The sequence below is a fragment of the Phoenix dactylifera genome, chromosome 11 (assembly GCF_009389715.1).
Source record: "Phoenix dactylifera cultivar Barhee BC4 chromosome 11, palm_55x_up_171113_PBpolish2nd_filt_p, whole genome shotgun sequence".
In the NCBI taxonomy this organism is placed as follows: domain Eukaryota; kingdom Viridiplantae; phylum Streptophyta; class Magnoliopsida; order Arecales; family Arecaceae; genus Phoenix; species Phoenix dactylifera.
In genome coordinates this window covers 15,714,083-15,786,171 of record NC_052402.1, presented here as the reverse complement: position 1 = coordinate 15,786,171, position 72,089 = coordinate 15,714,083, and the positions used below count along the sequence as shown (strand labels likewise).

The 72,089-nt window shown below is 39.7% G+C and overlaps 5 protein-coding genes and 1 long non-coding RNA gene across 6 annotated transcripts; 1 reads left to right on the top strand and 5 right to left on the bottom strand.

Annotated features, from left to right (window-relative positions):
• Positions 1 to 3,849: 3,849 nt before the first annotated feature.
• LOC103717086 (ethylene-responsive transcription factor CRF1-like) lies at positions 3,850 to 5,808 on the bottom strand. Its single transcript, XM_008805333.4, has 2 exons — positions 5,323 to 5,808; positions 3,850 to 5,205 (listed from the first exon to the last, which is right to left on the bottom strand). Exons 1-2 carry the CDS (start codon positions 5,512 to 5,514, stop codon positions 4,204 to 4,206), a joined length of 1,194 nt encoding a protein of 397 aa, XP_008803555.2. The 5' UTR covers positions 5,515 to 5,808; the 3' UTR covers positions 3,850 to 4,203.
• Positions 5,809 to 21,546: 15,738 nt separating this feature from the next.
• LOC103717085 (LOB domain-containing protein 13-like) lies at positions 21,547 to 22,692 on the bottom strand. The gene has a single exon (XM_008805332.4). The coding sequence runs from the start codon at positions 22,590 to 22,592 to the stop codon at positions 21,999 to 22,001; it is 594 nt and encodes a 197-aa protein (XP_008803554.2). The 5' UTR covers positions 22,593 to 22,692; the 3' UTR covers positions 21,547 to 21,998.
• A 13,273-nt stretch (positions 22,693 to 35,965) lies between these two features.
• Positions 35,966 to 36,337, bottom strand: LOC103717093 (protein NIM1-INTERACTING 3). Its single transcript, XM_008805340.2, has one exon. It carries the CDS (start codon positions 36,335 to 36,337, stop codon positions 35,966 to 35,968), a length of 372 nt encoding a protein of 123 aa, XP_008803562.2.
• Positions 36,338 to 40,382: 4,045 nt separating this feature from the next.
• On the top strand, positions 40,383 to 40,865 carry LOC113463380 (protein NEGATIVE REGULATOR OF RESISTANCE-like). The gene has a single exon (XM_026808436.2). It carries the CDS (start codon positions 40,383 to 40,385, stop codon positions 40,863 to 40,865), a length of 483 nt encoding a protein of 160 aa, XP_026664237.2.
• A 6,635-nt stretch (positions 40,866 to 47,500) lies between these two features.
• On the bottom strand, positions 47,501 to 49,222 carry LOC103717084. The gene is made up of 4 exons (XM_008805331.4): positions 49,095 to 49,222; positions 48,651 to 48,830; positions 48,474 to 48,540; positions 47,501 to 48,233 (listed from the first exon to the last, which is right to left on the bottom strand). Exons 1-4 carry the CDS (start codon positions 49,205 to 49,207, stop codon positions 47,916 to 47,918), a joined length of 678 nt encoding a protein of 225 aa, XP_008803553.2. The 5' UTR covers positions 49,208 to 49,222; the 3' UTR covers positions 47,501 to 47,915.
• Positions 49,223 to 61,826: 12,604 nt separating this feature from the next.
• LOC103717083 lies at positions 61,827 to 62,496 on the bottom strand. Its single transcript, XR_001879980.3, has 2 exons — positions 62,116 to 62,496; positions 61,827 to 62,019 (listed from the first exon to the last, which is right to left on the bottom strand). It is a non-coding gene; the product is annotated as an uncharacterized LOC103717083 (long non-coding RNA).
• Between the last annotated feature and the right edge of the window lie 9,593 nt (positions 62,497 to 72,089).

Below are 72,089 nucleotides of genomic sequence, written 5' to 3'. Positions count from 1 at the left end.
ACCGTGATATTCGGTAACTTCCATGCATCCATACCATGCAGTTAAGCAAGCTCAATCCTGGGAGCAGAAGAACCATTCAGTGAAATAGAACCAGCCATAAGAACCTTGCCCTCATCATTCCTGACCATAATGAAACTTGCTCCTCCTGAAAACTGACAAAGAGAGCCATCAAAGTTCACCTTCACACGGTTGGGGTGGGGGTAACCAAGCAAAGCCTTGCGATGAATGGCTATGTGCCAAGAGCCTGGTGCAGGGGTACCCCAGTTTCCGTTTTGCAATCTGGTAGATGGATGGTTCAAGCGCTGGAATTCATGAGTCAAATTCGAAGTAACACAAGGATAAATGCTTGATTGGTTTCATATATTCCTAGAAAAAAGCTCCAGGTTTCCGCAATTCCATAGGTGCCACAGCAAGCAAACCAATAAAGGTTCTTTAAGATGATCATACCGTCAAGTTCAACGCTCCAAATACGCTCTTGGATGGTAAAAAAGTTCAATCTACACCTGTATATCATTGCTATGTACCAAAAACAGCATATTGTGATAGAGATCCAACCTGCTATGAGATTTAGATTTTAATTACCTTGCCCTGCCAAGCATTTCCTCCGATAAAGATATCCTATATCTTTTTATTATTTCTATTTTAAATGCATCTAGTTTCTACTCTATTTTTCTTCCACGGCCATTTCCCGTTTACCGACCTCACTCTCTCTGATCAACCAAGATACCAATAAATGAATTGATGACCCACGCTCTCCAGCCAACCGGGGAAAGCTGACTTGAGATAGAGCACGCCCAAAGACCATCGGGTTCCTCTCAAGGAGAACAAGCTCAAAAACTCCCAAGCAAAGTCGCTGAAGCTTCTCTTGGCGAATAATACTAATAGAGAAATAAGTAGCTCAAATAGGAGCTAAACAGGTGTGTGGCAGAGAAGTGCAAATGGTTCGGTGGGAAATCATGCGAAACCCCCTCGGACGGCTTAAAGCTCAGGATAATCCAAACGAAGTTCTCCATGAAATTCCTTTCTCCATCTTCACAAAGCTTGGTGACATGATCCAAGCTATGCTAAAAGCGGGTCAAATTTCTTAAGCCTAATTATATCGCACTCCACCAACTAGAGAAGTCTCAGCAGAGTAATCTCCAAATTGGTTGTGGTTCATTGTCTTGTTGCCATTGCAGCCGCCAAACAATTGCATATATAGCAGCTTGATGTCTACAATGCCTTTCTCTATGGTGATTTACATGAAGAAGTTTTCATGCAACTGCTACCTAGTTTTTCTCAAAGGAGAGAGAAAGGAGAATAATTAGTTTGTCACCTCAACAAATACTTATATAGTCTTAAACAAGCCTCCCATAACTAGTTTTCCAAATTTTCCACTGCACTGCTTCAGGCTGATTTCACTCGATCAGTTGTTGATTATTTACTCTTTATCCTCAAATCCAAAGGCAACATCACCATTGTGCTTGTTGATGTTGATGATATTACTCGCAGTGATTCTTTTTCTATTGCTTCCACTAAATCTTTCCTCCAAGATCAATTTCAAATTAAATATTTTGGCACACTTAAATACTTTCTGGGCATTAAAGTTGCATGCTCCAGCAAAGATATTTTTCTCTCTCAGTAGAAATATACCTTTGATATTCTTAAAGATGCAGCTATTCTAGGTGCTAAACCAGCACATACCCCGATGGAGCAAAATTTAAGGTTAACACTCAATGTTGAGGAAACTTTGCATGATCCTAGATCATACAGACACTTGATAGGCTGTTTGATCTATCTCACAAGCACTCGTCCAGACATTATCTTTGTTATCAATTTTCTTAATCAGTTTATGCAGGCACCATGCCAACCCCATATGGATGATGCTCTTCGAGTCCTAAGATAGCTCAAATCACGCTCTCGCTTTGATATCCTCATGCCTGCTTCAAGCAACTTTCATCTCAATATTTATTGTGATGCTGATTGGATGATTTGTTCCACTACTTGTCGTACTGTTATAAGTTATTGCAGCTTTTTTTGTGATAGTCCTATCTCATCGCACATAAAAAAACAATGTACAATCTCTTGCTCCATAGTTGAAGCTGAGTATCAATCAATGGTCTCTACCACTTATGAATTAGTCTGACTTAAAACTCTATTCTCTGACATGGCTATTCGCCACCCTCAATCTATATTTCTCTATTGTGATAACCAAGCAATACTTCATATTGCTGCTAACCCTATATTCTATGAGCAAACAAAACACATCGAAATAAATTGTCATGTCGTTCGAAAAAAACTACAAGCAGGCATAATCCAGACCAAGTTCCTTCAAAGTGGCAACCAGCGTTCTGATATTTTTACTAAGGCTTTGGGCTGTGATTAGTTTTTTTATCTGCTACACAAGTTGGGCATTAGAGATCTACACATACCAACTTGAGTGGGAGTATTACAGCTCAGAACCATGCACAATCTTGTCTCTTATAGTATATATAATATTGGATATCACAGTTATCATATATTGTATGCATAATCTACGTATACAGCTCCGATCAACCTCCAAAAATAATGGGATCAGATTGTCATATTCAAATTAAGTATTTATAGTAAATCATAAAATTTTGCTATTGTATTATATCATATCTGGTCCTTGAATAATTGAGGGCAACAATGTAACACAATTGAATGAATATGATAAAAAAAATAGTTAGTGATTAATAATAAAAATATAAATAAGAATAATATTTTATATAGAAGGGATGTTAAAAGCTGAAAACCAAATAAGTAAGGTGGATATCAATTTGCCTAATAATAACGTGGATTTAAGTTTTGCCTATATCTGGAAGATTAGGCAAGCATGATTTTTTTTTCTTCTTACGGACACCCAAAAAAAATATCAATGGAATAAATGCATTTGACAATGGTTAGACACACCATGAGAAAAATTAGTATTTCTATGAGGCATCTTTTTTATACACAACAAAACTGAATCTTGCCTGCCACATGAGTGGTTAGTAGGGTTTGCATGAATTAATAAAAGGGATGGCTGGAAAACCGACCTGCTCAAGCATCATCAACAAAACTCTTATAATTCAGCAGAAGCCCTAAAGCTTCTTTAACGGACCAGAGTTGTATCTTTTTTCATAAAAGAAGGATTCACCTTCCTTCGCACGGATCACGATTGATCACCCATTGACAGATCTCAATACGCTCCAAACTCCATTCATCTATCGGCACCAATCTCAAAGCATCTAATGAATGATCCATTGGTCACACCAATGCTGAATTCGTGCAAAAGAAGAATCCTTCCTTCGCACACCTAGTAAATGCTTCTGCACACAACGATATAAAGACCTAGCATCCCCATCTAGGTATAAATAGTGCTCAATAAATGTAAGGATCTAAAGTTATTTCTTTTTCAATTAATCAAAAGCAATGGAGTTTAAGTGCACGAAACTACCACGATTGTGAGATATGCGGAGAGATTATTTTCATATTTTGAACTCATAACTCCAAGTTACAGTGGAGAAAATCTTATCATTGTGCTGAAATTCACTCTCTATGTCTTATCACCGAATAACACACATACACAAAAATAAAGAAAATCTACCAACCCGAACCGTCTATGTTTTATCACCGAATAACACAAAAGAAGGATTTCGAATAAATAACCTCCGAGATCTGCTCATATTTCCCTTAACATATTGGTGACCAATGTTAAAACAGAAAAGCCATGCATTAGAACAAGGTCGGCATGCATCAACTTTAGGACCAAAACATTACCTTTGAGGTCCCCTATTGTGTTATAGAAGAAGAATTTTATAACAGAATTACAAGCTGATACAGTCAGGCAGTCAAGAAGAGCTAAGCTGAAAAGAACATGGACCAAACACATCCAACATAAAAATCTAAATATATCATAATACATTCGCAAATCAACATAGGAAACCAACAAATTACAAAAAATAATAAATTCCACAAATAAATTTAGAATCGAAAGCTGAGGACAATATGATTAGCTGAGAGGGCACACAAAACTCCCTGGGGACGGCTCTCAAAGCTCAGGAAAAACCCAGAGAAAATCTCTCCCTAGCCAGTTGTTATACAGTCTTCGGTCCCTCCCCACCCATAACGCAAGACATCAAAGCTCTTTTTTTACTTACAACCTCATGGTACTGGAATACTACGGATCCGAAAATCGGCTGCACGTCCAAGGACAAAATTTCATGCTGGACTCTCCTCTACGAAGGAGAAATCGAGATCATCCAACGGCGGCTCCCACAATGGAAGGTCATCAAGCCCCAGCATGTCGTCCACGCCGAGGTCTCCAAGAAGAAAAACATCAGAATCCAGCCTAAAATCAAACTCCGTTATCCCAAGATCCTGGTCTCCGAAAAGCTCGCAAATTGGCTTCTCCTCCGCCGAATACTCTTTCGCCGGCGGATAACTAGAAGGATTGGTACCCACCACTGCCTCTTCGACGACCGGAGAATTCTTGCCAATCACCAAGTTATTCCCGGCGATAGAAACATCCAGAACGGAGGAGGGGGAGGGAGCGGAAAAAGGGACCACCGAAGTCTCGGAGGCGGAGGAGGTGGAAGGACCTGAAGAGCCGAGGAGTCGCCGCTTCTCCTCCTGGAGACGACTCAACGCGGCCTGATAGGCGTCGGCCGCTGCCTCGGCGGTGTCGTAGGTTCCGAGCCAGCGCCTAACACGTCTGATAGGATCTCTAATTTCTGCTGCCCACTTCCCCCACCGCCGCTGCCTGACACCCTTATACCTGCCGGGAGAACAAGAATTGATCGGCTTCACGGTTTTAACCTTCCGGGTTTTGAGGCTTTTAGAAACGGGAGTAAAGTAAGCAGAAAAGGAGGGGGAGGGGGTGATGAGGATTTCACGTATTACTCGTTTGTTTCTCTTTCTCAACACCCCTCCTCCGTCTTCTTCTTCGCAGGAGGACGAGTCCGTGGCGTCGGGATCGTTGAAGAGGACTCGGATTTTTCTTCTGAACGATTCCGGTTGCCCTTTCGCCATGTTCATGTTATCTGGGCTCTGAGGAGCCGGAGCCGGCATCTCGCTCGCTCGGGAGGAGATATATATATAAAAAAAAAAAGATGAGAAGAGGAGGCTTCCTGTCAAAACAGGACTCTCTATCAAGTGAGATCTCCTCTCTACAACAGAAAGAAGAAGAAACACCGATTTATGCGCAGAACTCCGAATTCGACGCTGCAACATTCAAATTAGGAAACACAGATATTTTTAACCAAAACAACAGAACTAAAATTTTATTCCTATTCCGATTCTGATTTTCTTTAGTACCATAGAAAGATTATCTTTCCATACCGACAATATTTCAAGCGCATCGAAACCGCCTGTGAGCCCTCCAGCAGCCTCCGTTGCATACGACGAGAGGAGGGAGACGAAGCCAACGGATTTGCAAGGAGAAATACAGGAGGGAGGGAGCGTCCTCAGAACTCGGCCTTCGTCTTCGCCAGCGAACAGGAACAGCAGATACGAGGCACGAGTAGCCGACATATATCCACAATCCTCTCCCTCTCCACCGCTCTTCCTCTTAGCTTTCCCTCCCTCTTTCTTCTCTCCTGAGGCCCCAGAAAGAGGAGCAGAGAGATTAGCGAACAAAGCTTTATGTTTGACGAAATGATGCAGCGAAGGAAAAGATGAGTTAGTGTCTTGGATGGATTACGAGCCTATGGCTCTGATTTCTCCCTCCACGTATCTGCAGGGGCTCATTCCCCTTTGTTCCCTCGAGAAGTGAACCTCTAGCTCTACTCTGTACACTCTACGGCACCAACGAATACAAGCAGTAAGAAATATCCTAGAATAAGGTAATAGTAAATAGCATTTCGAGAGAGAGAGAGAGAGAGAGGAGGAAGCTTCTCTGTTCTTCCGCCTCTCACTTTACGGCGATTCCCTTTCCAACCTCGGTCAAATGGAGTAGAAGAAGAGGTCCGAGATAATCTGTACCGGAATTTCGAGGGACGGGTCATGAGATGGCGTGGATGCATGGAGTGCATGACATGATGTACATGCCGCATGCGGCATGGAGGTCGCCAAAACGGTGCGGACTTTTTTAATTCCGGATTTGGTGGACGTCCGATCCTGTGCTGCCCGTTTGGATCCTGCTTTTATAAATCAGTCCGCAGAAGTACTTCCTATGCGTGAGAATCATCTGCCGTACATGCTGCGAACGTGGAAAAGCCCGAGCCGTTCATCGAGAATAATGCGGTGTGGTTGACGGGTCCCGGTAGTTCGGAGAAACCTGTGCCGCATGGAAATTTCTATGCGTTTTATGGAAGATTGGGTTCTTATCTTTTTAACTTAATTTTAAACGTAAGTTAACTGAGCTAAACAGTGATTCATAGAAGTTAACTACAGCCAAGCCCTGAAGACTCGTTTGGTAGGCAAAAAGGAAAAATTCCCAATTTTTTTTTATGATTTTTGAGAATGTAATACTTTTTATATATTTAACAATTATGAAAAAGTAGTACATTGTAAAAGTGACTTATGTTTGGTTAAGTATATATTTTCTTACAAAAATTGTATAAAATATCTATTATATTTTTAATAAAAGAAAAAAATCTTACTCATGAATTTTAATAGCTTAAGAATATTTTTGAAAATAACTTTAATTTCTAACAAATGGAAAAATAGTTTTTTCATGTTCTTTATGAGTTTTTTTTTGAAATATGGAAAGCTTATTTTTATAGAAATCTTACTCTTCCATCTTCCTTCTTTAAAAATTCAAATAAGACAAGAGGTATTTTTTTTTTATTTTCTCATTAACCATACTTTCTCTCTTCTTTTCTTGCAAACCAAACGTGTCCAAATGAAAGGCAACCTTTTATTTACCTTATTTTTGATAAAAGATTTATTTTCCTTATTTATTTGTATACCTCTGTTTTAAATATGTTTTTAATGAAAAGGGACCTTACTTGGTAAGCCAGAAATGGGACACTGGCTTCTGCCCTTCTAATGGAGTCCCTATTTACGTCGACAGCCATAACGGTCAAACATTAAACTCGGCGCATGGGTGCGCTTTTGACCGCAAGATCGAAATGCAAATTCTTCCCGCATATACGTTTATATACGCGCCTTTGCAGAATAGCTTTTCCGGTCAGCCTTCATGGTTGCGTGGCTCCAAAATTGTACGGGCGTGGCCGTTTACACTCTTCCTTTTGTAATTTTGCGATTTGGGGGAAAGGTGTGTCTGTTTTTTGTTTTTTATTTTATTTTATTTTTTTTTTGACTAAAACGGATGGATCATACCTGACGAGTACAGATGTATCCAATAAAATTAAAAAACAAAATACCTCGGAGTGCCAAGGGCAACTTTCCATTACTAGCCCACAAGGTGTTACTAGAGTGGCTCGCTACATAAGCAGCTACCCAATCTGCAGCTCCATTAGCTTCACGGAACACGTGCTTTGCCTGAAAGACCTCATCATCCCTCACCATAGCCCAGATGTCTCGCAGCAAAGGGTATACGCAAGCGTAGCCCCTCGGACTCCTCGGATCCGACTAATGACGGTGGCCGAGTCTCCTTCAAGGACAATGGAATTAATTCGTAAGACGCACCGGGCGTGACAAAGGCCCGCCCAAGCGGCCTGCAGCTCCCCATCCGAAACCAATGTGTCGATGAATTGACTGCATCTTGCAGCCACAACCCTGGTAAATAGGTTCCGAATAACAAAATATGTACCGCCCCACGTACCTCTATCTAAAAACAAACCCATCGAAATCGACCTTGAGGAAATTTTGAGGTGAAGATTCGCAGGTAAAAAATACCATGCGGAATACTGCTGAAGCAAAAAAAAAAAATTCGGATGTCCTAAGCTGTCAAGATCTCTACAATAGATGTGATGAGACTGAGCTCCACCGTCTACACGCGTGTTTACTGAATACAGTTCGGGATGGAAAAGCTGCTATGCGGGAGCAATTCGCTGATAACATACTCCAAGTTTGTTATTCCTGAACTCCGGCAGGTTGCATCCTGACAGATATATACACGGATGGCGTGTACAATAGAAGGTATGTGCAGATGATATAGGGAAGCATACCATATTGGTTAGTATCGTTGTTACTCATATCTAACTTAAAGTTTTTAAAATTAATATTAAATTAATCTAAAGAAAAAGAAATAAAGATAGGTTAAGTTGGCGTGGTTGCCATTAGAATCCGGGTTGAGTGTCATGATCGGTAGGTAACCGAGGTCAACAAGTGGTGTCCACTCCATTCCGAGCTGGAATATTAAAGCTGGCGAATGGAACGTAGCTACTGGATATTGGAACGTAGCTACTGGATATCGGACTGACTTGAAAATAAAGTTTTTTCCCTAGAGTTTGTCTGAAGTTCTCTTTCTAGAGTTTGTCTGGCGAGAAACCTCCAATGCTCTGGTCAGCCGAACTGTAGAAAAATAGTGGAACAGAAAGAAAGTTTCTAGATAGAGAAAGTAGAGCAGAAAAAATGTCTTATTCGAGGGTCTCGAGTTCTCCCTGTATAAAAGATAGGATCAGTATTCGTTATCAAAATTAACGGGACGTGTGGTGATAACTGCTTTAATCGTATGGTAATCGCTAAGCTAGCATAATTGTCACTGGATTTGTGGTCATATTTTTTATGGGCATTAACTACTCTCAAACAATTTTCAATGAGACAGATGGCACTTTTTTATTACTTAGTTGGACCGCAATGGAACTACGGCTAGAACTGAGGTAGAAAACTTTGGATGGTGCCAACCAAAAAGACTTCGATTCGTAATGAGGTCAGGCTCAAGAATTTTCTCCATATTAGAAGTAAAAGTTAATTATTTGTTTAAATTCTCACTACATTAGAAGTAAAAGTTAACTATTTGTTGAGTAATGTTATGGTCTCCGATTTTATGCAAAAGAATAATTCTTTTGTCATCTAACATTAAAAAAAAAAAAAAAGTAATTCATGAGATTTGGTGTCAAACGTGGAAGTTTGGTTGATTACGAATTGTCAATTCGTCATGTGGGTCTAATCATCTTTTCGTATGTGCATAGCAAGCACTCTAAATTATTTTTCATATATGTTTATACAATTCAAAAGTTTCTACAATATTTATGGAATAAACTGTAATTTTTCTCTTTACTCCAAAAAAATCATGGATCAAAACCATAGCTATTTAAATATTGTAGCAAGCGATATTTGCGGGATCCAGCTCCACCTATGTTAAAGTGCGATAGTCATTATTTTATTTGTTATCCCCATTTAATAATCATGATGAAAGGAAAAATAATTTTATTCGATTTTTTTTATATTTATCCGCCTAAAGTAATATATTTTACAATTCACCATATTATTTAGAGAATATCAAAGAGTTTGAAAGCTGTCTAATTCCAGATTACACTAGGGAACCAATCTCTCAATCACAGCACTCAATGTATCGTATGATAACAGTAATTAAGAGAATTCATATATCATCCATAGAACAAGGGTTTGCATGCATGGGAACCTCTCAATTACAATTATCATGCAATCGATCAAACCTTGGTCTACCATACTTCTTTTACAAGTTCGTTTATGATATTCCAAGGCAACGGTGTGCGTTATTGCTTGCTGACTCTACTGAATGTATCTGTACTCATAATGTATGAAATATCCGTTTTAGGGAAAAAAAAAAAAGACAACAGTGTGCACAAGTAAAAAGGCCCGATAGAGAAAGCAACTATAGCTAACGCATGGCAGTAATGATTACCGTTACCGGTGGCATTAAGGTAGTTGGTTACGGCCGCTAGTAGAGATGCAAATAAGTCAGGTCGGGTTAGATTTTGAGTCACTCCGATCCAATCTATTTTTTTATTTGAGTCCTAATTTTGGACTCACGAGCGGCAGAGATTTCAGGAAACGTTGCGTGCGGCACCTACCGCAGAACCACACTTCGATGGAGTAGCACCTAACATCGTTTCGGCTGTTGCTCGGCGTGTGCAACGCTTGGGACCAAGCAATTCAAGAGAGCAGCGGTTTTTTTCTATTTCATTGGATCGGGTACATAAAAAGTAGACGATATATTTACAAACAAAGGCTTATCCTGATATAACTTTGCTATTTAGCAACCAATGATTCTAGATATGGATAATTATATTGCAAGTTGGTCTCCCTCGCCTCTCACAAAAAAAAAGGAAGAAAAAAGTTAAAAGCCCTAGAACTAGAGTTCATGTTTAGGCTTTTCAAAATTTTGAACTTGCTTGGCCCAAGTTTTGTTCGTTAGTAAAATGTCACAACTTTTAAAGAGGCTATGCGATAAATTCCCTAAGCTAGGCTAATAGAAAAGTCTATGGAGAGCTGTAATGGACATTTGGGAATAGATTTTTTTTATTGATGGAGGATATTTGGGAATGGATTCAATGCCACTTTCACCAAGGTTAGAGGTTCTAGGAGTCATATAGCTAAATTTTCCCATCAAGCATCATTTTGAGAGATAGAATGAGATGTTACTAGAAACGCGTGGTTTTATGGAAATAACGAATTCAGCTACAATATATTATAGCTGCAAAATAAGATAAAACTAAGCATTCAAAAGTACAATAGTCTAAAAGTTAGTCTAAAGAAGAAAGTAATAGGCACCAGCATCCATCTTATTCACTATGTTGAGCTGTCGAAATCGCCAGCCACGATGACCAAATTCAACATGATTCAACCCATGATCACCGTGAAACACAAAAGAATAAGGAAAACACGACAAAAAAAGAAAAAAAAAAGAATCAAAGCATTAAAGTGGTGGCCAACCTCCCTGCCAAATCCAAGACCCTTAAACTATGATCATCACATAAAAAACAAAAAAAAGGGAAAAAAATCAAAGTATCAAAGTCGAAGATCGATCGTTAGCCTTGCACATCGATTTCAACACAAAGCTGGGCAACAATCATCACAAAATACAAAATAAGAAAGGAAGTCTACCAAGGCAACGACCGGTCATGATCACCAAATTAAACCTAAAACGAAACAAAAATTGACTAATCAAGCATCGTAGCATCAGTACATGGTCAATGAGTCAATCCAAGACCAAACCCTAACTAAGCCCGATGTAGCTCCCAACCTCCATCATGGCTCCGCCGCAATGGCAAGTATTAGACATAGGCTATGATCAGCCTTTAATATAGCCTATTATTAAATAGGCATAGATAACCATTATTTAATTTGAATTTTAGCCTATTATTAAATACATTTTATAACAAAAGTAATTGTTATTTGTATTCCTTTCTTTGATAAAGTTATTTTTCAAGATTCATATATTTGTACTTATTATTTATTATATATCTATTCGATTTTCCATCCAATGTTGCTATTATGGTTGTTTTAATGGTGTTGCAGGGTTTTTTGGGCCCACGCAACAATATAGTCCCAACCGAGCCGAGCAGAGAAAGAGACTGCGTTCCTCACGAGATATTGTCCGCTTTGGGCGCTCCGACCCGCGTGTCCAGCGCTACGGGGGGAGACATTTCTGGCCCGCGCATCCAGCGCTACGGGGGGAGATATTTCTGGCTCGCACGTCCAGCGCTGATGGGGGGATGCTCTCACGATTTTGCCCTTCAAAAGGCGCCTCGTGAGGAAAGGTTTTGGCCTCTCCATTATAAGGCACAGACCTTTCCGCTGAATGGTCGATATAGGACTAAATTCGAGCCCTCCCACAACACAGCCCCCCAGCGGCTTTGGGCGCTACGGGAGGAGACATTTCCGGCCCGCGCGTCCAGCGCTGATGGGGGGATGCCCTCACGGTTTTGCCCTTCAAAAGGCGCCTCGTGAGGAAAGATTTTGGCCTCCCCATTATAAGGCACAGACCTTTCCGCTGAACGGTCGATATGGGACTAAATTCGGGCCCTCCCACAACACAGCCCCCCCAGCGGGAAGGTCATATGTCGGTTTTATCCGGACAACCCCCCGGGCTTGAGAGGGGGGTGGGGGAGGGTACCCCTACCTGGCGCACCATCTGTTGCGGGGTTTTTTGGGCCCACGCAACAGCATAGTCTCAACCGAGCCGAGCAGAGAAAGAGACTGCGTCCCTCACGAGGTATTGTCCGTTTTGGATGCTCCGGCCTGCGCGTCCAGCGCTACGGGGGGAGACATTTCTGGCCCGCATGTCCAGCGCTGATGGGATGATGCCCTCACGGTTTTGTCCTTCAAAAGGCGCCTCGTGAGGAAAGGTTTTGGCCTCCCCATTATAAGGCACGGACCTTTCCGCTGAACGGTCAATATAGGAATAAATTCGGGCCCTCCCACAACAAATGGTATTCACATTCGCTCCATTATATGATACATCACCGGATTGTATTTTTATAAATTCTTCTCAGAACTCGAGTAGGCTTTCCACTTAGGGGTGGCAATCGGGTCGGGTCAGGCATAAACAGGTCGGGTCAAATACAGGTCGGGTCAGAAAACTATAAATCTGAACCCGACCTGTTTATTAAACGGGTCAGGAATTACAAACCTGAACCTGACCTGTTTAATAAACAGGTCACCTGACTCGACCCAGCCAACCCGTTTAAGGAAAGGGAGAGACGAATTAGGAATGGCCGAATGGTTGGGGGAAATCGGGAATCACCGAATCAGGTGAGGGAGGGGAAGAGACGAGAGAGAAAGAGAGAGAGAGAGAGAGAGAGGTGGGAGGGTAAACGGAAAAAAAATTACCTGCTCATCTTCCCGATCGGTCTCCCTTGCCGCTGCGCCTGAGCCACCACCCCACACCGCCCATGGCCTCCGCCTTGCCGTGTCGCCGCCGAAGCTTCACCGATTGAACTGCCGCCTCGAGATCTGCCGCGACCGCCGCTGTGCTGCCGTTGCAGCGCCGCACCGAGCTGCCACCACGGAGTGCCGCCGCCTCCTTCGAGCGCCACTGCTACCTCCTTCGAGTGTCGCTGCTCCGCCGCTCGGATTCAGCGCCCCGTCGCCTTCCCGATCGAACGCTCCACCGCTTTATCCGAGCTGCTCGCCGCCCTCACTCCTTCGCTCGCCCGTTCGGCCGCCACCCACTGTGCCGTCCACAGCAAGAGAGAGGTGGGGGTCGGGACTCGGGATCGATGGAGACAAAGAGAGCCATGGTGAGGGTTCGACGGAGAGAGATCAGGGTTCCCCGTTCCCGTCTCATCTGATCCAACCCACGCCATGCAAGTGCAACTTACTTTGGCCCATACAAAAAATGGGTTATACGAAGAGGGAGAGCTGCAGAAGCACCCTCAGGCCTCAGCTATCACTTTTCTTTAGGCCTAGGCTTGGGCCAGCCCTGTCTGATCCAATCCGACCTATATATTAAACGGGTTATACGGGTTAAACGGGTCAGACGTCTAAAACTCGTATTCGACCTAATTAATAAATGGTTAAACGGGTAAACCTGTTTATGACCCGAACCTGTTTAGGCCAAATTCGAATCTGTTTATGGCGGGTCGAACACGGATCGAGTTGGCGGATCGGATCATATTTTGCCACCCCTAGTTTCACTAGACAACTAAGACAAAAAAAATACACGGCGACATACAAAAGGCTTCGGATATTTACCTTACATTATACCACTTACGTTTGCGTACATTAATGCCATGGACCATTCCACCATACATGCATGCACCATGAGCACCGATATGAATAAAAAATACTATCACAAAATATATCGATGTAAAAGAGGCCCTAACTTTGGGCAACACCCGGATTGGCACCTTTTAGCCAACAAATGGACAGCGCGTCTGTTGCCGCTCATTTGGATGGTGGGTGCGGGAGTTGGTGCTCGCGAAGGTGAACATAAATATAACTTTGCCATGACAATGGGAAGGAAAAGGGAGGTCCGATGATGAAACCCTGCCTTTGCTTTCCCTCGGCTTCATGGACGCCAACGTGGAGTTAAGAATAAAGAACGTAAAATTCCCCCGGCTTTGAGGAACGGCTGCGGTTCGGTCGTTCTGCGGTGAGCCTTTCCGGAATTGCCACGTCATCTGATTTTACGGAACGATTGCTTGACTCGGCGCGGATACAGTGGACCGCGCGAGGTGTGGAGTCCATCGGTGCCGCTGATTCAGCAAATCGAAGTCGGCAATGGCTGCGAGAGGTGAAAAATGCCTTGGTAACTTTAAAAGATCACTCATAAAGTCACCTAGTTGTTCTTAGGTGGGGAGTCTCATGTCACTTAATTGCTGAATAGATGTATTTACCCAGGATCAAAAAATCTAAATAATACATTCTGACTAATTATTTTGGAAGAGATTATAAATTATAATAAAATAGTATCAGAGCAGACCCGACCCATAACCTATCTAGACTAAAAGATACTATAACCCTTTGAAAGAATTTGAATCCTTAACATGATATCCTATGTGAGGACCCGTGTGGGCATGCGTAATTAGTTCCATATCGATTATTCGCTAGGTGGATCTTGGATATTTTTGCAGAATCAAGAAATCCAAATAATACATTCTGACTAGCTATTTTGGATGAGATCCTAAATGGTGACAAAAGAACGTTTTTTCGATGACTACATCATGCCAATTATTTTTTTTTTCTTTTAGATTTTATTTATCCTAACCTCTATTTCTCAAATCTCTTTAGCTGCACCGTGTCCATGTAGTTATTCTCATGAGTTGCTGCGATGAGAAAAAGAAGATGATTGAGGGAAGTTCAAGAAAGCATATAGCAGCGAAGCGCAAGATTTGGTGTCTTTGGCAAGGGGATGGAAATGTGTTCATCATCATGGTAGTAGCTCAGCTATCTTACTGGAGGAACCAATCGAATTCGTCCGTTAGTGGTAGGTCACTGAATAGGGGTATAACAGCTGCTATCAAACAATAATTGGAGAGAATTCTAGCCTATGCCGAAGCCCTAAACACAAGTTTAAGAACTCTTCTTTAACGCATTTGATATGGCCGCAATTTGAGGCAATTTTAAAGGATTAGAACGTAATCCACACCATGTCATATCCGGAAATGAAAGGACGTATAAAACTATACGTAGCTTTACAACACTAGTGACGTTTCTTGGGCATGAATCAAATTCCTCGTACCTTCGTTCTGGTGAAGTGGTGTTACATATCCTTCTAAAAGATTTTATCCTTAATCTTTTATAGTATAATAAATCCAGATATTAGCTTTTCAGATAATTAATTCTAGTAAGATAAAATTGAAATTATGTTCTTAAGTCTTGCCCTTACTCTACAGTTTAATATTTTTGACTCAAAAGGCTCACAACATTCCATTTTGTTTTATTTTTTATTTAGTATTTTTTATTTTTGAAAATTAGTAAAAAATTGAACTAGATTGAACAAATATAAATAATGAAACCCTTATATTTATTAAACTATATAATAAAACATTTAATAGCTTTTGGCACATTTATGACTGTCAGAAGAAAAATAAAAATAAAAGTAAGGAATGGTAGAAGCCTATAAAAATATTATCTCTAGCATCAATCTCCATTTTTCACTTATCCATAGGAAAACAAGAACACAAAAACAGCAGCACCAAATAGATCTTTTTATTTTTAACAAAAGGGTTCCAATGCCTCTTCCAAGCGACCAACATGTCCTTGGATAATGAGATATTTTTTTCTGTATATTGCTCTCCTAATTCTTTTATTTGTAAGGAGTTGATCTCGAAAAGCATGGACGCAAAGACCGCATCCTAAACCAAATTACCAAGATTGTAAGCTTCATATGCCTAGTAGATAATAGACGTTAGTTGCATGTGAGCTTCGTTATATAGCTGTATGAAATGGTATTACATTGTTATACGGCCTTGCTTGTTTCACGTTCAACTGCATGGATGCATTGTTGGATTTCCCCTTCATTTGCCCCTGGTTTCCAAGAAATTGTATCTTCCACTCGGGCATCACATGACGGGCAAATTGTTTGGGCCCTTAGGCTGCAACTTGCAGGAGTGCAAATAAGTTAGGAAGCTATGGATGGGTTGACTCGAATCGGATCTGAATTTTTTGGAATGGATCTAAAATATACATGGATCCAATCCGACCTGAATGACCTATTACTCGATCCGATTTTCTATTAAATTAAGTCTGGATCCAAAATTAAGACTCAAATAAAAAAAAATAGACTCTCGGACCTATTTCCATCCCTAAACACATCCCACTTTTGGTATCCTAGACATTTTGTTGGGTGTTATTTACGCAATACGCCGAAACCATGGTCATTGTGATTCCAAGATCCAAGCAGCACTCAAACGGCTGCATCCCCTGACAGCACGGTTGAATCGTCTGAAAGCTTCAAATGGGCGCCAGATATGCACGCACCGTTAGAACGTATTGATGGGAATTACCTGCTGTTAGATATGGTGGTAGAGTCAGATATTTGGACTGCTTTAATGGCTGACCCCAGCCATTAATTTCAAGATTTTAATTTTGGTGCCCTTTGGACCATCTCGTAGAACGGTCCAGCAGCTTTCAGGTCCCCTAAGGACACAACCTTGTCATAAGATTGATCTCATGTCTAGTTTTTGTTGTTGGAATTCACTGATGAGTGATGACAGGCTCTTACCATTTGAACGACCTCTCAGGCTCATCAACCATGTATGCCAACTTTTCAATTTTCGAACTTGAGATGAGCCGTTCTTATCTACCCTGAGACATTCAACCCTCCCATAGATTTCGGGTATTTAGCAAATCCATTGAAATCTGCCATTCGGTGTACCAGTTTCTAATACGAGCGCTGTAATTGATCACCGCTCCATCTCCCAACCCGTTCCACATCCTACGAGGCAGTTGGCCATTGGATCAATACATGGTGATCGGCGAGGCAATTGCCATATTAAAATTGGCCCATTTGGTGGACCATCAGAAGGGGGCATAAAGAAATGCAAGGATTAATAAAGTTTTATGGTCAAACTAATCCTTAGGAAGACCGGTATTACGACTTGTTGAGGCATGCTACTGCTGCAAGTGGTATCGAATCAGGCCTGCATGGATAAACCTAATATAACTCATAGCGAGACGGAACTACCTAGTATTCTACCTGATTATTCGATTTCTCCAACTTAGAGTCTATTTGGATATTAGGCTGAAAATCCTATCAGACTTGTAGATTGGGCCAGTACAACCATCATAAGTTTATAGACCGGGCAAGATTTATGTTTATAAATATCCAGAAATAGCTTTAGATTATGCCGACTCAAATCACATTAGAAAAAAAAAAAAAATTGGGCTATTTGTGGGTACTTATGAATATAGGTTTAACCCAACCTCTAATCCGATAATTTTGCTTACTGACCCAATTTATGAATCGAATAGGATTTTCAGTGCAATCATCCAAACAAATTCTTGGAAGAAAATATATCCCCATGGTATTGTTACAGAAAAGAGTGGCTATGATGAAATGAGCACTTGATAAATAAAGACCATCATTTCAAGATCAAGGATTGATTCAAAACTAAATATTTTATAGAATTGGAGGAAGCGGAGAAAGTTCAGATTTTTCAAGTTCAGTTGGCCCAATGATAGCCCAAAAAAATATAAAATCAGGGCCATAGTCCAGGTAGACGAAGACATGGTCTAACCAAAATAATCCTTTAACTAACACAGGATTGATTGTACTGCATTACAATTTACAAGTGGGTTTCAATTATCAGAGTGTATAGATGGGTCTTGATGAGTGCATTAAAGCGAGAATCATTAAATTGTGATTTGGAAAGTGGACATATGTTTTGTAAGTCAAGTGTAATTTGCAAAACTTAAAATCTAGCACTTAGTTTGATTGCCATTTGACAACTAATGCTTGCAAGTAAGTTTTTTGGAATTTATTTCCATGCATGCAATGTGATTTGTTTTCCCAACTAATTCAGTCTGTTTTTACACATCGATCAAAAACCGTATAAAATGACTAAAAAAATCATGAGCCAGGAATGAAATGTCCCATGTATAGAGCTTCAATGTGATATAGTCGTTATCATATGGAGTGGATCTCAATTAACTCAATTCTTGTGCATATAAATCATGATTAATGGATAAATTGAAGCAAAAAACTTTCGTAAAAGAGAGACAATATTCAATTATTGCATTTTTTTATGGTTTCAGATACACTTTGTAAGTTCTTTATTTAAGGCTGCAAAGGAAGCAGCTTATTTATGAACAATGAAGGATTTTCCCAATATCATGCTCCTTTGAGTTCGGTTCAACTAGAAAATAGCCATGCAAAAATAGTTTTAAAAACCCGATTTGAATGACATGCGAGCGAAATTTTGATCAGCTTCTACTAAAATGGGCTCAAACTTGAACAATCCTTTCATATGCTGAGTCAACCGTCAACGACTTTGGACATTGGAATGGCTCAGCCCATTTGCACCCAATCTTTGTCGAGCGTTCAGATTATCCCTAACATAGTGTTTTCCTTCCTTCTTGTGTGTTCCTGATAAATTTACGACCCAACCATATCGATTCTAATTACACCAAGCAAAGTAAAGAGTACAGCTTATCCTTAAACTCTACAAGACAATCATCCGGAGACACTCACAAACAATCACCAGCATGGTGAGCAACATACGATGCGACCCAATCGACCGGACCATCACCCATCTCTAAATATGTGGGATAGCGTTGCTCAGTATTTTTCACCCACTTGAATGGACAGTGATAATTAGTTTGACTAGAGGAACTAGTTCCAAACAAGCTATAGCCAGGATTCTAACTCCACCTAAGATGGAGTCTCCATTGATTTAAATCAGCAAAAAACAGTAATCCCAACTTAAATGTTGCATGCAATTAACACGGCAGTTTTGAATTGGCTTAACATTATAAATCACTTGCCTGCTCCCGTTATGGCTGTGGTTCACTTGAAAACTAGGATATTTAGGTTGATATAGCAAGTAAACAACCATATTCAGGTTGGATTCACATGATCCTAAGGCGACCAAGAAGATCGGATTAAGTTGTTATAAGAATTGGATTAACATATGCTCAAAACTCAATCCCTGCACCCTCCTAGTACTCAAATTTTATTTCAATCACAAATCAAACATATCGAAAAATATGGTCATTTCAATTTCCATTCTGATTTCAATATCAGTCGAGAACCAAACACATCTTAAGCATGTTATTTACTCCCAATCCATGTGATTGCATCAAGCTAAGGTTGCAACCTTTTTCAACTAGATACGTGTGATGTAACTTGTTTACAAATTCTATTCAAATACGAGATAAAAGATTTAAAAACTCCATAACACGGTTGGCACTAGGGTTGCATGCAGGTGAGGTTAGATGGGCCACATGAAAATCCAAGTCCAATTTATATGTAATTTGGGTAAAGAAAAATTGAGATCCAATCCAATTCCTTCTGGTAGCAATTGAATCCAGAATAAATTTTACTATAAAAAATTAGTATAAAGAAAGAAATGTATATATTGCACATTGAATTTTGAGATGTTTTAAAATTTTAACACAAAAATAAAATTATTATTTATTTTTTAATTTATATAGTTGATAATAATAAAAAGATAATTGAAAGAATAAGAGCAAACTTATTTCGTAGTATAACCCTATTCCACCAAAATAACCGAACAAAATTACAAGCTTTGATTATATCCATAATCATTGTTAAAGTTTTGCACGATATTATGCATGGATTCAAATTCCAAATGAAGTGCAATGAGATGCAATATTTTTCATGAACAAGCGAGGTTTCTTATAATTTCGTGGGTGCAATTTGTGTTTCTCAACTAATTCCAAATTCAAGTCCAAACACAACACCCACGTTCTTTAGCCTGCATTTTTGTTTTATTTTGTTTATTAAAATTTTAAACCTTGAAAAATTTCCTAGTGGCATAAGCCGGGCCTCATTAAAAGTTGGAATATCTTGAACCCACTTAAACCCTACACGGCACAGCAAACTTTTGATGTTTTCCAGAAATATCCCCTCTAGAAGGATATTTCCCCCTTATTTTGGAGTTAAATACACCCTTCGAGTTAATCAGGATGAGATATAAAACTAACTTTATCAATCCATTAAATTTTTCAGATCAAATATAAATCAAATACAAATCCTAATACATACATATATGATTACTTAAATATTTATAAATATACTATAATAAAAATTATAATAAGTAATATTCAGATTTTATCAAAAATATTATGCATATGATTTGATTGATAATATATATAAAACAACACAAATTATAGAAAATTGTAATATAAAAATATTTGCTTATATTCAAAGAAAATCTTGAAATATATCTGTATATTAATTTTAATTAAATTGGTTCAGATTATAAATTTAATGATCTAAATCAAAAGAGATATAAATCTGAATTCAAATATGATTCTACTAATTTTGGTTCATATTGAACCAAAATACTTTTAAACTAATTCTAAATGAAAAGTGGGTGGTCCAATCCACTTCTAATTATAGTCAACAATCAGAAATTCTATGAACTCATTTGTTTTTTTTTTTTTTGGAAGCTGATGCCTGAATATATGATGTATGGAAAACTAATTTTTGCATATTTCGTTAATCATGAAAAAATATCATATTTTAGAATGGGTTATGGTTGATTGAACTCTATTTTTTTTGAAAAGTTATGTAAAATACTTGTTATTTCTTTGATAAAGGATAAGATCACACCTCATTATATTTAAAAGCTTAAGTTTATTTTTGAAAAAAAATTATCCCAACTCCCAGCCCCTGGAAATTGAAATTTTTTCATGAAGAGCCTTAAGAATTTCACCATATGGAACTTGGTTGGTACATAGCTATACTTAAATAAATAGTCTAATTTATAAATTTTATAAAATTTTTAATTTAATTCTATAGAAATAGCCAAATAAGCTCGAATTTATTCTCCCAAAAAAGTTACCTTTTTCATCCTTCTTTTCAAAAATTCCAATCAGATACGAGACGTTTCTTTATTTTTTCTGTCTAAGTCCTTTTTTGTTTTTCCTCCTCTTCTCTTCACCAAACAAGTGAAAAAAATCCATGGTACTTCGGAACATAGAAATGTTGGAAATTTCGAACATCGGGCGGGAAAATACATGCACGGTCAATTAAAGTGATTAGCTTTGTTTGGATCTTTCCCGGCTCCCTTTGCTTTGTATCGCACGTGACCGATGGCTGTACATTCTAATGAAATAATTTTTTATTATATAATTTAGAATTTTTTTTGCATGAATATCCTTCTAAATATCGAATTTTGCATGAATACCCTTTCAAAATTGATATTTACATGTATACCCTTTTAAAACACTTGTTTTGCTATTCTATTCTTTTTTTATTTTTATTTTTGCATATGTACCCATGCTACCTAACGACGTTAAAAAATTAACTGTTTTGAATTAAAATGACTAAAATATCTTTAATGGATAGACATGCAAATAAATCTCGATAGCAGAGAAAGAAGATAGAGACAATAGCGTAATTTTAAAATTTTATTTTATTTTTAATTAATATAAATATGATTTTTCTTAACACGGTTAGAATAACTATTATATTACGGGCATTTGTACAATAACAGAGTTTTAAGAGGGTATACATGTAAATATTAATTTTAAAGAAGTATTCATATAAAATTCGATATTCAGAAGGATATTCATGCAAAAAATTTTATAATTTAATTACAGAGATCAAGTTTTCCTCTTGTTGATGTCTCAATTTAAGATCTAGTTTTCCAGAGGGAATCCATTATTCCGCAAAATACGCTTTTCTTCGGATGTTTTCTTTTTCTGGGAAAAGGAATCGTTTTCTTTTTTTAAAAGAGGGCCCCGGACAAGCCAAAATCTGGACAGCCCGTCACGTGATCTCGTTCCACTTTTCTCGCAACAAACATATTAACTTAATTCTAGACTAGATATTTCATCGAGTCTACTTCCCTTGGTTTATTCTAGACTTGCATTCAAACACAAAGTTAAAAGAAAACGAAAGGGAAATTGTAGGAGATGCCAAGTCTTTTCCACGAGTTCTTTTTGTTTCTCTCGTTCCCCTACTCTTTCTTACCTAAAATTTACACGGTCTTCTATGGGGAAAATGTAAAAAAAAAACTAAAAGCAAGAGACCACGGAAAGGCACATCAGACGGCAGGCATCGATTCCGCTCGCCACGAGCAATCAGAGGGCGCACAGAACAATTCGTCGGCATAATCGAAGAGACCGTCGTCGAAGACCAAGCCGTCCTGCAACTCCTCCTCCGGCCGGATCCCGAATCCAACTCCATCGTAGCACCCCGAAATCTCGTCATCAAAACTCCAGATCTGACCCAACCCGGCGTCCTCCGCCGCCTCCGGCGGCGGCGAAGACGACGACGACGACGACGACGATGACGGGGCAGCCGGCGGGAGGCCAAGCTCGTCGTCCGACGCCGCAAGAAGATAACCGAGTTCGGCCAGGCGCGGAGGATCGCTCAGGTCCGACGCCGGTCCCGCCGGCACCGGAGGAGAAGGAAGAGGAGGAGGAGGAGGAGGAAGTGGGAGGGAAATCTCCTCCTCGAGGCTCCTCATGACGGACGCCAGGTCCTGGGTGGCCGGATACCGGTCGCCGGCGTCCCCATCCTCCTCGTCGTCGTCGAGGATATCGAGAAGGAAGTCGGCGCGGAGGCGCTTCGCCTCCGATTCCAACGACTCCTCACGGCACCTCTTGTTGTTGCCGGAAACGGAAACTTCCTCCATCAAGATTATAGGTGGGTGTAATTTAATTAGCGAAGAATAGCAGAGAGAGAGAGTGAGAGTGGAGAAGAAAACGCGAGCAGGCTTGTTTGGGGCCGAGTTAGGGGGGATTGGGTTGGGGTTGGGGTTTATATAGGGACAGGGTCTCGTGACCTGGCTTTGGGTTGATTTTTTTTTTGGCTTTTTAAAATAGTAATAAATTTAAAAGAAGGATGGGAAAAAAGATGGCAAGAAGACGTCAGGGGCGTGGAAATCGGGATGCTGGAAGTAACGACGGACGCCAGCCTTTAATTGATTTCTTTTTTTTTTTATCGGATGGTGCGTCGTCGGCTGATAACTGATAGGGTTTGAATTGAATTTTAGGGAGTTGGAGTTGGGAGGTCACCGACCGTGTCAGCGGCTGGCTCGGCCGTCCCTTGCGGTTCGGCTGGCGTTGATAGGTTTCCAACTGGGGGGAGGTGGTTTTGTTTGACGGAATACTCTAACCGAACGTAGAGGTATCGTTTCATTTATTATTATTTTTTTTTGACCGTTCCGTTCGAGAGGGGTCGAGAAGGCTGCGTTGGACGCGCTCCCATTGCGCTCCGTCAGCGTGCGTGGCGAGGTTATCTTTCTAGTAGGGCGAATGTTCTATCGGTTCCAGAAGTTTGGTGAGTGGCTTGTAGCCCAACTTGAAGGAGTGCTCCATGGGGAGAGAGTGCTCCATGGGGAGAGACGGGATGGCTTAGTATCTGACTAATTATCTCAGAGTATCTTGTGAATCGAAGAGATGAAGTTGCTTTATTAGATGTATCTGTACTAAAACTTTACGATCATCTTTTCTAGAAAAAAAAAAAGCTCCATAGATATAAGTGCTAATAAAACATAAAACTCAAAGCATAAATTGTATGAAGCACTGGCACCATGCTTCAATGTGTACAATAGTTGTTGATGGTTTTCGAATCTAACTTCCGTTGAAATTAGCGTTCAATTTCTTTTATAGGGTTGTTGGCGAATGATTTTTACGTTACGTTTTTTATATTTTGTTATTATGGAATTCTACAACACATCTTCTTTGTTATTTTATTCATTTTTATCAAAAAAAAAAAGTTCGACTATGCACAAAATTACAATCAATAGATTGACATTAATAACTCAACATGATAATAAGCAAGCACGTTTGGAATATAGAGGGATCTAAGAAACTATTGGATTAATTTTGCAGAAATAAAATAGCTATAAATGCAATGCCACTTCTAAAATTACAAGCATGAATGAAATTTCCACAGGGATATCTCAATCTCCAAACCACCTAGAGAATCTAATTTCTCATGTCAGTTTTGCCTATATTTGATTGGTTATATACTATGGGCTCTGTGATGGGCGAACTTTCAGCCTGTATGAACTAGATTGTTGGACAGATGTCCATCAATTACAGGTATCGATTCTAGCTGTTTTCTAAGTCATTTATCTTGGAATTCTCCACTTTCTTCTATCTTATCGATATTTTGAGGAAAAAAAGGACCACAGAATCAATAACAGAATCTCTTGAATGAATGGGACAAATCGCGTGACTCACTATGATTTTTTTTTCCACTTTTTTCGTCCTCGAATGATGATTAAAACTTGGTAATGCACGCGGTCACCAAATCTTACACGTTTCTCGATCAAAAATTAAAATCAATTCGAATCTTTCCACGTTAGAAGAACACAATAAGAGCACATTATTCTAGAAACTCATATTTTGTAAGAAAACATGAGATACAAGGTCCTTGAAATTATGAATCTATAGCAAAACTCACACGCATAACTTTTGAATAAATAAAAAATAATCATCTTATTGGCATTAATAAAACCTATGTTTTGTGTAAGACTATCAGGCTAAATGTTGCCCTTAGGTTGCTATCTACCATTGAAACCTATCTTAGATTTCAAGCTAAATTATCTTACACAAGCTAGGTTCGAACTTGAGTCAGTTAATTCTAGATTTAACTCATACACATTGCCCTATATTAATGAACTAGAACATATGATATAGATTTAATTCCAAAGTGTTTAAAGAAATTCTTTGATTGAAGTAGGTAGACCTATAAAATCAAATTCAACCTATCAGAGCTTAAATGAATTGTCCAAATTGTGCTGCAGTCATGTCGGTAATCACTAACTTGATTTCGTAAAATCCATGATCAATTCCGATTCATAGGCATCCATCGAGCAAATTAAGTACCAGTATATCCATCATATGTACTACAATTGATTAATACGGTGCCGTCTAAAATTAAGTACTGTCTAAACTTTCAGTGTCATGTAGACATATGTTTTTTTTTCCTACTGAATATATAAATCCCCTTTACGAAATACTTTCTTGGATACCCACTCACCATTATATAACTAAGAAGGAAAATAAATACACGAATCTAAATGAAAATTCTTATCGTATTTTCTTCTAAATAATCAAAAATTTTGGTATGACATATTTGTATCAAATGCTATATAATTCCTTTCTCTTAAACAATCATGCAGTATTGCATGACATCCACGACTTACAACAAATAATGCAAAGTGCCGAAATGAGGTGGTACAACCAAGAAGAAATCAGCTAATAATCAATCAAATATTCCTCTAGTACCATTGGAAGCTTCTTTGTTCGAAACCATTCATTCAGCTACCTGATTATTATATAATAATCAAAACATTTTAAATATTTTAGATCCATCCTGCTCGATGCTTTCTTGTAATCAAGTTGGATCCCATATCACCGTGCCATTATCTTCTATCATCCTTATCGCAGGGCTTTCATCAGCCGTACACGTCTCCAAACCGTGGCAAAACGGCTGTCCGGTGCTCCCAGCGAGAACAGCATTAGCTTAACCAGGATCAGGCCGACATAGCCAGCTGGCTGATGGTCGGCTGAGCCAAGTCGGCAGGGCCCATCGTCTTAAATTTGAACCTTAACCTGGATCTCGTGTTTAATTCCCACCTCCCATGGATCCATCGATCTCCCGTGGACGGCGCCCTCGCCTCCGTCGCGACGTCGCCGCCCACGGAGACGCGTGTGACGACGGTGTCCGCTCGTTCATCCATCCCCCTTGGACGGCGGCATCTCCTCCATCGCGACGTCGCCGCCCATGGCGACGCGTGTAATGGTCGCCGTGGGGGCGGACGGGAGGCCACGTGCCTGCCGGCAAGTCGCGTGGAAACGCCGAAGATGGTGGGGAGGATCACGCCTTCGAGGTGGGCGCGCCCCTCGGTTCCACGTCGTGATGACCACCGGCGAGATATTAATATCTTATTTGAGAACGGCGAGAGGGAAAGAAAGAGAGAGACAGAGACGTGAGAACAAGCATGAAAAGCCGCTTCCCGTGCTGCTCCCCCACTACTCCTCCAGTTTTTTTCTTTTGATTTTTTAGTTTACCTTTTTGACACAATGTTTACTTTCTGCGATAATTTCTTTTTATTTCTTTTTGGCAGGACGTGCGATGATATTTCGGCGAGCTTGTGGCCCACTTTGCTTTAGTTCTACGCCGGACAAAAGGAAAGGAAAAAAAAATGAAGGGGGTTTCTTTCCTTTGAATAAGGTTGGCGCGGCGGGGAATGGCGTCGTGGCACCGACGTCATCGTGAATTGCGATAAATTGTTGCAGAACTTTTCCTTGATGCGAAGACGGGATCCTAATTGGGGCAGCCTTCCCGATGCCCAAAAACAGACGCTAAAAACACGCCTTTGAACAACGCTATGACCTATTATTGGCCAGATAAAAATATCCGAATATTTAAAAATAGAAAAGTATCATCAAAGTTAGTGGGAGTCCTATTTGCAGCGGAGGTTCTCGTTACCGCTGCAACATCACCCCTTAGATGGACTAGAAAAATATAGAGCTCTCATTACGTTTTAGCAGTGCCCAAACTTATGCTTATATTTTCGAAGCCCCCATTTTTAATTTTCTTAAGATAAATTTCGACGATAGTATCAAAAAGGATGGTCGCTGCGGCATCAATTTCGTCATCAGGGATTAGCAAGCTAGGCTGGTAGCTACAGAGGTCGGCGCATCTTCAATCAGTTCGTCGCAAGTGCCAAGATTTATGCTGCTTGGGAGGGTGTTTTCTACACCATATAAGTACTAGGGGCAAACTGCATCATGATTGAGAGAGTCTCTGCAATGGGGATCGAGGGGATCTTGGGGCCCGAGAGTGCCGTCAGAGAGATGTGGTTGCTTCATGATATTTGCCTTTTGTTAGGCGAATGTGTTGTATTTCGAGCCATCCATGTCTTCAGAAAGGCTAATAGCGTTATAGATTGGGTAGCATCATATGCGGTTCATCACTCCAAAATTTTTTTTTGAGAGACCCATGGCTCCGTTTTGTCTTTTCTATATTTTTTTTTATTATCTGACTTTTTAGGTTGTGTTTACACTAGGTGTGGGTGAGCTGTACGGTTACGGCAAGAATTGCGGTAATTTCCGGAGGGGTGGGGTCCCACAGCTTCTATCCATATTCTTGATTGGATGACAACAGAAGAATAGGACGATTTAAGGGTCAATCTTGTTGTTTGAGAATGATTTATTCCTGAATAATATTTGCCCGCGAGAAAATATGTTTGTAAAACAAATAGATATTTTAGCATCCAAACAAATGAACAAGATTAATCAGTTCAATCCATAATCTAGAAGCGAACATATCGATTCCCAATCTAAAAATTCCAAAAATCTATATGGCTCTAAACTAGCTGATCATACCATATCACTTGTTCCAGAAGTGCTGAAATTGAAAAAAAGGAAAAAAATCACCGTGCCGATTAAGATCAAGATATGATCATTAGTCATACGAAAAACTTCCTTTTAAATCCTGGTTTTCTTCATTTTCATTGCCGTCAAAAGTTACCCACAGGTGATGTCCCAAGTAAGCAGGAGATGTTAAAGTATATCTTTTTCTTTCTTTTTGCCATTTCTTTTCAAACATAAGTTGTGAGGTTATATAAACTTTTAACCACAATCATCTAGTCCTTTATTTTAACTAGTTAAAGTTTGGCTTTGTCGATCCTTAATTGCCATGTATCAATATTTTGATGTAGATATTGCATTTGCAATAAAATTATTATTTAAATTTCAGCTATACAAACTTTTTAATATTTTAAGTACATATTTACTTTTATATATTTATACCATTATGGATGAATGGATCGACCCACGGCCAGTGTGCGTCAAATTATTGGCTCATAACTAGAAGAAATTGGTGTCCAAGCTAGATTCTCGCACCCTAAAAATCCATGATAGAATGATCATATGACTACTAGAATACCAAAGTTTGTTATGGACCATAGTGCTTTTTTATTGAACTTTAATATTGCTTATTCATCAATTTTCTTTTGACGATAAGTTGAGATGTCACTGGATATCTTACGTAAATGTAGTCTAAATGTAGCCTTCTAGTTAGATTTCCAATTTATGTTTAAGATTTATTGGATAAACATTTTATTATGATGGTTGTTAAATTTTTGATTCCTGCCCTTTGAATATAACAAGTCATAGACATGTATAAAAGAAAATTTATTATGTAAACAATAAGATTTAAGTATACATAAATTATGTTACCAGCTGTTAGCTCGGTTGGTCGTTCGATGGAGCTGAGGCTTAATTGTTTTGGGGATTGCTCAAGAAAAGTGTGCCAAACTTCCACCTTTGGCTTAAGTTAAATCAAAAATGGTTGGATCCTAATTATTAAACAACAATCAAATCAAGAATTATGCATAAATTTCTCCAAAATAGATAAACCAATTCAGAAAGTTCACATCAGAACTCATTTTACACCGTTTACTACAGTCATGCAGAAACCTAGCACATACCAAAAACCTTCTCCTTCATCTTATTTGATCCAATGTACTGATCCTAGTATAAAGAGTGGCTGGGGAACTCATATTGTAATCAAAGCATTAAAAATAGAGATACAAGGCTAGTTCTTGAGCTACAGTGCTTCTGAAGTCAGATGATGACTGTTTGTTATGAATCGATTACGGCAGGTCAAGCAGCTCAAAGTGACCGAAGGTGCTCCTTCGTTTGGTGTGATAGTTGTATGTACGTTCCCACTGCTTTGGCCAACACCAAATGGCCGACTGGGAATGGGTGCAGTGTGAATGTTGTGGAGGATTCTTAAATGGATACTCTCCAGTGAGGCTCTGGTTGACCATGGTCAACATTGAGGTCATAGATGGTCTACAGGTTCGCGATCTTCATACCAGCCGGATCTGCCATTTGTTTGGTGAGCACCTCGTGAAGAGGATATAGTTGCTGGTGCTTTTGAGAGTGCTAGTCCGAACATGAGGGGTTAGAGCACGTCTTGTAAACCCAAGGTCAGAGTGGGAGACATCTATGCCCTTTTTCAGTACGACCAGGAGCCGAGGCAAGATTGCGCCTGGATTTGAAGGTTCGGTCTTCACCCGAGGGTTGTTATGTTCCTATGAAAGGTGGTTTGGGACCGACTACCGACAAGATCTATGCTGAGCAGGTGTGGATTGAGCATCCAACCACACTGCCTTAGGTGCTAGGTAGAGGAATTCGTGGACCATGTTCTGTTTCAGTGCGATCGAGCTTTGAGGGTTTGGAAGCTTGTTGATATCCCATTGGATGCTTGATGCCACTTTGTCCCACGTGCTTAGATAGTGGACTGCCACCCCTTATACTCGGTATGTGGCCATTATAGCAACTTACATTGCTTACCATATTTCGCTGGCCAGGATTGCCTGGACCTTTGAAGAGAGTAAGCCTGCACCTAAGTTTGTTGTGGAGCGGGCCTGTGTGCAGGCTGCGAAGATTACCCATGCAGGTCCATCAAACAAGCCTTTGACAGCTTGAGGATCTAGGGCCTTACATCTGTTCTTGCAGCGCCACGGACGGTGTGTATCCTTAGGAGCCCCACCCCCGAGTTTTTTCAAGATCTACTTTGACGGATGTGTGCTGGATGGTAGTAGGAGGAATGGTTATTTTTGTCTCTAGGGCGGAGCTAAGAGTAGTTTAGGCTGGTCTGTGTCATGTTTCGCGCGTAATGCGGGCTAACACAGTCATGCTCAAAGGTGACTCGACTATGGTGATTGGCTGGATTCAGGGGTTGATCAGTGGCATAGGTGGCTGCCATCCACTGCTTCGGGACATTTGAGGCATGATAGGTGGAGATGTCGCCTTCCAAGCCAAGTATATTTATAGAGAGACCAACGAAGTTGCGGATTGAGTGGCTTCATTTGTGGCGAATCACTCTAGGAGAGTTCTCTGAATTGCTGAGAGGGAGCTGTCTATATTACTCCAAGACTTATTATTTTTTGATTTTTTTTTGAATGCATTCATAATAGATTTATATGCATCATCCTTTGCAGTAAAAAAAAAAAAAAAAGAGATGTCCTAGGCAACCTATCTTGCAAGATGAAATGCGGCCAAGTCGTCTCCAAGCCCGATGAGAGGAGCTTCACCAAGCGATGCTAACCCGTGTCTCCTGATTTTGAACACTAGGAAAAGGATGAGGTTGCCATGTACTATCAAATCCTGATAAAGGGAGTGGTTGGCAGGCTAATTTGGCTAGTACTGCAACAGACACGTTAGCCTACGCGAGCATTTGGAGAGCCGGCCCAAGGGTCTGACGCCGACCAATCGACTACGTGCGTAGTGTTTCAGACGTCTTTTTTCGCACCATGGCCTCGTGATACTATTGGCCCGTCAATATATGCCAGCCGAATCTTTCGCCTGCTCAATGTTTTAATTCCTTACGAGATCGGCTATAAACTCTTTCTCTTGTTTTAGTTGCCGAGCTAATGTCACGTTTCGCAATAAAGGGGAAAAGAGGTTATATCATTAAAATTTTCGGTCCTTTTGCTACTTGCAGTATATGTCTTTGTTCTTACCGTTTTAATTTATTTGTATCATGCTAGGACTACAGGCTGTGGTTGAATGAATAAAAATTTATTTCTTTAATTGTCCCTATTTGTTGCCCATTATGCCTTATTTTTAAACAACATACTAGTTTTTCTATAGAAAGAATGGACACGTGAGGATCCGTACGGATGTATTTAGTTTCACATTGATTATTCGCTGGGTATATTTAGTCTCATATCAATTATTCGTTGGGCAGATCTTAAGTATTTATACGCGATCAAGTAATCCAAATAATATCTTTCGGTTAGCTTTTTTAAGTGAAGTTTTGGATTGTGACAAATAATATCAGAGCCGATCCAACCTATGGTTCATATGGATTAAGAGACACCGCAGCACGGACTCATTGAGGCTAACTCCGGACCGATCGTGGCGCTTGCGATTAGATTTGATTGGATTTAGATCTATAGCCTGATGAATATGTCAGGGCTTAAATGGAAAGAGCATGTGAGAACCTGTGCGGGTGTGTGTTTAGTTCCACATCTGTTATTCATTAAGTAAATTTTGGGTATTTATATAGGGTCAAAAAATCTAAATAATATTCGTAACCCTGCAAGAATTCTTGTAGCCTTGATCATTGCAAGATAAAATATATAATAATATTCAAAATTAAGAAAAAAAAGTAAGCACAAGCGACTTTCCGATCTTATAGCTGAAGTCATTTTATTTTTTTTTAGTTATGCTGGATGAGAGTTATTTTGGCGGCTAAAATGATTTTTATCTTTCCGTTTTGCAGTCAAATACTCAAAGAACCAAAATTATTTTAGAAAAAGTGACTTCCATTCAGGTTCGCTCCAACCAAACAACGGAAATAAAAATAATAATAATAATAAACGACTCCATTCTTTCCTACCTGAGGACGTGAGAAACCACTGAACGATTATTTTAGGAATGATGCACTGCGAGGCTGCAGATTTCAAAATATGTGGATGGTGGCTCGAGAACATTCTTGCTAGGAGCCCAGACTTGGACATTTCCTTGGCCGAATACTTATACAATGGTCAATCATTTTGACTTTAGGCTCGCAGAATAGAGTTGAGTCAGTCTACCTTGAGGCATGGTAGAATTGATAGCCTTCCAAGGGTATAAATCCAATAAAAAACCTTTTTAGTGGACGACTATAAACCTTCTGCTCAAAGTCAACAAATAGATTCAGCTTAAGCAGAGGTATTTGACAAGTGTAAAGAGAGCAAGTGCCTTCTTGTGGAATTAATAATTAATTTAGGAAAAAGTATTTTATAAAACTAAGTTCCTTCTAATTCTCCATAAAAGACTTCAAAGTGTCCAGTTGCTACGGTTGTCATGCTGGTTTTTGTCGAGGGTCACTTTTGACAAACTAGTTTTCTCCAAATTTTCAATTAAAAAAAGTTTTCCTCAAATTTCCTTTTATTTTTTTTTTTTTCTGTCATAACAAAATGATGGATCTTTTCTTGGGGGGAAAATGACGGTACGTAGCTTTTTTGTTGTTGTTGTTGTTGTTGGTAACATGGCAACAGGAAGGACAAAAACAAAAGAACAGGCAAACAAAACGGAAGCAAAACAAAATGGAACTTCGAGCCCCTTTCAACCAGGGAAAACCCTGAGAGAACTCAAAAACCAATGTGAATGACGAATGAAAGTCCCAATTAGAATGCCTCGAACCTAACCAATTTGCTGCAAAATTCGCCTCCCACTTAAGAGATATCCTTGACCTCACTTATTCTTCTCAGCAAGGCATGTGTCACTGATGATAGCTACTTAAGTTTTATTTCATTGAGGGGATGTGAAAAAGAAGAATGGAAAAATAACAAAGTGAACTTTTCCTATTTGTTCGCCATCTCTTTGTTACGTGGTTTGGGCCCTTTCCTTTTGGTCCAAGCCCATGAGGGCCCTTTCCTTTAGAAAGAAACAGAAGCACGACAATCAAAGCAAAAATAAAGGAGAGAGAACTCTTTGTGTGGACAAGTGGCTAGGGTTTGGTATAAGCTTGTTTGTCCAATCCCTATGCCCATTGATACTCATTGAAGCTTGTGTTTTCAAGGGTGTATTGGAGTTTCTTCCAACAAGTTGTTTGGAAGATTTGGTGTTGGAGTTGGCTTGTTCAAGCTCATGAGGTAACCCTTTTCTTTTTTCTTTTTTTGTTGTGTTGGCTTAAGTGATATATGTTGATACTTGAGTAGAAACCACTGTAATTTGTTTATTATAGTAGAAGTGTGATTGGAGCATAACCCGTGAATACAGGCTATATACCGAACCACATCAAATCTTGTGTCTCTTATGCATGCCTTTGATCTGTTTGATGTTTTACCACTTAAAATAAGTCCATACATTCTGTTTGCCTAGCATTGGTATTTGTGGTGACTAGCTTCCGTAGATTTTGTATTCATAAACTTACACTTAGTTGGCCATATTTGGTTAAGTTTATGATGTCACCAAGTGAGGGAGTGTTTTTCCTACACTCTTCACCATCATTTTTCTCTTATTATGCTCTCTCCTTTTTCTTGGATAACAAATTGCCTAACTTGCCATCTGGTTGAAGACATTTATTTCTTTTATTGAACACAAAACACATAAGCATTAAACTTTGCTAAAATGCAAATGACATTGGGAGAAGCCAGGGAAGTGTGGCTTATTTATCTCATTCCCATGGTATCTCATACGTGGCTGTGTAACATAAATTGAAGCCTTTGATTGAGATATATAATGGAAATGCAGGAAGATAGCAAATAGTGAAATTAGAGTGTCCATTGATCCACATCTGAAGGTAAATTACATTTTTAAATTATTGCAGTGAGATTTATGTGGTAGTTGTTGAAATTTCCTACTTAATAACCATGGTCAATAGCAATGCCAAGAAGATCGCCTGCCCACATAGGTAATCTTCTCTGGGTAAATATGGAGGCATCAACTCCAAAACAGACAGCTATGGCACGAGATTTGAGAAGAAGATCCAGATAAAAACATAACCTGAATTTACTCGCAAATAATTGTTAGAAAAAAAAAGAAGGATCAACAATGCAAATGCTAAGAAATTTTTGTTTCCCTCTTAATGTCGATATACAAGTGCGATGATTTTCAGATTGGATAAGATATAAACTTAACTTTTTGATTTCCAGCCTAACAATGCTGCTTTTAATGTGGATATATAAGTGCTGATGTCTTTCAGCTTGGACAATATATAAACCTAACTTTGGGATTGGATTTCCAACCTAACAAAGCTGCTTTTAATGTGAATATATAAGCGTTGATGCTTTCTAGATGGGACAATATATAAACCTAACTTTGTGATTGGATTTCCAACCTAACAATGCTGCTTTTCTTTAATCTAGTGATGGGCAATTGACAAGTAACTATAGGCTCATTTGGTTTGCAAAACAAATTTTGTCTCAATAGAATATTGTTTTATGGGAAGCTGATACTTAGAAAAGTGAGACTTATATATAGAAAAGTGATATAAAAAACGTACTTTTTAAAAATAATTTATATTTAGTTGAGCATCTACTTTGTTAAAAAAATTATAAAATATTTGTTATGCTCTTAATAAATAGACTACAAGAAAAAAATATGGCATGCACAAAAGTATTTTTAGAAAAGAATTATCAAAATTTTCAACTAGCAAAAAAAAGTTGCTTTTACATATCCTACATAAATTTTTTTTTATAAAATATAAAATATATTTTTATGAAAAAACTATTTTTTATTTTTCTTTTATGAAATCTTCAATCATTATGAAGTTTTTCTTAATTTTTTTTATTAATTATGTTTTTGCTCTTCCTCCTTCCATTAACCAAACGAATCAAAAGAAAGAAGCTAGAAGAAAATTCACATGTGATTTCAATCAGCAAGCATTACCCTCCTCATATTACTCTCCAATAAAATAAATGATCCTACAACCCCACCGAGAGTTATACATCTACTAAATTAAAAGAGAAAAAAAACTAGTATCTCACACTTTTGTTTACTGTAGCTGAGAGATCTTTCTCTTTTTAAGAAAAAGAAAGGGGAACTATCCAACGAACGCATGTCTCGTATTCAAATTTTAAATTCAGGTCAGCCGCTCCTCCGCAGCCGAACGAAATTCAAACTCTCGGACCCATGCCGGACTTTCTCAGTACGCAGGGAAGAGAGCGGAAAAAAGAAGGCCAAAAAAACGAAAATAAAAAAATATCTCATATTTGATTGAAAGTTTCCAAAAAAAAAACGATAAAAATATAGTTTTCAAAAAATATATTTATTAAAAAATATAAAATATAAAAAACTATTTTTTTGCATGCTGAGAATTATAATAATTTTTTTTGAAAAACAATCTTAAACCATCGTAGAAATATTGATAAAAAAATAAAAAATATTATATCACATGATTTTGCTTGATTAAGATGCTTTCTTTAGAAACTTTAGGATGGCAATATACTTCCAAATTGCTAATAACATGCTTCCACTGGTCCGTACCATTAAACTGTAGATATATTCAAAATTCTTAGTAGCAAAGCTTCAGCAGATAAATCCATGTTTCAATAAATTTTTATTCAACTTCTATTATCTTTATATTTTCCATTAAACTATGGATAGACGATGGTTTTTTTAGTGTTGAACTTTTAAAATCCCTAGTTCTTGATGTTCCAGATATCTGATTCTAAAAATTATATATATACTATAATTTTCTTATAATTTTTTAAAAATAAAAATATATTTTATATAATTTTTGAGAAAAAGTAGGTGCTCAATTAAATATCAATTATTCCGAAAATTATATTTTCTATATTTTTTTGTGTCAATGTTAGATGCAAAAATTATTTTTCTTTTTTGGTATATGCCTATGCGTTAGAAAAAAAATTCAATGAGGTAATTCTTCTCGCGACCGAAACGAAAAATAGAGAAAGAAGGATTGACCCTCCTTCACGCGAATCCATCATTGCATCCTTCTTTCGAGCAGACGACCGGAGATCAAGGGGCGGCGGCATCATGAGATCCTTACGATGAAACCCTCCACGGAGCAGAGATCAGGGACCCTACCGAAGAAGGGAGCATGAGAGGAGAGGGCGGAGCGGAGAAGAGAGAGGTGTCCGACCACAATGCCGGAGGTGCCGAAAGAGGCAGGCGGCGAGCGTCAGGCTACGGTTTCTCTCAAGGAAGAGCGGGGAACGCAGTCTCTCTCTAGAAAATCCCGAGAGAGGAGGAGTTAATACCGAGAAAGATGATGTAATAAGAAAACTAATAACGGTTAGTTTACTTAATTGAGACCTTTTCAGGATACAATTTAACGACGAAGAGAATCAGGAATTCTGTCCTGCCCAAGTCTTTAAAAACCAGACTTCTTTTAATTGTTATAACAAGATGCTGTCTCTCATAATTTCCAAGATTGATACTCAGATGTTTGGGAATCATGGTTTAAGAAGATGAAATTTTTCAAAAGAAAATTAAGTAACAAGAAAACAAACAGAAGGAACAAGAATAAGTTCATGAATATGATGTCAAATTTTTTGAAAAGCACTTTCACAAATGAGGTTTACAAGAGAGCAAGGGTGAGATCCAAACCGCTGTGGTCTTCTCCTCTCGCTTCCTTCTCTTTCCCTTTCCTTCTCTCTCCCTCCTTGGAAGCAACCGATCCACCTTCTGGGCTCCCAGCAGCTTCGTCGGGATCAATGAAGTCCTCCCGCACGAAAGTTGGCCGCCAGAGTGGCTCCTCCTTCCTCGGCCTCTTGTTTCTTGGGTTGGTTCTCCAGAGATCTCTCATGGCTCTGATGTTTCCCAGAACAGCATAGAACTTCTCAATCTTTTCCTCCTCCTCATCTTCCTCTGTCAACGGAGGTGTTTGTGGTCGTGGTGATGAGGGGGAGGCAACACAAGCTGGCCGCTTTCCTCTCCGACTCCCTTCCATTGTTCTCGACTCAAAGGAGAGGCCAAAGAAGGGAGATCGCCGGCTTCTACTGCCCCCTTCTCTCTCTGGTCTCAGGTGATGGTGGATAAGGCCTGGTCGAGAGAGAGAGAGACGTGTGTCCTTCTATCAGATCAACGGAGGCTTTCGTAGGTCCGACGAATGGCGAGGAAGTCCTTTAGAGGAAAGAGTTCCAGATGATGTCACGGAGCCTTCCCTCTCAACGAGGACGAAACCACAGAGAAAGTTCGCAATTTCAGCAATATGATTATAATATCCTTTCCCACAATATTATAATCCCCTCAGAGGGGTATCGTATTGATAACGTCCACAGGAAAAGAAAAGAAAAATAATGACCTCCCATAACAAGGTTTTTCCGGTCGTTGCAGAAGGGGCCAAGGCTGCCGAGATGATATTATCCAACAGTCATCCAAATAGAAATTAATTCATATACTCAAATGGTAGCTGAGATTTTAATATCTTGATTTCTAAATTGTTGATCAAGATTTTAGTATATGTTTTATTTTCGCATAAATTTATTTTCCAATCAGGATAAACGCCAGCCTCCCAATAAATTATGATGCGGAAAGGATGGAGACTTCTCAAAATATTCAATATTATATAGGATCAAAAATTTCAACCGATAAGTGCAGCTATAGTTAATTGTCATTTTAAAATTTTAATTTAAGTATAATAAATAAATATGATAATTTTTGGTTTGCATATTAATAATATTGCAAGGTATACTAATTTATATCAGCTAAAATAATATATTAATTTATATTAAATACCGAGATTTATAATTGAAGGTGCGAAGATTCAAAACTTGGTTGTAGTTTTTAAAGAGGATCGACGAAAAAGTAGCTTTTTTTATTTTTTTACAAAAAATAATATAAAATATAAAAAAGCTGAGTTCCTAGGATCGAAAATCAGAATATTTTTTAAATATATCCATAATTTTTTAGATAAAATAGAATAAAATCTTTTTCTTAATTAAAAAATAATAGAAACTTTACATAATTTTTTTAAAAAAATAGATGCTCAATTAAAAATAAAATATTTTTGAATCTATTTTTTTATCATAATTAACTAAATATATAAAAATTATTGTTTTAAGTGTCGTATATTCAGATCTTAATTTTTTTAAAAAAATATTTTAATAAGATTATTTTTTTTCAAGAAAGCAACCTTAGGGTGATTTTAGGTGGTGGTGGGCTATTCGATAGCTTAGAAAGTCAGTGGGTTGGCCGAGTCTTTTGTTTGGTATCCAAATGAGTAATGTCCAGCGTCAGCTAAATGGCGTCAGGGATGTCCCTCAGCCAAACTTGGGTTGGTGACGTTGTGATGACGACTTTGGCTATCCAACCAAGGCTGCAAAGCGAGAAATTGGAAGAGATTCTCGGTTCCAGCATCTGGCTGACGCGGCTGGTGACATGTATGAATATACAAAAATAATTGTTTATATATATATATATATATATATATATATATATATATTCTGTCTGTATTTAATTATTTTAAATCAGATTTGATTTCAAGAACTTGATATACATATAAAATAAATCGTAAATAAGATTTTTTCTAGATAAAAATTGATTATATTTGGATTCAATTTTTTGTCCAATTACCCACCTCAGGAAAAGATATTAAAAGAGTAGGACTTTTCATATTGGCAAATGCAATTGACTACTGGTTTTGAGGGCTGATATTATATAATGATTATCAGGGATCATTTTTATCGATCACTCAGTGAAAAAGTTAATCATAGAATTTGAAAAGGTTGTTTCTTTAACTAGCTAATCAGGATGAGAATGGATTTGCAAAATTATGAAGATTAGGTTGGGAATGGAATTGAAATTGAAATTATGAACATAAAGAAAAATTCTAATATTGAATTTACTAAGAGAGGCTCTAAAATTGTATTCCTTAAAAACAAACATAACATTTTTTTTCCATCATATAATGCAAAGATATAGCTAAGTTCATTTTGTAAATTTCAAAATTAAAGTCTGAATTTGCAAATTAAACATCCATGCCGCACTATATTTGCCATAATTTTAACAGCCTATATGGCGATGATACGTCGGGACATATTTTTAAAATTTAAGAAACAGTTTTTGTTAGTAGAGATTTTATTATAGTCGTTTCGTAAGGATGCCCGAAACAAAACATGTTCTTGAACTAACTATATAAAAATTGTCTCTGCATCATGGAAAATTGTCACAATGAGTTGAAACAATAGACAGAGTAAGCACCTGGTAATAAAAAATAAAAATAATAGAAAACTTTTTCCTTGTTAAGTACAATCGAACAAGATTAAGCTAGTAGATGTATAGGTTTATAAGTATATAAAACCAACTAGAATTTGTAACTTTACGATGATAAGAGATTGTCCTCAACATCCTTTCTCATGTGTATGGCCGGAATAGGGATCACACGTGACTCAGTAAATGAGGTCGTGAAGGCATAAATCGAGGGATGGAAACTGAATAGCGGCCATATGTGGACTAGTGAGTGTGAGGCATCAATTGGCAAATAGGAAAGTTGGCTTTGATATCACATTGAACTCCAACCAAACAGCATATGCTAGTAGATGAATGGGTCCATTGGTATATAAGACCAACTACAGCTTAAGCTTTTGGTATCAATTAACTAGTTAACTTGGTTTGGGAACTTGGATTTATTGGACATCACAAGTTGAATCATCTGCCATTTGGTTATGTTTAATTTTTTCTAGTTGTTCATTATTCTGGTTCTAGTCCATTTGTGGTTCAGATGCATGTGAGGAGGATGCTAAGTTTGATTTAAATTGGCGAGCTATTTTATGCAAGTTTAAGCTTTCGAGTTCAAGTGGTTAGTTAATAATCATAAGCACACAAGATGAAGGTCTACGTTTGCTAAAGCAGGCCAGAAATCATGAGGACTAGGGATCCGGCTGCATACCATCAGTATAGCACATGGAAGCAAAAGGTTTGTGCAATTCATCTTATGGAAGCAATAGATTAAGGATGCCTATAAGAGATAATTTAAAATGCAAACTGCTAGGATAAATATGGCAAAACCCGAATAAGGTCTCTCTTGTCCTGAAAGGAATTTTTACTAATAAAAAAAATAAAATTATGATTGTTAAAGTCTGTAATAAATTTGGATGTACGAAAATAAATAAGATAACTAGACAACTAGATCTAAAGACTAACTTGTAAGTAAGAAAACAAATTAATTAAGATCCTAGAAGCAAAAGACAAGGCCATCTCTCGATTTGACCAGAGTCATCCCGGTCGTCACTTAGACTTTCTACATCAGCATAGAGTCTTCAAGCCAGATAAAAATTGCTATAGGGTTGCATCATAGTGAAGTGGAGTCAAAACATTAATCCATTTGTAATGCCAAGTATCGGCATATCAATACATGATCAACTTATATTTGAGATCCTTGAATACCAAAAGTAGATTAGTATGCCGCTTTGGTTTGTGTACATTGGTAAGGATTAGGCATCCCACAGTTGATCGCCAACTGTCACAATCTAGGTCAAGTTGGATTGATCATTTAAGAAATCCCAATCAGCCCACCCTAACTCATTTGTTGGCAGAGATTACATTAATAAAAGTTTAAATCTGCACATGCTGCATGAACTTATTATGTAATTAAAAATATTTAAAGAAAAAAAAGTGCCCATCTGCAATCAACTTTGATGGCTGCATGCCAACTTGCCAAGCGGACTTTTTCTTCCGGGGCATCTCCATGATCGAAAAGTCTTCCACGTGCTTCACGTTCACCTTCGGAATAGTATCTGCTCCGGGAGAGGGACTTTGACCTTTCGAAGGCAGAAGCGTCAGCACCACGATAAACGGAGGATCACCGCTGAGATGACGTCACCATGTGGACGTCACCAACGCCATTCCAGCATCACGTAACGCCTTGCGTTGGCCCCGCCGCTTTTGGGCCATTTTAGTAGAAGAAGAGGCGAAGAATCCAAGCCAATCAAACGAGCGAGCGAGAGAGAGAGAGAGACGGTCGCTGTTACCATCCAAAGTGTGTCTTCTTTAGAATGGAAACGGGAAGGAACGACAAACGGCCATGGAGCGGCTCCGACGATGAGGAAAGGCTGAAGAGGCCTAAGGTGGACAAAGGCGATGATCGAACGGTGACGGAGGAGGAGGTGGAGGAGTTCTACGCCGCCCTCCGTCGGATCCGCGAAGTTTCCAAAGGTGTCGTCTCAAGAAACGGCAGCCGAGGAGTTAGAGGCGGAGGACGGGGTGGTGCTGCCAGTTGGGTACCGGCGTTTAAGTGGGAGGACTTCGAGGAGGGTGGCGTCGTTGAAGTTAATGTGACGGAGACACCGACAAACGAGGCGGAGACCAGCGGTGGAGAGAGTAGGAGGCGGACGAAGGTGGCCGATGAGGAGAGAGTGGCGAAGGACGACGGGAGGTGCCTCGACTTGAACGCGCAGCCGGAAACCAAGGGCGTGGGCCGCTCTAAACCCGAACCGGGAGGTGATTCTACCGCGTCATTTCCACCTTCGAGCTCGTGAGGATATTTTCAGCATTTTGGTTCTCTTTGTCTGCACGTGTGAATCTCTTTGCATTTCCATTAGGGAAGGAAAAAAATACAAAGAGAAAGCGTTTACTGGAATTAATAAGATTTTATGTGACCGTATGAATTCTGTGCTCTCATGGCAGACTTTGTTCCTAACTGCGCTTCTCTTTGTTGAAACTATGTTTTTGTTGATGAAGGCTTGTGGATGACTTCTTATTTTGGAGATCATGTTTTATGGGTAGTTTTTGTGAGCTTAATTCTGTCTCAAATTGTACATTGGAAGGCATGAGAAACTGTAACGATGATCTTCTGTACGTAAGAGTCGAGGGCTTGCCACGCTTCCCTACTTACGGGATAAAGGTTGGATTTTTTAGACTTATTGAGTACGGGTGTCTGTTTCTCTATGCAATCACATGGAACAGTTAATCAGCATCCAATGCCCAATACTTCAATGGAAAACTTAATCATACAATAATGTTTAATTCTAATAAGAAAAGGTAACGCATTAGGCAATTTCTCAATCTTGAGTTTTTCATGAAATATTTATAACATATTATATGTCTACAGTCATATTTTACGATCAATCAGATTCATGTTCCAAAAAATAAAAATTATAAACTAGGAATTGTCACAGAGGTCTTAGATGGTACAGCCCCAATTTTTTGAACATTTTAACAAACGAAATTGGCGGATCTTTCCTCCTGTTCTTTAAAGAAAATAATATCCATGTTTGTAATAAAGTACATTATTAATTTTACTATAATTTTTTGTAAGAATGCTTTATCAAAATTGCTATGGTTTTTTTTTATTTATTTTTATATGTAAAATTTCAGCTGTAATTAGAGTGAGAGCATGATTCAAGTCTAGGTCTTTGGTACCAACTCTGAAAATTACCATCTACAGTTAAGCGGCACATTGCCGGCCAGGTATTTGAAAGTAAAATTAATTGATGATTTATTCACTTTGTCTATCAAAAAACAAAATATTAGCTTCGCAATAGAGTATGATTCTAGTTACATTGTAATTGGATGGTGGATTCCCAAGTATCTGAACTTGGAAACTTGGGTAATAGGTAGATCTTTCCTTTCTTTCTCCCAAAATAAAGAAATTTCATGCTTAATTATAATCAAGGATGATATTAGTTACATCATAATTTTATCACAATGCTTTCCAGATTGGCTTAATTGTTATAATCCTTAGTTAGGAATGACTTGTCCTACTAACTTGTTTGGAGTTATTTTTTTGGACTTGAAGTTAATATTGCCGGTCATGATATGGGATTATGGGAATATTTGCCAGTTTGAAAGCAAAGTATATGAATATTATGAAAAAGTATCGCGTAACTTGGTTGCTCCCAGAAGAAGGATCCAATATTCCCACGTCTTTTGAACCTCATTGGCGACCTTTTCTTTTCTAAAAAAACAAAAAGTGAAGATTCTAAGAAAAAGTGACCTTTTCTTTTCTTTTGACGTCGATTTTGTCTCTTTCCTCATCATCTCCATGTGAAAAATTAATTATTAATGTTCTTTATGTTTGTACAGAAGAGCCACTATTATGAAAATAATATATAATTGTTATGGATAGGTTACTTCATAACTAAATAAATAACCATTCAATGAATAATTGCAAAAGGTTCAAAAAATATTTTTTAATGAATAATGCGCGAAACATCAATTAAACAGGACTTCTTATTCATATAATTCACGACTGTTTTATTAGCTCGTAAACTATTTGTAAATTCGGGGGTTTTAATAATAAACTACGAATTGTTCAACTGATCGAGGATCAGTACAGTGGCTAGGTCTACTAATTAGACAATGCCGGCCTCTAATCTTATTTATATTTGTCTCGTTAAAAGTAATTTCTTTCTCATAATTGATAGACAAGCAAGAGCAACGCTTCGAAGGACTCCGGCTTTGCTTTTTTTATTATTATATTCAGTTCCGTACATATTCCTGTAGCTGCACCCCCGCTCCACACGCAACCAGCTCTTCTCCATGACTCTTTTAACAACGGTCATAGAATATTTAAAAGGTAAGGCTCCGTTACTTTATTTATTTATTTATTTTTAAACAATATTCACGGATCATTGATACGTGCTATGTGCAGGTGCTCCGATCTCTGCTAGACCCATGAAAAAGGAGAAGATGAGGTGCTGCGTTATCTGCTAGACCTATGAGAAGGAGAAGATGAGTAGGGTTAGCATATTGGTGCGGCATATGGTTTTTCTTATTTAACTGGAATATTTTTTTTTGAATTTTTTGATTATATATAAATACTCAAGATTTACTTAAATATACTCATGCTGCAGTGTCTCCTAATCCACATAGGTCATGGATCGGACCTACTCTAATAACATTTGTCACAACTCAGAACCACACCTAAAATAGCTAGACAGAAGGTATATAAGTATTTAAGATCTATCCAGCAAATAATCGATATGGAACCAAGCATACGCCCACACAGATCATCACAGTATTGGTATCAAGTGCTTGTCTCTTTTTGAAGAATCAGACGGCAAAAGCAAAAAGAGTTGTGCCCAATCATGGGACAATATCCTGCTACTTTCTGAATGTGTTAGCTAGATCTTAATCGGCCAATGGCAAAAGGCCTTCAATGAGCCTCATCCAATTCATGGGACCATCTCCCGTGGACCTCGTAGCAGGTATATAGGTCAATGAACAAAAATATACATCACAAGTAACCCAACTGCACACTATAAATCGAAACAAAGTTAATGCGCCCTGCAAACGACTGAAGAAATGGTCTGTATCTTTGTGACAAGTTTCTTTCATCACATGCCAGCCTGCAGTGATCTTCCAGAAAATAATGGCCGATATTTCTCCTGCTCTCTCATGTAGCCAGATTCCGGAAGCCAATGACTAATCCGCCACGTTGCGGAAAGCTGGCCATTGATCATACTTTCCAAGCAATGGACGCTTGTGGATTTCCGGACGCACGTCCATTTGCGGGTCCCATCCACCTCAGCAGCACGCTGGGTTATTTGTGTGATGGAGGAAATTAAGAGACCATCTTCCGACGTGGCGGGCACCAGCCGAACGAGAAGTCCAGATTTTTTTTTTTTTTCCTTTTTTTTGTGCGCGGTCGATTCGTATCAATATTGGATCCGCAATGTGACCTCTGGTCCTTTTGTAGCTGTCATGCATTCCATTGTTAGAGTAAGACAGGAGCTTGTGCTGCTCGAGAGGTGGTGTCGCAAAATTGGTCGTTTTTCTTGGTGAGCGCAGATATTCGCTTCTTTGCATTATCCTATTCCTGCGAGAGGGATGAGACGTTGACGAGGGTGACCTTGAGCTGCTCCGGTCGTCGCCCGATAATTGCCGCCACCTGGGCCTCAAGGCATCTTCCATGACGTTTAATCGCGGACGTCATAAAGCCGCGTATGACACGATTCGAAAACAAGGCGCCAAAAAAAATTTGATGACTTCTGGATCCTTCCCATAATAGTCATCAAATCTAATAATAGTCATCAAATCTAATAGTAATAATTTTTTCTTGATCTTATTCTTAGTCAAGCAATCTATGGAACAGAAAAACGAGAATATGAACCCTCATCGGTGGTATCAGCTTCTTGTATCATTATCAGTATGAGCTTATTGCAGGTATGAATAAGTCAGTTAATTTGAGCAGCAATTACAATGTTTATATTGACTTGTGTTCTGATAGCATTGATCATAAATTTTTTTCTATTATTCACGGGTCGATACTTCCTCTGTTACTTATAGAAAATTACATTCGATCCTAAAAGTATGTGCTAGATATTCGGCTTTTCCTTATTGATGGTTCCATCATATAGGAGGATCTCAATTGAAGTTATGACTTCCAAAGTTTGAAGAAGGGCATCCTAAGTGCTTGCTTGTTGTTCATCCTTTATGATCAATCCGTTCCCTGGAGAATAAAATTCCTGTCCAGCACAGTAACATCTCGAGAATTGTTTTAGTCCCATGATATTGTCCCAGGGATGCAAGTCGACTGAGTCAGACCAGACATACTAGACTAACTTTCATATTCGGGCCGAATATGGAAGAGGCCACATCCATCAGGCACCGAGAATAAACACACCCAGTACCATCAGTATGCATCCAAACTGTGGGTTAGAAACTAGGCATCCAAGCTGTGGATCCAAAAGACTGGCCAGGAAAGAGAGCGGTACGACCAAACTCCGATTGTCCAAGAGAATATTGGGATGATGTACTCGTCGCTCATGAGCCTTTGATCCAAGAAGAGGTCCTGCATGACCCATCGGAAGAAAGCTAGTAATGGCTTTGTCCATGCAAGGCATGCCAACGAAAGCATTTGGTTTCAGAATCATCAAGTGAGGTTCCCAGTTATTGTGCATCTAATTCAAACTAGAGCTGCCATGGAGCGCGATAGAAGCGATAGTGTGGAGAAAAATCTATGGTGCAGGCAAGATTTGTTTTTCCAAAGACTGTAGATTAATTACTCTTAGAATCTATGGGGAGTCACTTTGCAATAATTCCAAACCTAAGTTTTTGAGTAAATTATAAAAATCTTTGGAAGTTTAGGAGTAAAATATATTTGCACCTAATAGTATACAAAACATGCGCATACTATCCTAAGATTTATTTCTATTCAATTCTTCAACCCATAATTTAATAGAATGTTAGTCAAATCGTTAATTTTAAATTGGATCCAAATGCCATGTTACAAAAAATTTTGAAACTCATATTTCACTTAATTAAATCTGCGACTTGAGACAAGTTAGATGTGTTCAAGTATAGGATCCTATGTGGTCTTGTTTACATTCAGAAAATAAAACTGTTGCTGGAAATTGGACCCGGGGGCAGTCTTCGGTCGAGGAGAGGGAGCGGCGATGAGTTCTCACGGTGGGGCGGCGGTCCGTCGGCGAGCGGCGTCCTCCGTCTGGGGCAGTCGGAGAGAAGGGGCGGCAGGTCCTCCTGGCGAAGCGGCGATCCGTCAGTTGGCGGCGTCCTCCGTCCGGGTGCCTGCACACAAACCGGTGGCCGGGTTTTCCGGCGCCGGCCCTCCGACGCTCAAGTCAGGGAAGGGGCAAATAGTGTAGAAAGGGAGATAAATAATGTCTGTAGAGTGTATCAATCTTCCAACCCCCTCCTGAGAGGCCACGGCTCCCTTTTATAGGCGGGGGTCGGTTTACCTGCGATGTAACAGGGCGAGGCCGTAGTACGGCTCGGCATGTTGTTCAGGTCGGCGCATGGTCAGGCGAATCATTGCTCTGATGTCGGCGGTGAGGGCGTCGTATAACCAGAACTAGCACGCTGTCAGACGAATTATTGCATTGGTGTCGGAGACTTATCATAGTTGACTAGACTCTGCTGGGCTGATTTGCCGTGGAGAGCTGAGAGTCCGTAGATGACAGGAGCCATGCGCATTTATGGTGGAGTAAGCCGGAGATCCGTATTTATTATGGAGTAAGCCGGAGATCCGCATTTATTGTGGAGTAAGCCGGAGATCCGCATTTATTGTGGAGTAAGCCGGAGATCCGCATTTATTGTGGAGTAAGCCGGAGGGTTACAGCGACCATGCGCAATAAATGTCAGGGTACGATTCTCGGCCGGACCTCTGAGGCGCACGGCCGTAGTAGGTGGCTGACAAGAGTAGACCTCGAACATCGGGATTTTTCTTAGGTCGGAGGTCTCGAGGTCGGGCGTTCCGAAGTCGGACGCCGACTTCGGCCGTCCGGGGTCGGAAGTTATACGGCTTCTTAGGGGTATTTATGTCATTTTGGGAAAAAATCTTATTTCCCCCAACAAAAACAATATACGGGACCATTTCATCAGATAGATCTAATGTCAAGGTCCACGAAATATATCACAAGAATTGAGTTGCAGTAGAATAGAGAGTTAGGAGGGGTGAGAATGGCCTGAACCCCGACCCTGCGCCCTTAAACCAAGTTGAGACGATGTTAGACGAAGCTCTAGACCGTGTCCTGGACTTAAACCGGGTGCGAGAATGGATTGCACAAAATTTGGAGCTGCTCCAGAACACCCCAGTTCTGTCCAATAGAAAATAGTTTTTCTTTTTCTTTCTTTTCTTTCTTATTTTTGGTACGTTGGGACTTATAACATACAGCACAGCAAAATACTAGGCCAACTCCATACATATCAGCATCAAGGATCTGGGCTAGCGATAATCCTCAAAGTACGGGTTTAGCGAGCAAAACTGCAACTCGACCCGAATGGAGGCTTAAATCGGATTAGACCTAAACCAACCAACTAATGTATCAGATTATCAGGCCTGGATCTGAATGTCAAATATGAAAGATATCCCATGGAGGATATGGTATCAAGGATGGAATAATCAATTCTCTATTATGTCCATCTCCACACAATGTGCATGTGAATCTCGCACACTCAAACCATGCATTGCACTTGCAATGATCCGATAAGGTTGGAACAAACCATCATGTGTGCATGTTCATGCTTTAATAATTATTTCACAATGTCCTCGAATATCACAACTTCATTACAGTTTCATGTAGAGTAACGTTGAGAATCTCTCCACAATCCAAGCATTTAAGTTTCAAAATCTGAATCAGTCAAATTTGCAACCACAAACGGCTCTAGCGAGCAAACAACAAATCCACAAATAAAAATTACAGAAATCAGCTAAACCGGCCAAAATATGAATAGTATTACCAAAGCATAAATAAATCTATATGTACAGATCCCATAACTCAAAAGCTCGACCACACTGCGTACATACTCTCTTTACAAATTCCACGCCTCAATATAGACTCAAATTAGAATGGATCGGAGATAACTGGATCATCTCCAACCGGACAATAATTTAAATGCAAATATTAGCTTAAGAAAGGACAATAAAAGAAAACGAAAATTGAAGGAGAAGAAAAGGCATGCCTAATCTCCTCCTCCATTATTCCCGTATCCACACCTTCCCATATTCAAATATCAACAAGAAAGGGCTAATAATGTTGCTTATGTACAGTAATCACAAGGATTTCTCAGCTCCTAACGTTGATTTGGATGCCGTTAATTACTCTTCTCCAACGGCTACTCGGCTTTTAGGCGATGGCGGTGATGCCGCAGCCCCGGCGATCGCGATCGCGATCGCGGTCGAGGCAATGAAAACCCTCGATCCTCATGGCGGCCGGCTTGAGCCCGAGCTTGGTGGGTCCGCAGCCCTTCCTGGAAGATGACGTGGCAGGTGAGCCGCCCATGGGCGAGCCGGAGGGGATGGCGTTCGGGAGGAGGAACGGGCCGATGGCCCTCTCCTCGCCGAATCTGACGTCGTGGACCACCGGGTTCGACGCCCGGCACGGCGGCGACCCGCAGAAGAACGGCGGCGGCGACGACGAGGCCACCTGGCTCGCCTCCCCACCCTGGGAAAAAGATCGACCGGTAAGAATCATCTCATCTCTGGACCAACACAAGTTAAACCGTTTCACCACAACTAAAAAAGAAAATCTAACGGTAAAAACCACAGATCTCAGATGCTTGAGCAAAGATTCTCAGATCCATCGGTATCATATCACCAAAAGTTTGATATCATGAAAAAAAAATAGCTAGTTTTTCTTGAAACTAGAAATTAGAAGGGGGAGAAAAAAGAAAATTGTTATTACCTTTGTAAGAAAAATAACGAGAAGCTCCGTGTCGCCTTTGGATTCACAAGGCAGCTCCGCTTGAGAACTGGGGTCAAATAAATTGGAAGAGATCTTGTTAGAAATCAACTTTTTTTTTAATTATTTTTCTTCATAGAAGTAAAAGAAGAGATAGGAGGCATGAGAGACGGAAATTACCAGGGCTGCCACCGCAGTGGCCGGAGCGGATCGACGCCGGCGGCGAGCTGGGTGAGCCGGCGGGGCTTGGGGCAAGCCACCGGCTCGTGGTGCTCGGCGACGCCCCTCATCTCCTCGCAGGCAGCGAAGCCGCTCTTCTTACCCCCGCAACGATTCATCATCTCCACAATTCCTTCAGATCTGCAAGTGAGAAACCCAAACCCAAGCTTTCTTTAATCTCTTACAAATATTTCCACCTCAAACAAACGCCAGATCTGGCGGAATTTAATGCCAGATCCCTTAACAGTACAAGATCCACCAAAAAAAAGCATCAAATTAATGTGAAAAATTAATCTTTTTTGATGATATGTAGAAAAAAATAATCTTGTTTTACTCATAGAAGAAATTCTAGGATAGGAAAAAAATGATGAGAAACAAATTAGGAGGAAAAAAATAATATTTTACCTTAGAGAGATTGGTGAGTATGTAAAAATAGAGAAGAGAATAAATGAAGGGACGCAGGAGAAGGAGAGAAAAGTCAAGGCTGTAGAGACATTTATAGGGAGAAAAAGGTGCATGGGGTAGGGGGTGTTCAAAATAAACTAGATAGGATGGGTTGTGACTTGTGACGGACGGATATAAAAAATGGATGGGTTTGAATCCGATAAGCTATATAATTAATGAAATTATAGCCACTATATGAATAGAAGAAATTTATAGTTTATTTTTTTATAATTCAATTTTTGATTTAAATAGAAAAAAAATTAATATACATTAATAACTATAATATATTTTAATAAAAAATAGTTTATACATAAATTAAATTAATTGATGACTTAGAAACAAAATAAATAAAAATAATCTTCCATTGTAATTTTTATAGAATATATATATATATATATATATATATATATATATATATAATATATATATATATTCTAAATTTTAATAATAATAAATTTCTAAATAAAGAAAGGAAGGGCGAAAGGGGCTAATGGGGCTGTGATAGGCCATCCTCTACGGAGTGAACTAAAAAGAGAGAGGGGATTAAGGTTGTATTATATAGGATCGAATTCAGGAAGGGGCATACTATTTCCTCTAGAATGGCATGCTACTGAAATAGATCAATTGTGCCAAACTAAGATGCAGAACAAATATCAAACATCAAAAAAATATTGGCAGAGAATTTCAAAAAGAAAATAGTGGAACAAAAAGTGACATAGAAAATAAGTTTATTTAAAAAAAATTAAAAAGCCGAAATAATGAATTCGGCTTCTCTCCAAAAGATGTCTTACAAAAGATGCCCTACACACTCCCAACTTTTCATATAACTCTCTTCTCCTATATATAAAATCATACTTTCTCTCCTACTATAAGACAAAAATATTACTATCCAACTCTAACTAAAAAAACAAACTCAAATATATGGGGCCTAAAGCTTAACCCAACTAAAATGGAGTTACACTAAAAGACAAAATATCCCAACTGGAATTGGAATATAAAACTAAAATTAACTACGAACAAAATCCTAATGTAAGTCGGACAAGCAACGAACTTCCACTTCTCTTTATTGTAAAGTCCATACCAATAACATTGGGTTGTTGATGTTGTAAAATGTCACAGTAGCCATTGCCAATATTAACAGCAACATGCAATAACCTATCGAACCAATTAAATAATAAAGCTCCTTTATTGGCCCAAACACCAACTCTTTTGATTGCTCATACACTTCAATACGCACATCAAAATTAACGATATACTCAGACACTTCTCTCAATATTGATTTTATGGTCACTATACCGAGATTTCATAAAATATCAAGCTTATATCAACAAACGTCAAGTTGCTAGTTATAGTCACTGGTTACTAGTGCATCGGCCATTACCTACACACCTATGAAATCGGTAGAAAACCTTTGGTTGTATTCACATATATCGACTTAAGCAGCTTCAACGATTTGGATACAGTTAGCTTCTATACATAAAATCAATTTCTTATGCACAGAGTTTCTAACAACTTGAACTTTGAAGTAGCTTCAAAATTAAATGATATTCCAATAATCTTGTCGAACACCAAGGCACAACAAAAATCCATTTGTACCAAGTATATCTTCTTGTTGCTTGATATCTGAAACTATTTCAAATTTAGTTAGCTCGTCATCCTCAAGACTGAGTAAATCTCTATAAGAAATATCTATATCTTTGATAGCTTTGATGCAAGACTCTTCTGCATGATTTGATTCCTCAATTTAACTTTTTACGACTATATCAACTGTAGTATCTTTTGACTTTTCATGAGCCGTTTAAGAATTAACTGATCCTTTAATCATGATCTTTTTTGAACTTGATATAATAATCCATCTAATCAAGCTTCTCCTGCTCCATATTTTTTTTTTGGTCCTGGTTAATTGTTAAGCTGATTAATTTTGTTATGCTCCAAGTCTTCCAAACTTGATCTAGTCTCTACCTGATTAAGCTGCCTGTACTTTAGATTTTTATATCAAAACCAATTTTGTTCCTCTTTCAGATTTTCGGAGACACCAAGAATCAAAATCTATTTTTCAAACAACTTTTGTTTGAGATATCTCACCTTGCTAGAACTTGAGTTGCCGGTCGTAAGAATATTCCATACTTTTTTCGGCTCTTATATATCTTAGATATAAAGATAGTTTTCTCTATCAACATGATCCACATCATCTTTTTAGGTTTCAAATTCCACTTTCTTCTTGTAATGGTATTGTTAAGAGTATCTATTGAGATCGTCTTTGACTCATCAAGGATATCCCATAAATCTTGTCATTTCAAATAATACTTGATAATAGACTTCTACATTAGATGACAGGTGTTGTTTAAAAAGAGAAGCAATGGTAACAAAAATAACCATATTAATATTTGTGAGGTTAAGCATGTTGAACTTATTGAGAGAGAAGGTAGTAACATAAACCATAATGATTCTTCTCTTGAATCACAAGAGTCTACACGCTTGCACCACCCCACACTGCACCGAACTACGAACATATAAAGTATCAACAATTAAGTCACCACCCCAAATATTGCGGTTCGAATAAATTTGATCGAAGCTGCACACTACTTAACCATTGTCCAACCTCAAAGCCCGGCTTTGATATTACGTAGAATGGCACACTATCCGAAGTAAATCGGTTGTACTAGCCCAAGATTTTGAGAAAACACCAAAAACCAAAAAAAGTAGCAGTAAAGAATTGCAAGAAAAAAAAATAGTTGAAGAAAAAAAAGAGAGAGAAAAGAAATTCATTCAAAAAATAAATAAAAGATCGAAATAATAATTTCAACTACTCTTATAAATATAAGATGCCTCACAAAAAATGTTCTACACACAAAAAGAATTCTATCCCCAGCCATCCACGTAACTCTCTCTTTCTATTTGTAAAGCTACACTTTCTTTTGTATTACAAGACAAAAATATCACTATCCAAAGTAACTTAAATATATTAATTATATAATTTAACTTAACTAAAATGAAGTCACATTAAAAGATGAACTATCCTAATTAAAATTAAAATAGAAAAAATAAAATTTTAATATAAGCAGGACAAATAATATATTTTTAATTTTTTTATTCGATTTAAATTTGCTTTAGGTATTATATCTAAAATTCATACATAATTTGGAGTTTAAATGAGCCGGAGAATTTGAATCCTGGATACACGTGATGGGAAAAAAGAAAAATAAAATATAGACTCGTGTGCGGATTAATTGCCATTTACGCATTTATTTAGTTCCACGCGGGCGGTACGTGGGCTCGGCAACCGCACCTACTAATAAAAGGTCAAAAAAATGAAATAAAAAAAGGTATGGTGAAATGGTGATAGGATATGAGAGCGGTGCGGACGAGCGGCCGTCCGTCATCGTCGGTAACCGACCACTCATTTGCTCCGCGGACGACCCGGTTCGAAAGCGCGTGGCCAGATCTACCGAACTGGAGGGCCACGGTGCGTGCGCACGCCGGATATGAACGGTCGTGATTTAGGGAGGGAGCTGACGGCATAACAGTCGGGAAAAAGACGCCACATGATGTGTCAGGCTGGAGACCACCAAGGGATTGTCATTTGTGAGGTGCCAAACAACAACCCCGTTCTCGGCAGGATGTTCGCGTGTTAGAGCGGTTGAATCAGTCTTTGTCTCAAAAACTTAAGCTAATAAAATAAAATAAATTTATTTATATTTTTTTATATATTTTTTTTTGTCTTCTTTTTTCTTCTTCTAATGGATGAATCCAACTATAACTGATCACGGGCCTTCTAGCCGACCCAGCTCGGCTCAGAATTTTTCAAGCTTGGACATTAAAAAAAGACCCATGGATTGGACCTCGGCAAGAAAAGCGGCCCGACCAAAAAAACGGACCGAGCCTGAAAACTTTTAAATATAGCCCAACTCGGACCGGCCCGAGTCGTGTTTTATATATAAAGATAGAAAAATACATTCAGTTTTAGAGAGCCCATTAAGCTGTTGGGCCATTCCATCCCATTTCCAGATTCCAAACAAAGAAAAAATCGGACCCTGTTGGGTCGAGCCTGGGATCAGATTTTTAAAGTCGGATCGGGTCTGAACAAAAATTTAAGCCCAACAGTCAGGCCGGGCCGGGCCTGAGCATAGCCATCGGGTCTAATTTATATTGTAGAGCCCGGTTTGGGTTTTGATCAGCTCTAAGTCCAATATATGAATTTTTTAATAATGAAGTTAAAGAATGCGAAAATAAGATTCGAACTCTGGATCTTTCTGATACCACGTTAAAATCACCACTTGTCCCAAAAATTTATGCTAATAGAAAGAGATAGATTTATTTATATATTTTATATGTTTTTTAGGGGGCTTAGCCGGGACGATCCTGATGGAAGCAAAGCTTGTGCCTTGGGCCTGGGGTTGGGTCCATGGATTCGATCCATGTGTTATGAGACAAAAAAATTTTAAGAGACTCAAGCAAAAGACTATTATATTTTTTTTTCCTTATACTACTCGGAAGAATGAAAATGATGTCCTGTCCGCTCGAAGGCTTTGTAGAGGTGTAAATCCGGACCTGTCGTGGTTTGTTTGGGGCGAAATTGATTATTAGGTCCCTGAAAACATCCTAGTCCTCATGGCGTTTCCACTTTACACCCCCTTCGGCGAGTCTTTTGAGAGCAGTTCTTCTCGAAGAAAAAACCAAAGCCAATTACCCTAATCTATAGAAAATATGGAGTCATTCTCTAGTAGTGATTGCATTAATCATGATAAAGATAGAACTGATTTTAACTATTATATTACTCTTCTCTTCGTGTCTCCTTTGTTGTCTCACATTGAAGACTGAATGGGAAAACTAGACATCAATTTCGCTGTTGCTGCTAGAATCTAAGTTCAGATCGGTTTTCTTTTGAAGTACACTAAGATCGGCCAAAGCCGAGGTTCAGGTTGGTCTCCGCTCAAGGTATACTGAGGTCGGCCAGAACCGAGGTGAAAGGCAGGTCGATCAAGAGGATGCTGAGGATTCTGCACCATGAAAGCACGACATGCAAAAAAGTCCACTTGTTGGAAAATTTTCAGTGGGAGATCCAACCAAGATATTATGTAACATATTAAACAATAGTTAATAAACAATATGGTTCAGAGTTAATAAGGTACTAATAGCCTGATTAATATGTTATATAATAGTATCAGAATGGACCCGGCCTATGACTCATGTGGACTAGAGAACAATGCAGCACGAACTCATTGAGACTAACCACAGGTCGATCATGGTGCTTGTGATTAGATTTGAATGGATTTGGACTCTTAGCCAAATACGGACGTTAGGGCTTAAACGGGAGGAATATGTAAAAACCTGTGTGAGCGTGTATCTAGTCCCACATCGATTATTCGATAGGTAAATCTTGGATACATACACAGGATTAAAAAACATAAATAATAACTTATGGTTAATATTTTTAGATGAGATCCTGAGTTGTTACACATATACATAATTTCTACGTTGGACTTAAACGGCAAACATAAAATTTATAAAAACTACAACCTTTTTTCCTTTTCCTTTATATCATGTATTATATTTATCAAAAAATAATAAGACTAAGGTATTAGATAAAATTAAATAAAAAACGTTACTAACCCCGGCAGGAAACATGCCCCTTTACAAAACTGCAAGCACAACATAGAAAAACAAAGGGTAACCATGCATATTGCATATACAAAAATGTGCGGGTAATGACACCTAATATAATTATTAGCTTCCATAATATATCTAGAAAAGTATTAGCTTTCTCTGGCAGAAATATAATCGAAGTTCAGCGTTTGTTGTTGTCATAAGACAAAATTATGGAAAAACATTTGAATCTTTTACATCAAAAAAAGATAAGAAAAAGGGTCGAACGTCAACAAACAAATCCAACATGTTCTTTCACAGAACACCGGGTATCTCTAGTCCTAATATGTCACCGCCTCCAATAATTTTGTCAGGAAATAATTGATGGACCTTTGTGTAGTAATTGTGTTAATAATTGAAAGTAGTTCTGTCTTCTCATCGGTGGTAACTTCTCAATTTGCAACATTTTCTTCTAGATGAATGCATTCACAGGCCCACTTTTTCGCACAGTTTGATGATATGTAAGTTCTATAAATTAAAAGGTTTGTATAATTGTGAATTACCGATTAAAGCTCGCTAAACCAACATTCTGGTGAGGAAAGATCTTATTCCTTATGTACAGTTCAAACAAGCAGCTCTTCAACGCATGCTTCGACGGAGCAAGTTCACCTGTCTCTTTCTTTCCTACGAAGAGCTAATGACTGCAGATGAACAATCTAACAACTCACAACATATACTTCGTTTCCACTCTACGAGGAATGAAAACAGTACTTCCACACGAGTCTTTAATGGTGTTCGGACCAACTCCGAACGCCAAGGACCAACTCGATCGCCAACCATGGTCGTATATCCTTAAAAAGATGCAGCAGCAAGCGTTGGACCCAGGTCAGGGAAGACCATGCATCCTCTAGTTCGAAGCATTATTCGTTCTACATTACTTAGATCCAGCGGTCGCTTAAGAAAATCCAAGAAGAAGCGCTTGCCGTGCAACGCTGGGAGTTTGCTGAAATACTCCAAAGCGAACGAGGCTACGTGGGCGCTGGCGGTGCTCGGTCGGAGGGGTCACGGGTGTCCTAACGTGAATTCTATATATGGGCCCAACTACAGTGCCAATCGCAGTGCGCGGCCGACTCACGGGCCTGCGTCCTAATGCGAATCCCATGTCTGGGCCCAACGACAATGGAGTTGCACGCCATAGGGTACGAGGAGATCGGTGCATTTCACGAGATCTGTGAGCTATCCATCCACCATTTGATACGTGGAATGGAGCTCGCTTGGTTCCACGGTTGGGCCCCGAAGGGGAAACAGAGGAAAGTGGAATGGGGGAGAAGGAAAGGGACAGCAAGGGCGAACGGCGTCTGATACCTCCGCGCGACGCGGGCATCGGCCTGCGCGCGGGGATGAGACAACGGATCGGATCGCACACCACTTTGGCCAGAAACAGTGGAAGAGCTGCAGATGGGAAGGCCTTTCCGGACACTGAAGGAAGGCTTGGATGATCAGCTCTGCCAACAGTGGGTAAGCTTAAAAAACTTGAAGGGATCCAGCTGCAGTTCTGGTTAATTAGAAGGTTAAAAGAGGCTAAGGATATGGCTTAAAAGTAGTGGAGCAAGGAAGAATTCGGCAGTGTACATTTAGAGAAAATGGACTTATTGCAAACCGTTGATAATGTGGATCGGATGGAAGAGATGGGGATCATAACGCGCAGAGCAAGTGCCACCGTGTGAAGAGATAAGGTGGCGACAGATTTTAAGCGTTAAGGTTCAAAGAAGGAGATGGTACACAGCCTTCTTCCATTGAATTGCTAAAGGTGGAGGGAGAAGCAACTTCATCTCGGACTTGCAGCTTGAGGATAATTAGGTGTTTGACTAATGTTTCCTTGGAACAGCCGTTGATGACCATTTCAAAAGGATCTTTGAGGGCAAAGCTAGCTCGAAACTGCGTGTGAATTGGGACGCTTGAACAAACTTCGCATCCCAAATAGTCTCGAGATATTAATTGGGACAAACCTCCCAATATCACTGAGGAGGTTAGAAAGGCAGTTCTTGATCCATGCTAAAAAAAACCCATCAGATTTGCATGGGTGCCCTTCTATAGTTAAAATAGATATTTGTAACAACCCGAGATTTCAAGCTAAAAAGCTAGTCAAAAAATATTATTTAGTATTTTCAGCTCTATATATATACTCAAGATCTACCCAGTGTATAACTGATGTAAAACTAAATATATACCTTCACGGGTCGTTATTAGGGCTGTTAACGAGCCGAGCCAAGCCCGAGCCTGGGAGAGCTCGGCTCGGCTCGTTTCACAGAAGCTCGGGCTCGGTAACGAGCTCTATATTAGGCTCGAGCTCGGGCTTGCTTGGCAAAGCAAAGGCTCGGACTTGAGCTCGTAAAGCTCATTTCAATTACGAGCTCCAGAACGAGCCCGAGCTCGGGCTCGGGCTCGGGCTCGATAACAAGCTATTTTTCTCTATGTGGTCAAATTTTTATTAATTATGGTGCTGAAATAAGATTTTTCAGTGGGAGACTAGAGCTCGTTTGGGCTCGAGAGCTGCTCGGGCTCAGGCTCGGGTGTAAACGAGCCTCATATTGGGCTCGGGCTCGGGCTCGTTTGACTAACGAGCCGAGCCCGAGCCGAGCTTTTACCGAGCCGAGCCCGAGCAGCTCGGCTCATTAACAGCCCTAGTCGTTATGTGCTCCACCATTTAAGTCCTAGCATTTTCACCAAGCCAAAGATTAAACTCCATTCAAATTCATTCACAAGTATCACAAACATAATTACAAATACCTTGAATCGCCTGTTGTTAAGCCAGATAAACCAATAGTGTAATCTCCCTTAGTTCATATAGGCCATAGGTCGACTTCATTATGACACTATTTATATCATGTTGCCGACCAGAGTGGCTTCATAGCTTGACGGAATGTGTTATTTTTTGTTCTTTGGCCTATATAATCATCGAGATCTACCCAATGCATAGTCGATGTAAGACTAAACACATGCCCTTGCACATCCTCACTATATACTCTTTCTGTTTATGCTCTATCATCCTTGCTAAGCTAAGGGTTCAAAACTATTCGTATGTATCATAACTTCAATCATAAACACTATGCCAGCTCATGGTTAATTCAAATGAGCCTATGCTGCAGTGTTCTCTAATCTATATAGGTCATACTTGGCTTCTCTCTGGTACCACTTTTGTCACGTGGCCGACTCACGTTGAGGATCAAGGCTCCTGTTTTTCTATACAGGGCATCTGCAGCATTGGAGAAAAACCAGATCGAGGCCCCGGGTTGTCTAAGAAGGGGTTAAGGATTAATACGAATTGCACCGGATTAGCATAGCGCGAGCGGAGCAAGAAGACTGATTCGAAGTGTGTTATAGTGTCAGCATCAAGCTCAGAAGTGCTTGTAGTCTGATATATTGTCTGCCGTATTTCAATGATCAATGAAACAAGAGGTCGTGTTACGGCTTATCACCGTGTTTCTTAACAAAAAAAAAAAAAAAAAATCAAGATCATGAAACGAAGTACAACAAAGTTCTACCTTCCAAACAAATAACAAATCTTTTTTCCTATAAACAGGAAGCAATAGAATCCACTCTAACCAATACCTCGTACTTTCAAGAATGACATCATCAGGCTCATAAGACATGGGTTTGAATATTTTAGCATTCCTTGCTTTCCATGGTCCCATCCAAATAGCAGCGGACCGAGGATCCTAATTAACCCCGACTATATTTATTTTGAGTGAAAATGGAGGAAGCCAGGAACTTTCCCCCATTTCATATTCTTAAGAAGGGATATATTTGCACTGGGGAGAGGGGGCAGAAGAATGGTACACAAGGGTAAGAGTTACAAAGATGATGAAAGAGAAGCAAAATTCCTCCACACTCGCTAGCGATTCTCCTACGCAAGGATCCTAACCCACTGTAAAATGCCGTTTCATTCTCTTTGATCCCCAAACTTCCGGAGATAAACTATAGCTAGAGAACTTGGCCAACCTCCGAAACAAACTTCCTTCATAAATTATCCCAGACACATCTAGCTAGTAAAGGGATTGGTTATTTCCTCACGAACAACAAACAAAAAACATCCAGCAAGACAAGGGTCCATTTGCCAGGTTTCCAGCTACACGAATGTAATTTTAGCCAACAATACAAAAGTTTTAACTCCTTAGTATTAGCGTAATTTTAGAAATCACATTACAATCTATATCAACTCATAATATTTTTTTTGTTAGCATGATTCTATATCGGTTAGTATTATTTTTCTTTGTTAGCAAGAGCTTATTAAAGTAATTTTAGAGGTCACATAACAACTCGTATCAGCGAGTATTATTTTTTTTTATTAGCATGATTCTATATCAATCTATATTATTTTTCTTGTACGGAATCTGTACACAAATATATAGAATCCCTAAGATATACCGAATATACTAGAATAGAGAAATAAAATTAATTTTCTCTCTTTCTTTTTTCTTTTTTCTCTTGTTTTGCTATTCTTCTGTAAATATTTTAACATGATATCAGAGTCACCGATAACTAATTTTCCGCTACCATCTCTTTCATCTTTGCCATGTTTAGAAGCTTTAAAGATCCCCATTGCTGATTTATCAATCTTCTTTTCTAAGTGAATCAATGCCCGAAGATCTTCTATTTTTCGGTAGATCTGCTGTTCTTATATTTTTCCATAGATCCTCTATTTTTTAGTGAATCAACATTTGAAGATTTCACATTACTTAGTAGATCTACATAATCCTCTATTTTTAATAGATTAATACCAAAAGATCATTTATTTTCTAATGAATCCGCAGCTCCTCTCCACCACTTTTTTTCACAGCTTATGATCTTCAGCCGTCTCTCACCATAGCTCGGCCCCTTTCTCTCCATCTTTGGTTTTATTTACTGCGTTCAGCTCCTTTACCATCCAGTTTGAGATCTCTTGCTCCTCTTTCGTAGTGCTTCCATCTACGAGAATAGTCAACCATCGGTTGCCTTCTCTCTAAGCTCTGTTCTTGTTGCAACTGTCATCTTCTATATATCTTCTCGCTGCCACATCATCAGACCGGTCAATCAGCCACATCGATAGACACGTCAGTTTGCCACATTAGTCAGACACATCAATAGATACACTAGTTTACCATTTTAGTCAACCATGTTAGTGAACACATTAGTCTACCATATCAGTTAGTTATGTCAGCATTGTCAAACACGTTAGTTTGCTGCGTTAGCTTTCTAATCTGCGACATCAGTTTCTAAGCTATTATGCCAGCTTCTGTTCTGCCATATCAAATTCTGTATTGTCACATCAACTTGACATATCAGTCTACCATATCAGATAATAAGTTGCTATGTTAAACTATTAATCTGCTATATCAGCTTCTGAGCTATTATAGCAACTCGTGTTCAGCCAAATCAGGCTTTGTGCTGCCATGTGGGCTCTTGATCTACCACCACATCAGTTTCTAAGCTGCTATGTCAGCTCATAATATCTTACGTAAACTTCTGAGCTGCTGCTTCAGCTCTTAATTTAGTATGTCAGTTTCTAGGTACATTCAAAATATAATTTCCAAACTCAAGATGGCACCTACAGTACCATCTTATGTTTAAGAAAAGATGTTAGCATAATTTTAGAAATTACGTAATAACCTGTATCAACCCATAATTATTTTTTTTTTTGTTAGTATGATCATGTATCTGTTAACACTATTTTCTTTTGTTAGAATGATTGTTCTAGAGTAATTTTAAAAATCATATAATAACTTGTATCAGCAAATATTATTTTTTTATAAAGTTTATATATAACTTCTTTTATCAATATATATATATATATATATATATATATATATATATATATATATATATAACTTCTAAAATATACCAAATATACTAATATAAAAAAATAAAATTATTATTTTTACCTGTTTTCCTCCCCCTCTGCAGATATTTTAACACTCTTTGAGACCTTTCCTCCCCTTCTGCAGATATTTTAACACTCTCGCGACCTGAACCCAAACAATGAACAGCCTTTGAAGCACAGCAGAAGAAGTCGAGGCTGAGCCTTTTTCTCGAACAACGTGAGGTGGTGTTTGTAGCAAAAAAAAAAAAAAAAAAAAAAAAAACAACGTGAGGAGGTGTTCCAATAATAACTAAAAAACTACGAATACCGGTCCAATAATATTTAATGAATACAACAAATCTGAACCAGCGTGCAGGTCAACGAGATTCCCCTCCAAGCCTGTAGCCGACAAATCCTCCCATCCCCGCTCGGCGCGTGTCAGCATCCAATCGCGATTACTATCCGCAAGGAAGCTCTTATGCGGATTCGGATCCACCGTCCAGATCACCCACCTGATGCCCATTGGCTCGCGAATCAATCCCTCGCATAGATTTCTACATACGGACGTTCGGGGGCAACCGAACATGTGGAGAGATATGGCGTCACCTCCCTGAACCTGCCGTAGAACCCGACCCAGAAACGACGCTTGGATGACTTAAATGCCCTTCGGCTTTCCATTAATGGCAAACGTATCCGAACAAACACTAGTGTCGTGGCTACTGGATTGACCGTTTGACCGGATCTTCCATTTATAAGATCTATATCCTATCTTAAATTGCACAAAAATATCATGCAAATATCTCTCCATCACAGGTGATATATATATATATAAAGAACAGGATGGTTCTCATGATCCAAATCCCAACAGTAAAATCTCTGCGGTCGACAATACAAGTCCTCCATACATACCGTTCTATGCGGATGTTTAGTTATAGTAATTCCGGGTGGGTCAGAAGCAGCACATGGTTATACCTTTTCCCGTTGCAAGTTTTGGTAACTGGCCGGTGGTTAATTGCTGTTTTGGTAAGTACACAACGTCCCAGAAAATCCCACCGATTCACATAAGAATGCAGGAAGATAGAAGGATAAGGAGAGAGATGAGAAGTGAAATTTTTTGTTTCCTCTGGTTAAGTATCTAGTCCTCCATACCAATTCATATGGTGTTCGCATCATACAGTTAAGTTGGGAATTGTTTTGTTTTCCCTTCTGTTCTGGCTAAGAAAGCAGCAGATGAGAAGAGAGAAGTTTGAAAGAGTGGAGATATATTATGGAACAAAATATATAATTTTATTTTCCGGCAGTTATTTTTCTCAGACCTAAAACAAGACTCTGTATGCCAAGAATCTCCCCTCTTAGTTACATTTCTAGTAAAGGTAACGGCATTGATTTAAGAACAAATTTAATAACAAATCGCAGGAGATTCTACTGATACAAAGCCGCCTCCTTTTCCCCCTTCATCATCTATACAAACGCACAAAACGAAAAGCTATGAAAAAATCTCTCATTTAGCTTGCAGAGAAAAGACAGTGGCATTTTTGGGAAGAGAGAGACTCTTACCGGTTATGGAGTGGATCGGGGCAGCTCGGCACCCTTCGCTTGCTGTCATCAAAACCACCCGCCGCCGCCGCTGCCGCGGAGGGGCGGAGAGGGACAGGCCTCCGCCCAATGAGCGGCGCTCCCGTACGTTTAGCCCCTGAGTTCGTCGGAAATATCCGAATTGCCGCCGCCCGACAGTTGAAGCACGCCCACCCGTCTAGAAGCCAAACGCTCAAAAGGACGACGGCCAAACACAGCACGGCTCGTCTGCTCCTCCCTGCCATCGACATTGCCGGAAATCTGACGCAAGTCCGCCGGAATCTCATCACATCGCCGGAATCCCCCGCAACCGCCACCCGATCTCCCCAACGAGAAGAGAGAGAGAGAGAGAGAGAGAGAGAGAGAGAGAGAGAGAGAGGTGATGATACTTCTTTTCGGCAACCACGTGATGACAGAAAGCCAGTAGTAGGAGTCTAGTGGACTAGTTTGCCTCTCGGAGCGAAAATCGTACGGTGGAAGTGATGATAAACTAGTTGCCCTCGCTTTGAACTAAATAACGGAAATGCCATCGTACTGTGATCTATTGGACAAATCGTACGGTGCCGTTAATGGCGGGCGGTGTCTGTGATTTTGTATGTAACCCCGATTATTTAACTTCGGTTTTCAGTTAAACGTGCATCTAAGTACACGGTTTTGTTTGATTACGTGTCTAAACCTCTTAATAAGTAATTGAAGCTCGTGATGGAAGATCCAACGGCTGGGAGTGAACACACTGCTTTGCGCACCATATGAGGTTACAAATTGGCGAAAGAAGGAATATCACCCATCCTGATGTCATTAAATGCCGTGGGACCCACGGGACTTAGTAAAGTACCATCAGACCATAGGAGTAATAAGTATGTTGCGTCCTCCAACATGCCCCGTCCGATCTTTTTGATGCGACAATGCCAAGATCCCCGTCCGAAGAACCCATGTCAATCTACACCGTCCATCAACTGAGATACACCACCCGTACAGTATACGGGAGACTTGTCTTTGTATCATGTTGTTCCGTAATTATAATAAAATAGGAGGGCACACCCAATTATCTTAAACTAATAGGCTACTAAGAATAAATTAATAGAAGAGTTGGTAATTGGTGGAGGATCCACAGTGGCATGATATACATTAGAAGTCATATAAAAATCGGCGTCCGAATCGTCCAGATTTCATGCAGCCTTTTGCCCGCATGAACCCTTTTTACCGCTGTCCCTAAGACTGAGACGTTGCAAAGCCATAGCAGAAGGAAAGTTTAAAAAAATGGCAAAGTTTGCGTGAAGTCCTTCCAAAACTCCAAGCCCCTTTCCCCTCCCAGACGTCATAAAGTAGCAAGCTTGAGCTTTCCCCGTCCATGGCTTCTGTTTATCTTTTGGCCACATCTGTGCGTCACCTTTCTCCTCTCCCTCCACAGTCTCTGTTTTTTCACAGCTGGTATAACAACCAATTCATCGACCATAGAAACCTGACCCTTTCACTTACTGGGACGAGTGGCCAATGAAGTTATGACTTATGAATAGCCGAGTTAATGTTCCAACCACTGGAGATGGCATTCTAAGATGCCCATCCTTATAGTATCATAGTAGGTTTTATATATATATATATATATATAGGACGTTGGATTGATCGTTCACTTCTAGTCAGAAAATAAAAGATGGTTAAAAAAAAGAGAGGAAGAGTCCCATAGTTGTTTCATAGAAAGCTGCCAAAGTCCTGGGCAAAAAAAAAAAAAAAGAAAAGTAATCTGGTTCATGTTTAGCTCTCAGTAGACATGAGATTTCGAAAATGTTCTGCAGCAACAATGCCTGCAAGTCATCATTTAGCAGGCCTGAATCCACTCGATCATTGGAGTAGAGTCCTCTTCAAGTTCAAGATGAATGCACTCTACCCTCAGAGTGCTCTCTCAGGTAACTCTCAGCTTCGTACTAAAATCTGGCTGCCCCCAATTACCACTATATATAGTTGTTTTGTCTAATGATTTGTTTGGACTAGGAGATGGATACGGCATTTCTTACCAAGAAGAGCAAGATGATTGAAGGAAAGCCATCTAAAGTTAGCCATTCACCAAGCCGGGGCTGCATCATAGATCCAAGGGCAAAAGTGATGCAACGCTAGGCCAAGTGCCACAGCTTCTAGCTAGGTGTTGGCCGTTAACTATGAGGTGTTAGTAACTGCTGCTTGGATCCTTGCAATGCCATCGTTGCTGCACGAGTTCATCATCATTTCGCCAATCAATGCCATCATCTCCTCTTTTCGAGGGAACGCACCATGAACGTTTATTGAGCTCGTCTTTACTACTGTGAGATGGCTCAGAATGTGAATGTGAAATGTGCCATGGAATGTAAAATTCCATGGACATGGGGCACAAAGAAGGTCAAGATGGCTCTAACCTAGTTGATCCATGCCTTGGTCTTGGCCTATCTTGCCGTCTATTAATCAGTCTAGCTCCTGGATTTCACCTGGTCGAGACTCGAGTTCGTCACACAGCTTTAGGAATATCAGTCCTACAGGTACAGGATCATTTAGTCCTAATGTTATAGGCTTATAGCTGCAGGTCCATCGTGGTGAATACTACCACATGGACTCGTCGGCAGGCCATGGGCAAGACACAGTACTAGCTATAGCAGGGCATTAATAAGCATCAATGCTTCAACCATCTTCAAAGGCATGCTGGGTCCCAAGAAGTTGGATTCTAAAATAGAAACAAGAGTGAGTAACTCTCTCCATTTGGTTGCAAAAAATTTTATTTTTATTTTTATTTTGATAAAAAAACAAAAATACTTTAATCTTTCAAAACCTAATTTCTATACTCTCTCAATATTTAAATTTAAATTTTAATTTATTTCAATTACGATTCTGGTTCTGATTGTGTACTAGACACACCCTAAATAAAAACGAAGTTGGGTTTGCTGTGATTTAGACGTGGAAGCAATTGCGGTGCCTGTTGGTGTGGATGGTGAAGTAGTTGGTCCAGTAATAAGTCTCATGAGTCGTGACAATTAGGAACAGCTAAAGCTCATGATGATTTCATAAAAGCGGCCCCATGCACTTAATAAGATCTTTCAAACATGCTCATCAATTGTCAGTGAATTTCATTGCAAAAGAATTCAATGTTACTTGGGAACTCGATATTGATAAAGTTCGGCCTGATGAGATCGCTGTGAAAGCCACCGATAGTTATAGCGGTCGGAAAACAAATATTGGGAGAATCACTTGAAGGGTATATTGACAGAAGCTATTGGGGAAAACTATTCAAGAATAAATTTTATATATGCAAGACTCAAGGGAAATATATTATCAGTAATAGAATATCAGGTAGTGAAATCAACATATAAGAGCCATTACTCATAACATTATTTGAAATCATTGCTAATAAGCCTGCCAACCAAATTAACATCAAATAGTTGAAGTATCTCTTTCGTCCCTCACCAACTTTCTAAAAGATAGTAAGATGCCATTATCCATGCAATTGTTTAGAAACATGCAGAGCATTCATAAGCATAGCACAAGGTAACATTTTTCATTATGTAATGCATGGCAAATCTTGTAACGACATGCAGACACAGAGATTCAAAATGTCCAGAAGCGCTTGCTTAATATTACATGCTTAATATCCTAAGACTAAAAAATGTCAACACAATGTTTGTGTTAGTTCAGCAAAACAATATTCCTTGTGTTGCACTGGAAAAACAAGCAATAATCCTTGTGGAAATTAGTGCCTTCAAAGCTTTAGTTAAATCCAGCTCCCCATTGTGGCCTCTAAGGTTCTCATTGCATCTTCCGATGTATCATTTTCTTCCAAGGATCCAACATAAGCACAAGGTTCCGCAAGAAAGCTAGTACCGAACAGAAAGAGATCAACCACTCTCAAAAACTTTAACTCATATATGAGCATTGCCCTTCTTGAAATAACCCTGGCCAACTAAGTGAAATATAACTCTAGTCTCATGATCCAAGTTGTTCAACACATCCAAAATTCAGTTGAGAAATTTCAATTTATTCGAAGGAAAAATCCTTGACTCGAGCTCGGCCCAAATAGGCTGTGTTGGCCTGGGTTCCAGGGTAGCCCTTGTTTGCGTTATCAACATCTCTGGTGTCATGCCCTTGCTCTCCGAAGTCAAGTTTACATTTTTAATATTTTTTGCAAAATTTTATTTTCAAAATTGTGAGAGGTAGATATACTTTCCGTCACAAAATCGTGCCTCGCTGATTTTATGGGAAACTCCATTGAATCTCTTTTAATTAATGCAAGTGATAGAAAAATTCCTATACCTTCGTGTTCTTTTCAAATCTAGCATATCGTTTCAATTTCTGCAGTTGGGCAGATACTTTATCTATTGTTGCAATGTTAGCCTGCCATCAACAGGCATCCAATTTTACCGGTTAAGGTGCCCTTACGGACATGACATGGAAATTTCAAAAAAGATCTGAAAAATAATAAAAAAGCATGAAATGAAGGTGTAGATTTTTTTTGGTCATTTAGCCTTTAATTGAATGGGTGATGTAATGAGAGCCTTTACTTCCTAATAATCATATTCTTCCATCTCTCACCCTTGTTCCATTCTAGCATTGCAATCTCATCAGTAGAAATTATAGACAGCTCCTTGCCTAAGAAATCATAGCGAGAAATATAAGCTAAAAATACAAAAATTGAAAAGATCAAATGAATGGGTGGATTCCAGATTGTGGATCGGCCCATGGAGGTCCGACTAAAGCCCAATTTTAAGCACTCATCCATTTCTCCTCCTTGTAGGAAGAAATAACAAGATAGGATTATGTGAGCCAACTTAAAAATAAATGAGATAGATCCTTTTGACTATGATTATTTATATGTGACATAGCTAGTGATTATCCTGATATCTCTCTTGATTTCTGCCCATTCTAGTAACTTTTGTTGTTTTGCTGCTGCTGCTGCGAACAAATGCACTTGTTCGCTGTGAATCTATTACCAAAAAATATTATCTCAAGTTGTGAATTGTGAATCGGCTTGTCTAGCTTCGATACTTTCTTCTCTTAGAGTCAAGCTTTGGTAAGAGAGTTGCTTTAGCAGCTTGTTAAGGGTGTTGAGCGCCTGCTTCATTGTTAAATATTCTCTCAAAATATTATAATGGAAGGCCTAAATAGTTTTTATGAGCTATCCATTAGCGCTCTTTGATGCTGGATTGTTTCAGCTTCCTCAATAACTTTGCATTCATAGGCTTTTAAAACTATTCTGTTGTAAGAATGAACTTTTATAGTTGCATGATCTTCCAGTAGGCTACTAAGAGTTGTATGATGAGCACAAAAAGATTTCCTTCGAACTAATGGACTTTCTGGAATTTTCTTTGTTCATCAAGCAATAATCATTTAGAAGAATACAGCTAAACATTTCAAATGAACTCATGCCATCTGTCATTTAATTTATCAAGACTTTTATGAATGCAAAGTTACAAAAGGATTTCCTTGGCGAACTTTACAGATACGGAATATCAGACATGGAATTGCTTCATGCAATTTTTTGTATAAAGGATCAATTTTCATCAGAAATAGTCATAGAAACAGCATAACCTTGCTCGATTGCATTCATGGACTGAGACTTCAAACTTTATTTTTCTGACATTTCTACTTCAGAAATCTCCATTCTTTTTTATTGATCTGTTGTGGCAATGTCAATTTTGAAAGCAATAAAAATGGCTGGTGCCTTGCTCTCTAAACTGTATAACCTGCAGGTGGATGTGATTGTATATATGGTGGATGCAATAGACAAGGAGAAAATTATTCCAATACCAACATCCAGACCATAGTTGATGGGGACATCAGAGCCCTTCATCCAGGTGATCCTGAGCCCCCGGATTGAGTCAGACCCGTTTATTTGCATATTTATTTTATTATTTTATTTCTGGGCTTATTTGCATTCTAGGGTTTATTTGTGGTTTATTTTATTTCTGGGCTTATTTGCATTTTAGGGCTTATTTGTAGTTTATTTGTGTTATTTGTGGGTTTATTAGGATTTATTTCTGTGTAAGGGGGTTTATGCAAATTGTGTATTTGGGCCCTATATATAGGGAACTATTTTCATGATTAGGGTTTAATGAAGTGATTTGGAATTTCTTTCCCCCTACGTTCTTTCTTCTTTTTTTCTCCTCTCCTCCTCTATTCTTCCTGCGTCTCTACAACCTCTTCTTCCTTCTCTTTCTCTTGTTCTTCCTTCTTCTCCTCTTTTCCCGCACTGGTGCTGCATCAACTTGGTATCAGAGCCTCGGCTTTGCCCCTGTGCCAAAGCCTCAGATCCCTACACAGCATCTTTCTCCGTTGCTGCCACTTGAATCGTCACCCACGCCCGCTGCACAACCTCACCCCACCACCTCCACCTCCGTCTTTATCCTTTTGATTTCCCACTGCCCGCTACCACACGCCTCCTTCATCAGGCCTTCCCAAAAAAAAATAAAAAAATTCTTTCTTCCCTCTCTCGGTTCTCACACAAGGAATAGGGGGAAAATCCCTTCGCCAGGTCCACCCCACCCGTCGTCACACCCGTGCCCACCGCCGCCGCCAGTCGCCGCCAGCAGCGCCGAGCCACCGTCGGACATTCTCGCCACCGTCGCTGCCCAGTGAAGGCCCGAGCCCGCCGTCGGAGGAGCCATATCCCACCACCCGTCGCTCCCACGGCCGTCTTCACCCCGCGCACAACGCCAGCAGCGCCACCAGCTCGCCCACGCCGCCCACAGCCGACCCGTGGCAAACCCGGGAACGCCAGCCATCCCCCGCTGCAGGTCACGGAGCCGCAGCCGTGACTGCCGACGCGTCACCGGAAGTGCCGCCAGCCGGAGCCCGTGATTGGCCCCGCCCGCCGCCATAGGTCCCAGAGCCCCGGCCACCGCCATCGCCGTGAAGATCGGAGCCTTCTCCCGAAACCATCGGGAGGTTGAAGAAAACGAACCTAACGGGTAAGATCCAAACCCGTTACCCGTTTCTCTGCTAGCCCGGATCCATTGCAAAAAAAAAAATACACGTGCCTTGCACGTGAGGAACTAACGGGTTATCGGAGCGGTTCACGCCCGACAACCCGAATCCGACAGGATCCAAGGTTTTAACAACACACGTGATCTCACGTGTCTAAAAAAAAGGAAAAAAAAGAAAAAAAAGGAAAAAAAATTACCTCTGTAATTGTTCATCTTCAACCTCCGCCCACGCTGTGAACCGCGCCGCCGTCGTTGCTGAGTCGCGTCATCACCAAGCCGCAGCTGCCCAATCGCCGCCCACCCGACGAGCAGCGCCGCCGCACCGCTTTAGCGCCCCTCCGCCGGGCCCTCTGCCGAGCTTTCCCTCCGAACGCCGCCTTCCCCAAGCAGACCGCCCGCAGCGCTTCTTCGTGCCCTCCGAGCACGCCGCCATCGAACCACCGAGCCGCCCCACCTCTGTGCTTCTTTCTCGGCGCCGAGATCCATCCCCCTGCCTCTGCTCCGCTGCCTCGCCGCTTCTCGCCGCTTCCGCTCTCGCCCCAACCCGCGTCCGGCTCCCTTTGTCCCTCTCCTCCCCCACTTCCGCCGCCCCCGCCCCGTTCCCCTTTCCCCTCCCTTCTTCTCCGATCAAAACCCCTCTTCCCTTCAAACTCCCACGGGCCGACTCCACGGGGGTTTCATCAGGCCCCACACCCACACACTCGCCTGCCCCATCAGGCCCCACACCCACACACTCGCCTGCCCCTTCCTCAACCTTCGGGCCAACAAGTGTTAGGTCCGCGCCACCACCGTAAGCATAATCCACCCCACCCCCCCTTCATCAGGCCATCACAAAAAAGTATTCGGCCCATTCCTCCCCATCAAACCCAGCCTGAAAACCACCCTTTTCTTCGCAATCGGGCCACTGTAGCCAGGCACGCCACTCCTTTTCAGAGCCGCTGAGTATAAGCCTACTAGTTAGAATTATTCAAGTCTGCAAATTGCTGAAGTCAAATTCGGTCCGCCAATTGAAGAGCCTACCAGCTGCATTCGTGCCCCTGATCGTCGCCCCAGTCCACAAGCACACGATTTTGGTCGACTACTTCACGACAGGTGATAGGTTTCTACTTTTTCTAGCTTGTTCATTTAATTATGTTCTAGTTCTCTTGCATGATAGCCATATTCTTGAAAATTTATATTGTTGTCAAAATTCAGAACATTAAACCTTTCACTTCCGAACCCGTCCTATTACCCTTTAAATCTTAACATTAAATTAGCACACCCTAGTAACAGGACGTTTCTCAACATTATTCGATCCGATTACTTTAGGATCAGAACAACTGTACTACTTGATTGCAATCTAATTTCTTAAATTGAATAATCTTAATCCTTAATTCTGAATAACCGAAGTAAAAAATCAGCAACATTTAAACTTTAAGTTATTCTTGTGAAAACTTGCTGATCTCTGCAATCATAATAGATTGCATTAGTAGGTTGTCCTGCATCAAATTTGATCTTGCATCATATTTATTAGGGTTTCATTAGTGACACTGCATTTCACATCATCACCCAGTGTCATCATTGCATGCCAACCTGTAGTGATATGGAGTACTATCTCAATCAACCTAAAACTCCTGTAGCTACCATTAATTCCGACATTTTGAGGTCTCTCTTAGAACAGATCGTTGCCATGCGGGCTGGATACAAGAAATTCAAACAAGAGATCCGTGAGCTCGTGCAAAATTCTAGAACCCCTAAATCGCCAGCCCCTGTTACAGCCCAACCTAAAATCGGTTTGGTCGCACCACCTGTAGTCCTTCCCCACTCTCCTAGGCACCAAACCCAATACTCTAGGTGTCAACAATTCGGCCATATAGCGCCCCAATGTTCCACTAAGACCTACCCGATTACTGAACCAGAAGTTAGGAACCAAGAGGCCGAATATGTCGAAGAAGTCTATGAACCAAATATAGAAGACTATGAAGAAGACTTTGAAGACGAACCTACAGAATTAGACCTTGTCCAAAATGATTTCCAAAGGGAGACTATTGATCTAAGTACAACCAAGCCACTTCACATCACTACTGTGGAAGAGGTAGTGACAGATATTGAGAGCAAGTCACCTGAATTGGCATTTGTAGCTAAAGATACCCATGCGGAGTCCAACCTTGAACATTCCCCAGTAGTAGTTTCTCTTCTAGAGGAGTTTCATGATGCACTCCCTGATGATCTTCTGGATGCACTTTCTCCAATGCGTGATATCCAACGCGCAATCGATGTAGTTTCCGGAGCATCTCTGTCCAACCTTCCACATCATAGGCTCAGACCGAATGCATATGCTAGGACCTAAAATTTAATGTTACCGACAGTTGAGTTTGGATGTAATAGTTCGGTTAACAAGTCCATAGGTATGAGTCCATTCGAATTGGTGCATGATTACAAACCTAGGCAACCCATAGACCTGTTTTTCATGTCTCATCAGTATAGAGTCTTTGAGTCTGCACAATCAATTGCATCACATCCACATTCATTGCATCAAGAAATCAGCAATTATAGTCACTTTAATAACTTAAAATATAAATTCCTTGCTGATTTACATAGATGTTATAAAGAGTTAAGTAAAAAAGATTACATCATGATAAGAATTAGGCTTGAACGATTTTCTTCAGATACGTTTAAGAAATTGCAAACTTGTAGTGCAGAACCGTTCAAAATCTTAAAGAAAATCAGTTCGAATGCATATGTTGTGGATCTTCCTGATGACTATGGGATTAGTGCGACATTTAATATTGAAGATTTGGTCCCATACAAAAAGATAATATTCATGCCTTTTGACCCCTTTATTGATGTACCTGCCCATGTTGGACACCCTGACCTATTACCTGCTGTTGAGCCACCACTTCCCAAAGTTCATGCACGCAGAGAACAAATAGAACATATATTGGATGAGCAGGTTATTTCAACCAGGAACAGTGATTACCAACGTTACCTTGTTCGGTGGAAAGGTCGACCAAAGTCTGATGTGACGTGGATTTCCAG

Excerpts from the sequence above, each read along its gene's own strand:
- LOC103717084 (XM_008805331.4), bottom strand. The coding sequence starts at position 49,207 with ATGCACCTTTTTCTCCCTATAAATGTCTCTACAGCCTTGACTTTTCTC. Across the intron at positions 48,831-49,094 it reads TACTCACCAATCTCTCTAAG|ATCTGAAGGAATTGTGGAGA; the intron begins GTAAAATATTAT and ends TCTCACTTGCAG. Across the intron at positions 48,541-48,650 it reads CCACTGCGGTGGCAGCCCTG|TTCTCAAGCGGAGCTGCCTT; the intron begins GTAATTTCCGTC and ends ATTTGACCCCAG.
- LOC103717086 (XM_008805333.4), bottom strand. The coding sequence starts at position 5,514 with ATGTCGGCTACTCGTGCCTCGTATCTGCTGTTCCTGTTCGCTGGCGAA. Across the intron at positions 5,206-5,322 it reads ATGCGCTTGAAATATTGTCG|CGTCGAATTCGGAGTTCTGC; the intron begins GTATGGAAAGAT and ends TGAATGTTGCAG.
- LOC103717093 (XM_008805340.2), bottom strand. The coding sequence starts at position 36,337 with ATGGAAGGGAGTCGGAGAGGAAAGCGGCCAGCTTGTGTTGCCTCCCCC.
- LOC113463380 (XM_026808436.2), top strand. The coding sequence starts at position 40,383 with ATGGAAACGGGAAGGAACGACAAACGGCCATGGAGCGGCTCCGACGAT.
- LOC103717085 (XM_008805332.4), bottom strand. The coding sequence starts at position 22,592 with ATGGAGGAAGTTTCCGTTTCCGGCAACAACAAGAGGTGCCGTGAGGAG.